General features: G+C 46.0%; 1 protein-coding gene across 1 annotated transcript; it reads right to left on the reverse strand.

The window, feature by feature from the left end:
• Window positions 1–6,453: 6,453 nt before the first annotated feature.
• Window positions 6,454–54,601, reverse strand: LOC144116124 (uncharacterized). The gene is made up of 4 exons (XM_077650814.1): window positions 54,528–54,601; window positions 53,830–54,083; window positions 53,474–53,733; window positions 6,454–6,535 (listed from the first exon to the last, which is right to left on the reverse strand). Exons 2-4 carry the CDS (start codon window positions 53,869–53,871, stop codon window positions 6,454–6,456), a joined length of 384 nt encoding a protein of 127 aa, XP_077506940.1. The 5' UTR covers window positions 53,872–54,083; window positions 54,528–54,601.
• Between the last annotated feature and the right edge of the window lie 6,347 nt (window positions 54,602–60,948).

Consider the following 60,948-nt stretch of genomic DNA (forward strand, 5'->3'; position numbering starts at 1 on the left):
AGCACTCATTCTCACTGCGCATGGCTTGTATGCAAAGCTCTCTCTCTCTCTCTCTCTCTCTCTCTCTCTCTCTCTCTCTCTCTCTCTCTCTCTCTCTCTCTCTCTCTCTCGCTCCGCAAAACCAGATGAAATTGTGAAACAAGCGCTTATAACATTACACTACCAATTCGAGCCTACCGCTCAGGAACATAGAACGCACTGTGCTGCCGGGGAAAAATACGTGCGTGGGTAATTTCTATTCGTCGCTTGACTGTTTGGCAGTCGAAAGGCAGTGCAGACCACAAACTCGAAGGATAGGCCGGAAAGAATGACAGTTTTTTTCCTCAGATAAAACAGTTTTTAAGTGTGCTGGATTTTCGAATTAAAAATAAGCACGAAATCAAATGCACTAAATCACTAATTCAAATCTAAATCAAAATTAATGCACTAATTTTATCGCTCTGGCCAACTCGCGGCCATATTAGTGGCTAAACGTGGGCCAAAAAGAAACTCTTTTTTCTCCAAATTCATCGCCCTTATTGCGTGTCTCTTTGCACTATTGAACAGTCAACAGAATCTTAATGCATAGTACATTTTATAGGCGGCTGCTAGGAATATTACTTAAGCCAGCTAGAAAAGCACACCAAAGATTTCACACATTTTCCAGTGCTTAGCAGGTTTTGCAACATTTAGGTACGCATAAAGCGAAACAAATTCGTTTGGCTTCACGACATTTCTTGACGGCATGGAAATCGCAGCATTGTACAATAAAGCAAGCTTCCGCAACAAAGCAAAGCTTTCAGAAAATTTAGCTATAAGCAAGGCCGTTGACATTGCACCCAAAAGAGGCGCTGGGTCTTATTGCATCACAAGACGAGACTTCGGCGGTAATAAAAGAAGGATTGCTCCTTTTTATCGCGTCAAAAGAGGCGATCCCATTTGAAAGTTTATGCTAGAGAGAGAAAAATTGCTGTTTAAACCTACATTACCCGCAGTACTTCAATGAAGCGGGGAGTCCTTCCTTCTTTCGGACTCACCTACTTTATGTTTAAACCTACAGCATTCTGCTCTCGGCTGGTGAAACGCAAATATGCCAGACATAAGTCATGAGAAAGTGCTTCGAGGTAATTCTGCACTTCTGGCGGTAATTAGCTTGACGTGCGGCTTATGCAACGAGGCTCTACGTGGCTCCGAGTAGGCAGCCGTATCGCATAGTGTTGTTTCGTAAACGTGCTTCCTTTGATATGTAAAGTAAGAAGGCAGCCATTTCTTTACGCCTCAGCCTAATGCTTTTAAGTGAAGGAAGGATTGATGAAGCGGGTGAAATTAAAGCAAATACAGCCAATGTGAGTGGCCATTCAGAAGGATGGCAATGGTGATCTCATCAGAAATCCGCTCTTCCAACACCGCTAATCCTATCCGTCACATTTTGAGGCTCGCTGACATTTTATTCCGTTGCTCTCTCACGGTGAGATTTTACTTTTTGTTAAGGATTTCGGCCGTCCTAGAATTCTTCTGGTTTAGATCCACCCACGAGAGCCTTACGCTTCCATAGTCTTTAACCACTTCTATTTCTACTATGCCGTCAAGTAAGCTCACAGAAAATTACTCCATTTTGTTACTCTTGCTATCCGATTCTTAAACTGGAAACCGCTATTTAAGCTTATGTCTAGTGTAGCAGTGACAGCTACGCAGATTAGATTCACTGAAATTACTCAAATTGTCTGCTTCAGACACTTCTCTGTGAAAGAGGCAATGCGGGAACTTCGATTTTTATTTACAAATACTGTTGTCTCTTGTTAGAGACATAGCAGGGGTGGGTTACACAGCACTTGAATACAACAATGCCAAGTAACATGGTTAGGCAGCTCTCTCTTAAACTGGTTGGTTAGTCGACAATGGACGCAGAGAACCATCTAAGTTATCCCATAACAAAGCAGTGTGTGAAAAAAAGATAACCTAAAGAAGTTTAAGAACGGGATGGAACTATGTTGGTGCCCTTTTCTCAGGCAACTGTTTCGAACACTGGCTCCACATATTTCTCCAAGAAAACCTTGGGGATGTTTGAAATTCGTGCTGACGACAGTAACGACTGGTTGGATAGGTTAGCCCAATCTATTTATTACGACTAACTAGCATTAGCCGATCGAGTTTGTAAGTTGATTCGGTTAAATCAGGGGTATTACGACGAAAGCCAAGTTTTATTGCCACATAATCTCGTAATTATTGTTATTGTAAGCTATGAAGGTAACCGCCATGTTCGCCTTCGTAATTTTTCGAAAGCAGAGTATACTGATGGGCGAGTTATGGGTTGTTTCTCTTTTAACCTTTCGTCTTATTACAATAAAATCTGGTGAAGCTTTCTTCAGCATAGAAGCATGGTTTGATATGAAGCTCTGGCGGTGTAGCCCTTAAGCTCGACCCTGACAATTTCTTCGTGATTTCCTCCAGCACGCAACGCTTCCAGAATAGCTGGCGTTGACGTGACAATCAATAATGGCACTAAAGTCACAGGTGAATCAGTTTCGAGTCTACAGCATTGAATCTAATCAGCAGAATAGATTACTGGTGGCCTGTCATGCTGGCAGTAAGAATACGGAGGCAAGCAAACTCGACAGCGGTAGAGCATCAGTTGCAGTGATCACCTTTTTTGGCTACCACACATCAGAACAAATGCCTGAGTTTCGCCTCCACAAGCGTGGTCTCGAGTGCACGTGCCATAGGGGAGCTACCGAGCTCTGTTGCCGATAGTACCTTTTCCATTAGACTATCTCCTTTCCAGGGGGTAAAATTTAGTCTTTGGGCAGCTATCAGATCTTAAGAATTCAATACTTCTAGCTTTCATTCTCGGCAAATTAAGCCGAACATTTTGTTAACGCGGAGAGAATCATCAACTTGAACCTATCCGGAGTATTTGAAACCTTTCTGTTATACCAGTAGGTAAAAGAAAGCATTCACTATATTAGCAGTCCCAAGTGGGATTCGAACCAGCAAAGGCGCAAAGAGAGCAGCTTCTTTTTTCGAAGTCTTTCGAGCTACCTGTTGCAAATCTTCGTCATCCATCATCCATTCGCTCTGCGCTCGAAATCCTTATTCCTAGCCTGCCGCCGTGGCCTGGCAATATAGCAGTGTTCGAGAGAAGAAACATACACAGTCACCTACGTCACCAAAAGCGCCTTTATATAGCCCACAAAAGGTGAGAAGCCGACCATCGCGTCGCTTAGGGCGAAGAGCATTGAGGGACCGCTATATGGCACTTAAAACACCGAAAGCAGAGACGGACGCTGAGTGCCCTGCCTATCGCGGGAAACATAGAGGGTTAAACCGTAATGAGGGAGGCTGTAAAGCACAAAAGCGTCCACGGAAGGCTAGCGCGCTGCCTAGCTCCGAATAGCGCGGAGGCTGCTCAAGCCGCGAAAGCAGCCTGGGAGATCGTGTTCGCTGACCAGCTGGAAGAATAAAAGCTGACGATAACGGGAACGCGTTCAGCAGCCATGGGACTTGGCCGATACCAGAGTGCGGCTACCTTCACCTGTGAGGCGTCTAAGAATCTGCTATGCATCGATCCTGCAGTTTATTTCATGCTTACACATACTCTCAGCATTTAGACTGCGATTTTTTTTAATACCTATTTACAGAAAGCAAAATTCCCTTCACCAAAGTCCCGCATGAGGTCAAAAACGACAACACCTGTTTCCATCTTCGGTTAGCATCCATATTCGAGAAGCGTCAAGGGGGACATGTGACCACGTCTTAACAGTAAGGAATTTGTCGAAATGGCATAGCCGCAGCTCACGTAAGGCCGAGACAGAAGTTCCCAGTCTTTCTGACCTGCGAAAGACTTTACACTGGTTATGAAGGAGAATAGGGGAATATCAGGATGACATGAGCCGATTGACGCGCCTGTGTTGCCGATAGAGAAAAGGAAGCGGCAGGCGAGCCAGTCGCTTCACTCGCAAGCGCTACCACGTGTCACCAAAGGTTTTAAGATGGATTGTTAAATTTGTGTTGTCATTGTAGTGGCGGTGGCAGCTTCGGTCTCCTTCCTTTTTCATGGGGGAAATTCATGTCTGTGTATGCGAAAGCTCTGTACTTCTTTGAAAAGAGCTGGCAGTTTGAGGCCTATTGAGTCAGTGATGGGCTAGCATCACTGACCTTTCACCGAGAAGCCCAATGGGCGAATTAGCTTCTCTGCCAGTGGAACCAATATCATTTCGAATAAAACAGAACTTGAAGCGATATGCATCGTCTCGAGAGACTGTGTTCCTAGACAGGAACAACAAATCTAAACAAAAGTTGCATTCGTTCACGGGGCGCTTTACATAGACTCCTTCTTTTTTGTTGTGCTTGCTGTTTCTTTTGTATGTTATCTGAAGTATTCAAAAGCTCCACGAAAAATTCCAAGGATTTGCGATACAAAACACCTCGTCCATAAGAATTATGCTTTCATCATGTGTTGGTAAATGGGACAGTGGTTTTTATGCTTGAATGCCTCTAACCCATTGTTCCCTACGAGTCGCGTGCTGGATAAGAACTCCGAGAGACAGGAACATTCATTTGAAGTTTTGTTTTTGCGCAAAGAACGTGTAATAACATGCTCTGCAGTATCGAAAATACCGTTGCTTGTGTAAAGCAATATGTGCATTGTGAGGACACAAAAGCGCAGGAATAAGATATGCGAAGCTGGACGCACCTTAATTAATTATTGGATGAAATATAGTGAGGCGGAGAGGATATAGTATAAAGGGAGTTTTAACACGTGAGAACCTGCACAGTCTGGCTAAAATAGGTGGCAAATACTTAAGAATCTAGGTTGCACTTCCATGTACGTCCTGAATATGCATCTAAAGTAAAAGGCAGACAGTCACTGTCACAGTTCTGCTCAACGAACAACTGACGCGGTGCTTCGAGGTTGGGACAGTCATGCCTACCGAAATCATCATGTCATCTACTTTCTTTCAACATCACAAAATGAGCTTACTCTTTAACCCCATTGCATTTAAAACACTGCAGCTCTACTAAGCTCGCTTAGACTTCAAAAATGTTGCATTCCTTGGTTTATGCCCCGTCAAACCGACCGGCTTGTACGAAATACCACATCACCAGTTTTTAACGCTCAAATCTTGGCGAGTTGGTATGCGTGCGTAGCCTTAGAAACTGCGCTGAAGGGAACCAGACGCGAGCAAAGTAGACGAGACGGGCTATATCGGTCAGACAGGCAGTTATGGGAGAGTGCGGCTAAAGGCGCACGCCAATTTCATGAAAGTCGATTCGCCGGGGTACTTACGGTCGATTTTGAGGGTGTGTGTCTTTATTTTCAAACACTAATTCTTTTTTTCGTCACACGGAACAAGCGGGCAGAGAGATTGTAGAAGCTCTTCAATAGCATTTGCTGTCCCTCATTGGCCGCACAAGTGCCTGTCCTAACTCATCTTTTCGTCAGCCCCTCAATAAAGTGCTGACACCTGCCGCCTCGTTTTCATTTCTGACGTTCATTTCACTTGCTTCCCAGTTTTTGCCCAAACTTCTGGCCCACCTTCTGACTTCCCTATAGGACCTGAGTCGCGATCCTATTTTCGGGGGGAGGTGACCTGCTGTCCGGCTGTACCAAGCATCTTCCCAACGTTTTGATTTCGTACGGTGACATTTTCAATTTCGCTTTATCGAGAGCGAAAGCTGCTGCATTAGACAGCTGACTGTGGCCTTGTCCAATAAAGAGGTTTCTCTTTTTTTTACACCAGATTGAAAAGTGCCCTTCTTAAGGATGACTTTTTATCTTTTGTATGGGTGCGCAAAGAGCACTTTTTTCAGAACCGAAATGAATACGAACAGCGTAGCGTTGCTATCGAATACAATTTGAATAATATTGCTAACAACTGGCATACGGGCCAAAACAGCGTAGCGCTGGTGACGGCACTTCAGCCGAGTGCAATAACTATAGCTGCCGAAATATGCTGTACCAATCTCCACTCGCCGGATGCAACAGAGTCAGTAAATAAACACTTAACGTGTATCAACGTCTCTATGAACAAAATAAGAAAAATAAGCTTTGTTTCTGCTATCGACAGCGAATGAACTAGCACGCCTCAGTAGATGGCATCAGAGATCGGGCATTGCTGCCTGGTTAGCTAAACCTGTCTGAATCCTGTTGGGCCACCATATCTTGCGTGGCCGGTCCGGAGAAGGGACGAGGAAGATCGTATACGTGGTTACGAAGAAGACATTGAAAACTTTATACAACTATTTTCATTATTTACACGTAAAGGCCAACTGATAGTGTCTCTCAGGAAAAGAGAACGTTTTAGCAGAAGGGAGTCTCGTGAGAGGCAGCCTTTCGGCCGCACTCGTGCCGAGTTTTAAGGGTCTTCCTTCCTTAAATTCCCTGTATGGAGGTCGGACCTGCAGAACAAGGCGTGTCCTGAAAAGTTCACTGTGGCACTGATCACTCACCCTCTCATTAGGGGATACGCCCTGTCACGTGTTCAGCTTGAGGGTGAGGATGATGCCATCTTTGTCGCGCAGACACCGGAGGGTTCTCGAGTGGCGTTCCCACGGTCTGCAGGTGGTCGCACGTGTGGCCCGCAGCGTAAGGCCACAAGTCCAAGGATAAGGCCACGCGCAAGGCCGCTCGGGGTAGGGAAACGGCTCGCCGGAAACTGGTGCTTTGACTACGAATGGCACGGCCAGACACGTTGTCTCGACTCAGCTGCCACGCGGACCCTTGCCGGAAGGTTCATTACGGCTGGCCTTGGGGCTTGCTGTCGCCGCTTCCGTCGATACGTCTGACTAGAGTCCGCATTTTTTAATACATTTATGCTGGACGGCATCCCGGGCATAGCACCAAACTTTCGTATGTTCGAGCTGTGCGAGCCCAACTAAACACAACCAGTGAAAACAAGTGAGTTTAAATTCTCGCGATATTAGGACCTCATAAACCTAACTGTTCAAGTGGGTCCATGAACACAAGTTCTTAAGATGAGCTCCATGACAACTGTGAAGTGATGGATGAGTTGATTAAGGTGACTGGCTGCCAAAATGCCAAAAAAAACGTGCATGTCCATGCCAGTATTCGATGCGGGAAGCGTACAGCCTGGAAATACTTAAAGCTTTAAACTTGCGGAAAATGGTTCAAAGTTGAGTTTATAGGTAGGACACTTGTTCTTGCTGACGTAACTACCTACAAAGACCACCTTCTTAACGTTGTCGTGGTGCAGGGGTTCACTCAAACCCGGGCTCCTTCGGGTCCGAGCCTTCTGGCTGAGGAAAGATGGAACTCGAAGGTTGGGAAACAAAAAACAAGAGGGTTTACTGGCACTTTGATAACTTATTTACATAATTTAGAAATAGCAAACAGTCACAAATTAAAAGTTCATAGTGTCGAGCGACTGGATGAGGCTTGTCGTCAGGCCCAGAGCGATCGTTCTCACACCGCCCTCTCACCACAGAGGCACAGATTGGAAGAGTGACACCGCACATAGCACGTGGAGCACTGTGGGAATGGGCGAGGAGGATTCGGAGGTTCGCTGCTACTTCACCCGAAGCTGCACGTCCATTCAAACACAGCTGCGGCGCAGTGGCTACAACCTCGGCGGGCTTTCTCTCCGGTCGCGATGGTACTTATCAGTCACGGTTAATTTATTCATTTATTTTATTTCAAGATAGCCCTAAAGGCCCTCTTCACGAGGGTATTACATAGGGGGGGGGGGGATAAAAATTCAAACATGAAGATACAAGAAGGAACATCTAACATGAGGAACAGAACAAAAAAAAACAAGAAAAGCTCAATAACTGATAGTCAGCAAGTATCAAAATGTGACGGAACAACAAAACGCAAAATGAACATAAAAAATAAAACAACGTAATAAACAGAACGAAAAAACAGACCTCAAACAGATTACGGTGAGCAGAACCGAACTACAAGAAAACTACACATCTCTTTGATTTCTTAAAAGTTTGTGAAATGATGTATTCATTTCAGTTCTGATTGTGGAAGGCAGTGGGTTCCAATCAATAATGGTTTTAGGTATGAATGATTTGGCAAAACTTGAAGTGTGACATGTGATGCGTTTTATCTTGAAAGGATGGTCACGGCGTGGAAAGACTACTGAGGGTAAGTGAAAGAAATCGTCGCGAAGCAACAGATAATGGCAAATTTTGTGAAAAAAAGTTAAGCGAGCCAGTTTGCGACGATGGGAAAGGTTGTCAAGTCCACCACGAACTTTTAACGCCGTGACGCTAGTAAAACGTGAGTAGTCAGAATAAATGAAACGAGCTGCACGATCTTTCAGGGATTCTATGCTATCTTCAATGTAGGCTTGATCTGGGTCGCATATGGCTGAAGCGTACTCAATTTTAAGTCGAATTGATGTGATATAAGTAAGTTTACGCACGTGCGCCGGAGCATGTCGAAGGTTACGTTTTAAAAGTCCAAGAGAACGGTAAGCATCTGCTGGAATCAAGTTAATATGATAGTTCCAGGTTAACTCTGACTGAAGGTAAACTCCTATAGATACTTGTAAGTGTTAGCTGTCTGTGCTGGTATGTCATTAAGGAAGTATGTGGTTGGGATGCGATAAGAATTTCTAGTAAAGGAGACGAGCTTTGTCTTAAAGAGATTTTGGGTCATAAGCCACAACTGGCACCAAGTGTTAATAGAATTGAGGTCAGTTTGTAAAGATTGTCGGTCAGAGTCATTTGTAATGGTTCGGTACACAACACAGTTTTCAGCAAACGATCTAATTTGTAAATAAATGCAATTTGGCAAGTCAATAATAAATATTAGAAAGAGCAAGGGACCTAGCACACTCCCCTGGGGTACACCAGATGTGACATGGGTCATTGTAGAGTTTGGATTATTAACAGAATTGAAATGAACGCAAGATGAAACGAAGTCTTTAATCCATGCTAGTACCTGAGGGTGAACGTTAAGATGCGATAGCTTGAGAAGTAGTCTATTGTAATGAGTCTGATCAAATGCCTTCTAAAAATTCAAAAACAAAGCATCGACTTGAATTCTGGCATCCAAAGAAGTAAATAACTCGTTAGTAAATCCAGTGAGCGGAGTGTCACAAGAAAATCCCTTGCGAAAACCGTGCTCATATTTAAATACGATATTATGATCTTCAATTTAATGAATGATCTGAGTAGTGTATGGCGTGTTCAAGGAGCTTGGAGAAAGAGCAAGTCAGTGAAATGGGTTTATAGTTTAGAGGTCAAACGACGTGTCCCCATCAGGGTTGTAACAACGTAACGAACCTCTTGCAGCCCCACTCATCCGCCTTTATGTTCTAGACACTCGCACTATTTGTAATGCTATTCGTAGCTTCCTTTGTTCAATTATAGTTCTTTGTTCTCGGCTCAACAGATGAGCGTTGATCCGCTGCCAGACCTCTCCGTAGTATCTTTGCTTAAATCACAAACTTTCTGCACTAAGGTAAGCCGATTGGTTACTTCAGGTCCTGCCAAGTCCTTCAAGTTTTCGCGTCTCCACATATCAGCCACAATGTGTTGATTTCACTGCGCCTTTGTGTCGGTGTTAAATTTCAGGAGACTATAAAGATTAAAAAAGTGCGTTATTGGCTGAGTCAGTCAATCATTATCACCAGAGGGTACTGCGCACACAAACAAGAATGAGAAGAGTACACAACAAGCGCAGACTCGCGACTTATTTTTGTACCAAAGAAGACCCGTCTTTTATAACTTCAAACCCTCATATCAAATGTGCAGTCCTAAAACCTGCCTTCTTTTTCATGCAAGTTGATTGACGGATCACTTACATTCATATTCTTACTTTCTTATGAAAAACGCCTCGGCACGCTCATGTGTTTACCTCATGACGACTTATCCTCAAATCTTTTGTTTTCGCCAGCAAAGGTAGGCACGGCATAATGCGTGTAGCATTCTGGCATGCGCCGCACTGTAGGGCTAAATTTGGCCCTGTTTTGGACTTCATGAAGTTATAAAAGATGCGCCTTATTTGGAATAAAAATCAGTCGTGAGTCTGCGCGCTTGTTGTGTAGCCTTCTCGTCCTTGTTTGTGTGTACGCAGTACCCTTCGTTGATAAAGGCTATAAAGGCAGTTTTAATGCAGAAATACATATCACGGCTACATTTCCACGATTTTTTTTGTCCGCAGATCTTTGTCTATCGCCCATCCACACCACGAGAAAGCGCGAAAAAATCGCTATCTCCAACTCAGCCACTACCACTGCCGCGAGCAGACTGGAGGGAGTTGAAAGAAATAGATGCGAAAGGAAAGACTGAAAGAATAGGCGCATCGCCGCAACCACGTACACCCAACCGACTTCTGCAGCAACAGATATGCAGGTCGTAGAAAGTTATGCAAAGGGAGATGCGAAAGGGAAGATTAAAAGAACAGACGTGTCGCAGCGACCACGTTCGTCGAAGCGATTCATTGCCAGGAATTCGGGACAAGACCCCCGGCAGTGCAGCAGAGCTAAGTGGGAAACCAAGCACTCTTCTGGAGCCACCCGGTCATTCTCTATTAATTACGTCACAGATGACGTCAACGCGCTATTCCTAAACCGTTAAAGCCATGTGTCACGTAATGGCAGCCAAGGGAACTAGGAGCGCTTGTCCCGAATTCCGGGTAATGGCTGCAGCAACAAATACACACAAATGCCCCTCCCCCTTTCAACTGGCATGCAGGTCGTAGAAGCTTATGCAAAGGGCACTTGCTCTTGCAATATTTAGCTTGCAATTAGCGCGATTTTAACAACAGCGTTGCTGAAAAGTTGCTCTAATTTATTACGCAGCGAAGCACTAGAAAGAGGGCAAGGCTGTATACCTATAAGAGTCACCGTGTAACAGAAATTTTGTCCGCTTATGAACGCACAATATCCTCACGAGATGACCACCGAGAGAGTCCTTGAAAACGTTGCAGCTTTTTATGCTTTTGAAATGCGCACAGTGACTTTCTTTGTGATGTGTTCTCTGTTGCTTTCGAGCACACATTCGTAGTATTCCTGTGCACCTGCTTTTGTCCGCATTCGCATGTGCTTGTAGTGCCCGCGTTTCTCATAACCGATGTGACGTTGGCTCGTCTGCATAAATCTTATGCAATTAAAAGCAAATTCTTTATGTCGAGACACCGATGATTCCAAACGGAAATGTTGTACGCGCTACGTCGCCACTGGGTGCTTACAGATGACGTAACAAAGAAGTGAATAATGGTTTCTTTATTGACAACCTACCTTGTGTTGTTCCTTCTGTATGTAGGCGATGAAAACATTGAATAGTACGCATGTAATCCTGAAATTGGGGTAATCTAGGCGTAGCACAGATTAGACCGATAATTTTTGCTAATTAATTGCTGGAATGTGGCATGACCACCGGTAAGGTTCTTGTCGGCGACTGCTGCTCGCCTTCTGCCCTCATGGAATTCCTAACAGCTCGCTTTGGACATACGCGAGTAAACTCTGTACTGCGGTGCATCTATACATAGAGCGCATAATTTAGCTTAGCTAATGAACACGTCGGGCTCATTTGCCTTTCAGGTGTTCGCACCTCCGTTTATCATCTCATTACATGCGTGCGGTAGCCTCGTTTAACTTGGCCAAGCACGGTTTCTGTGCCTCCTACTCCACACATAGCTGTGTGAGTCATCTGCTGCTGAACACCTGCAGTTGCGCAAAGATAGAACTCTCGCCTCACTATTAACGTGGTTAGCTGTACATGGCAGCCTAACTGCATGCTCGTCTCTCTTTGGCTTCCATAGCATGCGCTATGTTTTCGTTTTGTGTACAAGCAACAGTGCCCATACTAACGTACAGACCCTCCCGTTATAATATGGAGGGGCTTCGACGATGAAGGTTTTCTCACGCCTTACCTTTTGAAAATTAGGAAGTACTTTATACATATATCAGCACATGTCATTAGTACCCTCGCGTATGCATTGAAGAAACTATCACACGTTTTTTTACAGTATGCGTGAGAAAGTTTCAAACGCCGAAGTGTTATCCGTAATATTATGGCCGCACCTGTACAGTGGCGGGTAAAGAAAATCAGCACAAGTGACGGATTACCGGAGTGTAGGAATGGCAGCTCATGGCGCTCCAGTCCATGAACACGCAGGTAACAAGAGTGCCAGGCCTTTCCCACTCTTCAAGTCTAAGGGGAGTTCACCAAACAGTCATCACCTGCAAACAATTGTATCACCTTTTTATTTTTTTACGAAAGTCTGGCTTCCTAAGGCGACCGGTCTCTAGCTCAACACGATCTCCTCACGCTTCTCAAATTAGTTTCGGTTTCAAGTTACGACATATGCCTTCTAAATTAGGCTATGCCCGCTCGGGTTGGAATGTCATGCTCATCGATTTTTTTTCTTTCATTTTGTTTGATTTACAGGTGGAGCGGACACTTATACATGTTTCCTAATGACAGGTTTTGCGCACACTGATGAGGCAAGAAAGGCTTTCGCCTTAAAATCGCTTAAGCTGTGCGACGAAAGGACGATTATGAAGGAAGCGGGAATACTCATGTGAATCAGTGGTTTTGTTAGGATGCAGTCGAAGCCAATCGAGATAGCGAATAAAAGCTCCGATTGATACGATGTGTCTGCGTTGGGTGATAATTAGGTTATAAAGTAAATACCTGAAAATCTTTCCTGCAAATGAAGATCTCGCTGCTCACGGCAATCAAGCCATAAAGAACAGCCATGTGCGCAGTCTTGGACGGCCGGCTACGCCAGAATCAGCACGGCTGCCCTCCGACGCTTGGGAAGCGGCACGCTTGACAAAGGCGCTTACTGCCGCCTCTCCTCTGCTGCAAACATGCGAACCCATGGGAACGGTTCGGCACCGTCGCTATCTGCGTATTCGCGAACTGCAGCGTCGCGCGGTGTGATTCAGCGGCTCCAGTCTTCAGGCGCTTGTGAACTATGGGACAGAAGTGTCCGTGAACCACGAGCCCCCACAAAAACATACCGCTAGCAACGTTGTAATTTTGTATAGGCACGCATGTACATTCCTAGTTGAGTGAGTGGTCGTCTGAGTATGTCCCCGGAATGGTGTTCCGATCATTAGGCTTGATATGCGAAGCAACGATCCGGCAGCTCATATCTCCGAGCTGCAACCTGCTGCGAAAATCCGCAAAGGAGGGGTGGCTTCCGACTCTCTATCACAGTGGAGGAATGCGCCCGGAAACACTCCGACTTCTTGACTCCTCATGTGGGCTGCTTCTCCAAACTAAACACAAGGAAGGCAGCGCAGACACTTCCAGACGAGCACCCATTGGTGGGCGAATGGACGCGCCATTCTCGGACCACTAGATCGCGCTAGTGGCGCAGCGATGCATTTGAGCCAACGAGTTCGCGTCGTAGGCATTTCTGCACCCGATAGTACAGCCTTTGTTAAAATTTCACAGCCCACGGGAATTTGCTTGTATACCACGCAGTGTGGCCAGTTATGTGTTTCCAGTGACTGAAATCTCTATAAAGTGGTATAACCTGTAATTATTCGCTTTACTGGCTGACTAAAAAAAAGACATGCACATAGCAGCCGGTTCTAGCAAGAGATTGGCAGCACTGTTTTATACTTTCTTTAAAGTACACAGAAAAGGCGTCAATCACCTGCTGTCACGAGGAATGCGGAAGAACTTCGTCCCCGGCTTCCTTTGTCTACGCCTGTTGTTCCCACGCCATGAAACGGAGGAGCAGCTTCGTAATTTAATCCGCTTCGTGGCATATTAGTGTGGGCTTGTGCACACACTGTAAAGATTGTTGCAGTCATCAAACGGCAAAGAGAAATATATCTCAGCAAAAAAAGATAGAAAAGAGAAATAAACTCGCTGATTACAGTTATTTATAATATGTTTGCAGGCAAGCATATAAACATATTGTTCATGAAAAATTCTGTCTAACTTCAATCCCTGGTGGAAGCCAGCTGACGTAAACTGATTTTTTCTCTATAAAGCAGTCAAGTGATAAACTTTCATTTTACAGCGATCGCACACTGTCGTAATGATTGCGTAGATCGCAGTATCCGCGACGATTTTTTTAAACTCCTTCACGTTGGCACTTTAGATTGTGATCGCGCCCTCGACCGGGATTCAACCTTCAATCGCGATGGAAAATTATCGCTAATATAGCAGTCCAAGAATCGGGAATAAGAACAGCCCTAGCACAACAGATGTCACTAAGTAGGTCCGAAACACACAACAAAATTTGCCAAGTTAGCAGAAAAGGGTCTTTGTACATTACTTTTTCCATAAAAAAATGATTCAATTTGGTATTATGGCTAGAAAACCTACCTATCAATGCCGATCACCTGGAATTCTCTGAAACACATCATGTCGGCGGTATTCAGACATATGAGAAATTATGCCTGAATAAAACGTAGTAGCATTTGTTGTAGTGCAGTCTAAAACAACCTTTTTCGTTTATATTTTAGGCTTCTCTCTTTTGCCGTTCGTTTCCTAGCGCTCTATGACACCTAAAAAGCACATAGTAGGTTTCGAACGCAATCGGGCAGCTTGATTATGATGCTCCGATGACAGTCAACTATTCCTAAACGCGGCTCAAATGCGATCAGGGCATACTGAGGCCCGATTAGGATCTGACCGATCACGAACAAAACTGCCCGCTTCTCGTGTGACAAAGATATTTTCACGTGGTCGATTTCAAATGTGCAGTACACTGTTCGACCCACGCCATATAAAAGGTTTGTGTTACGATACGGGTGAGCCATCGATGAATTCTGTGTTTTAAACCGAACGTGTCGCGAGTGGCTTTTGGAAAATTACGCTTTCGAAGTAATGCATATGCTCTTCAGGAAAATACAGTACAAGAACGAACGGATGGCTCACGGCTCATATTATATGCTACACGTGCAACAGCATAACAAACGACTTGATACAATGTTCTTAGCTAAAGGAACATCAAAATTAATCCTGCAGGCAAAAAGGAAACAACTTACCGGAAAAACGAGGCGACGCGTTCAAAAGCGCGGTGAGGTGAGCCTAACCGGCGGCACATCACCGGCGCAGCACCAACTTACATATGGAAATGGAACGCTTGGATGCAACCGGGTGGACGTGTGATAAGCTATCGATCTTTGAAGTAGAGTGGAAGCTAGCATAGGACGCCTGGCGGGTGGTCAGACCCTTTTTTGTCGGCCGCGAAACGGCTTGAGCGTCCGCTCTTTACGTAAGTATGTGTCTTTATGCTTTCATTTCGAAAAGAGGCGAACCCATGTTTAAGTGGTGCATATTAGGCCACATGACAAAGGCAAAAGAACTACAGAGAACAAATAAAAAATAACGACAAAAACCCAGCTGTAAAAAAAAAACAACCTGTGACTGAAACGAAAGAAAAGTCATGGCCACAAGCCAACTAATATCTTAACAGGGTGAAGCTCTGAAAAGAGATAAAACTGCAGCCCAGCTGACAGCTCGAGATCTACCATCACTCACACACAATGCAACCAACTTGGAAAACTTTTTCTTCAAAGAACAACCAAGAATGCATCAGTGTCAAGAAAACGGACACCCGAAGCGGAGCAAAGGATCATATTCGAAGGTTCAACAATGACACAATAAAAAATTTTTAAGGCGTGACACATAAAACAAAGCACATGCCTAAAACTTTTACACTTCTAGCAATCGCAGTGAAATGACTTGTAGAACTATAAACACTAAAAATGGTAAAAGCCCCAAAAAGAACATGGCAAAAATTAAAAACACCTACCGTAATGCTGTGCAGTCATGTTTTCACCCGATCATAATAATTATTATTTATTATTATGACCGGGTGAAAACATGACTGGACAGCATTACGGTAGCATGATAATGGGCATGATGGTAGCGTACAAAGATTGAACATCAGTGTATGACCATTCCTTCAATTTCAATGTTTGAAAAAGAAGTAGCCTCTCTCTGAAGAAATTCTAGATTTTATAACATCATTCTTTAGCACGATAGCTTTTACTCACTTCTAACTTTTTTTTTATGCTTTTCTTTCCATCATCACAGGTTTACCCGTTTTATTGCCGTGTTCTTTGTTGGGCTTTTATCCTTTTGCCGTCATGCCTACCAGTCATCTCATATTTTTATCCGAACATCTCTGTTTTCAGTTTCTGCCATGTTCTCTGTTGAACTTCTGCCATTTTTAGTGTTCATATTGTTACCCGTCATATCATGTGGTGTTAGCATTGTTTTTTTTGCCGAGTTCTTTGTTTTACCTGTCTCTCCATAAAAAAATTTTAATTATATCATTGTTGAACCTTCAAATACGATTTTTGCTTCGCTTTCGATGTCTTATGTTGGCACTAATGCATTCTTGGTTGTTCTTTGAAGAAAAGGTTTTTCAAGTTGGATGCGTTGTGTGGGAGCGGTGGCAAGTCTGGAGCTATCTTCTGAGCTGCAGCTTTATACTTTTTCAGAGCTTCACCCTGTTAAGATTTTAGTTGCATTGTGGTCATGACTTTTCTTTCGCTTCCGTCACGGGTTTGTTTACTGCTGGGATTTTGTCTTCATTTTTTTTTCCCAACAATCCTTTTGTCTTGCTTATGTGGCCTGATATGCACATTTTAAATGCGGGTTCGCCTCTTTTCGAAATAAAAGATGTTAGTTCAGCGCTCCGTCGTCCCCCTTGTTTCTTGTGTTCTGTTCATTCTTGCACTGTGTCCTGCAAGCATGCATACAGTGTTCTTTCTTACTAGTTCCAAATATCGGTTCGAAGGAACAGAGAGAAAGCGCAAAACAAATTGCTAATTTGGACTCGGGCAAATTTTTCATACAGACCTTTAAAAGCAACTGCGGCCTTTCATTGCCGCAGTCGACCAAGTTGCCCAGCAGAGGGGAAGCAAGATGCACTACATGGGAATTCCATTGCACTTGTGATGTTTGGCCTGCAGTGGTTGTAAGTCTAAATAGAGATATTGACGCCACCGTCTATCGTTCATGTGTCTGTAGATGAGCCAGCGGGAACTTCTTTAAATGTTTGTATACTGTTTTTTTTTCGTGCTGAATAAACTGAGTAACGAAAGCTCACGCAGAAGCACACAACGTCACAGAGGAGCTCGCCACGTTCGTAGGCACACACAACGTCACAGAGGAGCTCGCCACGTTCGTAGGTTAGTGCAAAGCTTGTCATAAAGGTTACTGCATTTCGTGCACACACAGCGAGTGGGTGAGCACTGTATCTTGAAAAGAAACCAAAAGCTGTTTTTAATTCTAAATAGACGCGTACTTCGTGCTTACGATAATGCATTGCTTTAATTTTAACAGCCGTATTGGAAGTAGAAATAAATTTATGCATAGTGCATTCGCTTCCGGAAAAGTAGCGCAGGAAAAAAAAAGGCGTACTGGAAGCAAGTTTGCTTCAAGCAAAGTGCATAGCATATGTTAAACGACACTTAAAAAATTAAAAGTTCGTTCGGACGGACACCGCGGTAAATGAAGTGTCAGTAAGCTAGAAGGACGGGGCTCAACGACTATACGCATAGAAAGAAGCGTTAGGGTAATTGTACTACTCAAAGTGACGAATGAAACGTAGATTTCATTTAGTGCAGGATGGGCTGAACGAGAAGAGAAAAAAAACACTCCACTGCTTGCAAGTGTCCCTGTATGATGCTGTCTACGATGTCATGTATGACGCTCTACTGTTCACCTGCATTAGTTGCTGTAATTAGCACCACTCTCGCAGCTATATACGGGAATGACTTTGCACCATGGCTCAGGGACCGTTAACCGACGTCGCTTCTGTCAAAGGTGGCGATTTTAATGCCCTCAATGGGACCGTAGGATGGTGTGTTGACCTCGGGTATCACGAACCTAAGCGTACCGCCTAGGATGAAACGAATTTTAAAGTGTCAACACCGGGTATACCAAATGTTTGGTTGCTAATCCCTTCAAACGGTCCACCGAGGATCACCTAAGGGTTTTATTCTTTATGTAATACACCTTTTCTGTAAGAATACTTTTTAAAATTGACATGCGTCTTCGTACGTTTATTCGTTCATGAAATTGGGCATACAGGGTGTCTACATAACTTGAGTCAAGATTTAAAAATGTATCGATGTGCTACAGTTGTACATTACTATTGCACACTTCTCTGGTTATGTTTCATGTGACCTATTGCGTCCTTGTTTGGGGCACTACCACATTGAACAAGTTAAAACTGTGCCGGCTCCAAAATAAGGCAATTCGGCATTATAACCCAGTCTGCCTGTGATCATCCGGTAGCACCCTTTCTGGATAGCCTGTGAACTTCGAATGTCAGTGATACAGACAGTTATTAGCAATGTAAAGGCTTGATTTGTGAAAAACAGCTGCAGAATAATTTTCTTGTTAACTTTAGCAAACTAGAAATCAAAGAGCCTTGGGGTTTTAAAACGTGGAAGCCCATTGTACTGGAAAGTGCACACTTATCGCCGTAATTATGCAACACAATGTTTTAAATATCGTATACCCGTTCTCCTCAACAGTTTTCTATGTCAGAATGTCGATATCTTTAATCCTGATATTAGCCATCTAAAACAAGTTCTCATTCCTTCGTGATTGATATCACTCCTTCTTGTAATGCCCTCCTTTACTTTTATGTCTCAGTTGACGTACAGTTGATGAGCCATATGTTTGCCTGTCATTTTTTTTTGTTCGCCTTCTCAAGGAATAAGGTTGCGAACAACATTGTGCTTTTTATAAGATAACGTGCTTGTCATCTTATGTACACCTTCGCTCCCCGTCACGTAATACTATGTAGTTCATGCTCCTTATTCTACTCCTGACATCTTCCCCGCGCACAAGGTCGACGCCAATGTGCTTGCTTCATTTTATCTTTCCTTTTTGTCTAAAATGACGTCTTGCATTTTATTTAATTTGCTTTTTCCACACATGATTGAATGATGTTTTTTGAACTAATCGTTTTTTTCTTACTGCTTTCGATGTAGCTTTCACCTGGCAAGCGTGTTCTGTTACTGCTGTTTGCCTTTGGGTAATTAAAGCCTTAGTCAAGCTGTTTGAACCGCGTTTTGCCTTACTTCCTCCGTTCTTTTATAAAAAGGACCAATTAATAAAAAGTATGGAGCTTGAGGTTTCTGGGGAGCAAGTCTGGTTACATTTGGTACTAGGTCTAATCAAGTAATTATGTAAGTATGATTGACCAACTTTAATTCCATTCAGGCTTTAAGTCTTTAGAGCATTCTACAACTCTACAAAGCACAAGGGTTGGTTTAAAAATGGATAAGAAGCCTACAGTAACGTCCACAAATCGGCAAAAAGTAAACAATACTACGGCCAATGGGACACTGAAGATGGTGAGGAAGCACGTCTAACTATACAAGGCCAAGAAGTGGGTGGAAAATGCGGGCCATGAGAAAGAAATTCGCCTAATAATAAGAATTCCCTGGGGTAGTGCATTTAGCATGTACTCTCAATGAATGAATGAATGAACACTAGATGAATGCTGTAACTCAAACAAAAATATATCACTCATACATTTTGCTGGTACTCACCTACATGATCTACATTTGGAGACTACCGAAAAATGTTCAAACAAGATTGAGGGCAGCTTAGGTTGGTACGGAAAGATAAATAAATGGGGTAAGTTTAAGAGATGGGCACGTCAGCTGGCCTTCGGTAAACACCGTCTCAAATCCGTTCATGTTTTTAATACAGATTTGCTTCCTCGGCTTGGCGGCGAAGGTCAGCGCAGATCAAGACACGGCATGCTTCACCATCGACACACCGACATTTCAAGCCGATCACACACCTGAGGCAATCTTTTGTGAAGATAAGTGGGCGGCATCACGTGCAAGCTGGTCGACGTCATCAGACAGCTGGAGCTTAAATAGCCTGTCACCACCACGGTTCCTCAGTGGACACGTCAGCTGGCCTTCGGTCAACACCGTCTCAAATCCGTTCATGTTTTTCATACAGGTCAGTAAATCTTCCTGTACCTTTAAGTCTAGCAATCCTTACTTGTTCCAGCTGACGTGCCCCGAGTGTATATGCACAATGTGTGCCGTTGCCTCCGACTTCGTTTTTTCAGTGCTTATGCTTTGTGGTGATGTCGAGCCGAACCCGGGCCCGTCAACTGAGCAACTACTGGGCGAACTTTTAGAGGGACAGAAACAAATAAAAAACAGACTAGACGACATTGAATCGCGCCTTAAAACGTATGAAGACTCGGTTTCAGCTATTTCCGAAGTATGTTCAATAGCTCGGAGCTTAGAGAAGAAGGTTCAGGGCTTAGAACTCAAGCTTACCGATTTGGAGGACCGCAGTAGGCGTAATAATCTTCTGGTGTTCGGTGTAAAGGAAAAGGAAAATGAGACGCATGAAGATCTCGAGGAATCCGTCCTCAAGGATGTCTTCACAGAAATTCTAGGTGCACACGTCAGTTCGGTCGAACGAATACATAGAATTGGTCGGAAACAACCCGACCAAGTACGACCGGTAATCATAAAGTTCTACGACCACCGTGAGAAAATGAATATCCTAAAGAATTGCTTTAAGCTAAAGAACGGAAGTGTGTCTGTCTCGGAGGATTTTTCCGCAGCCACAAGAATGAAAAGAAAGCAACTGTGGGACAGTGCCGCTTCTAACAAAAAGAATGGTCAAAAAGTCAAGCTCATATACGACAAGCTTAAGATAGACAACGACTTGTTCGAATGGGACGAGGAACGAAAGATCCGAGTTCCAGTTAGCCGGAAAGGTAAACAGAGTACATGAACCGTAGCCCCCGAGGATAGGTCGTTTGTGTGTATTCAGCTAAATGCGCGAAGCATCGTTAATAAAACAGTTGACCTAGAAAGTATCGTGCTCACACACAGGCCACATATCGTATGCCTAACAGAAACCTGGCTGCACACGGATATCGAGAGCGCTGAAATAGTACCCGTAGGCTACCGAATGCTTCGCAAAGATAGGAACTCTCGGGGCGGTGGCGTAGCAATTATTTTCCGAGAGTCATTGCATGTAACCAGTCTTCCCGACATACCCGATATCGAATGCATACTGCTAAAGGTTTCTTTAACCGAATTTACCTTGATTGTAGGTACATTCTACTGGCCGCCAGATAGCAACAGCACATTTTTTGAAGCACTGAATGAATTCCTATGCTCTAGAAACATTGCTACTTGCAACACAGTACTTGCTGGAGATTTTAATATGCCTTCCATCAAGTGGGACAGTGAATTTCCTGAGCCACTATCTGTCATTTCTGAGCCATTTGTAGATTTAATCTTTTTTCACAACTTTACTCAACTAGTTAAAGAACCCAGCCGCATACAAAAAGACGCTAAATCAATTTTAGATCTTTTCCTCGTGAGCAGCAGCCTGCTTTGCCGAAATCCGGTTACGCATGTCTACGATGGCATATCTGACCATAAGATGGTATCGCTGAATATCGCATGCGCTCCTGCTGCTAAGAAAAACAAAGACATACGCGTAGTCCCGCAATTCGCACGTGCCAACGACGTTGCTATCTTAGATTTGTTGGACAGTTCGTTCTCAGATTTTGTTGCTTTAAGTGAATCTACCGATTGCTCTGTTGATGCTCTGTGGTGTTTTTTCAAGAGTCTTGTTATGAAGTGCGTGAATGATTTTGTGCCGGCTTTGACGAAACGAGTACGAAATACTAGTCCTTGGATGACTAAAGAAGTTATTCGGCTAGAACGAAAAACAAAAAAGTTAAGAAAGCAAACCCGGCTTTCTCCTTCAGCGGCCAACGAAAATAACCTCTGTGTGCTACGTACGCAGGTAAAGGAATGCATAAAAAGGAACAAGGACTACTATTCAACGTCACCATGAAGAGCTTTCTGCTCACCGCGCCAGAAAAGTTCTATCGGCATTTGTCTCCTAAAAAAAAAATAACATACAAATTGTGTACAAATGGCGAAACAATAACGTCACAACCGCAAGTGGCATCTGCTTTTAATCAATTTTTCTGTTCAGTATTCACAAACGATGATGGTAAGAAACCCCATCCTGACTTAGTGTTACATTGTCTGCCAATTAATAATGTTATTGTTTCTGAACAGGGCCTTCTGTCGTTACTGCTGAATATCGACAACAAAAAGTCACCAGGTGCTGATGGTATACCCAATGCTTTCCTTGTTAGGTATGCCGAGTGGTGCAGTAAATATTTATGTATTATGTTCAATCTTTCTTTGACTAAAGCAGAAATTCCCTTTGATTGGAAATGCAGTAAAATCGTGCCGATACCAAAGCAGATAATTCATCATTACTTTCGTCTTATAGGCCAATATCTTTATTGTGTACATGTTCCAAGGTTCTTGAGCACATTATTTTTAATCATATCTCGACATTTGTTGAACATAATAATCTAATCGACAGCAGGCAACATGGGTTCCGAAAAGGACTCTCCACAGTAACAGCACTCCTGGAGCTAACTCACGATTTCGCAACAGCCATTGACATTCAAAGCCAAATCGACATTATATTTCTTGATTTTGAAAAGGCTTTTGATCGCGTCTCTCACCCTAAACTTCTTTCAAAACTAGAACCGCTGCTGAAAAACAATTCTCTTCTTGCATGGATCGAAGCTTACCTATGTGGCCGATCCCAATGCGTCAGAATAGATCACGTGTGCTCTGCTCCTGCGCCTGTCAAGTCCGGTATACCACAGGGATCTGTTCTCGGGCCCTTATTCTTTTTAATATTTATTAACGACATAGTTCATAACCTACCCGTTAAAATCAAGCTATACGCCGATGACGGCATAATCTATCACGAAATTCACAACTCCAGTGATCAGGCTCTACTTAATAGTGCCTTAGTAAGGATTGCAACCTGGTGCTCAGACTGGCAGATGTCAATAAACAAAAAAATCTGTTGCGATGACCGTAACACGCAAAAGGCAGCCATTAAATTTCTCATATTCCATAGGCAGCAGCACTCTCGCAGTGGTAAACAACTATAAATACCTAGGCATAATCATAACATCGGATCTAAGGTGGAATGAACATATATCGGATATTGTGAAGAGGGCCATGCGGAAATTAGGTTATTTAAGAAGAACTCTGCGACAATGTACAAACGAAGTTAAACTAATAGCATATAAAACCTTAGTTCGACCAGTTCTAGAATATGGATCAATTGTTTGGGACCCGCACACTCGTGGCAACATAGACAAGCTCGAATCTGTACAAAAGAAAGCAGCTAGGTTTATATACCGATCATATAGCTGGCGTACTTCCGCGAGTACTCTAGTAAAAAAGGCAGGTTTAGACGATTTACAAAAACGGCGTCAGTATGATCGATTAAAATACATGCACTTGCTGTTTCATGATAAACTAGGTATGAGAAAACACGATTACATAGAGCCTGTACACCGACGAACCACCCGATCGCATCATAGCAAAAAACTTAGATTATTCCTGCCACACTCAAACCTTCGCTAACTCTTTTTTTCCGAAAACTGTCCGTGAGTGGAACCGGCTTCCGGCCAGCATTGTAGAATGCCCTACTACTGAAGCATTTATGAATGCTGTCAGAATGCGGTCAGATAGTAATTGATGATTACGGAGTGTTCTTGAGATTTTTTTTTTTTTTTGGGGGGGGGGGGGTTTCTGCACGCAACTTTCCTTCATCTATTTTTGCTTGTGAGTGCATCTCATTTGTTGAAGGCAGCGTGTTGTGCCTTGATTCGTTTTGCGCATGTCACTTATGTTTTTTTTTCTTCTCCCGCTCCTGCTTACAGCCTCACCTAGAGGCTAGCAGTACTGTGTAAATAAATGCATGAAGCGAGATACATACGATAGATAACAAACGCGAATTGAAGATATCCTTGCTAGCTGCCGCTTTACGTACGTGCCTTTTGTTGAACACATAAGTCGGAGACCAGAAGCCTGATTTTTGCGAGTAAGACATGATGCACAGTTTGCATCTCTGCTTTTTGTCACAGTGTGCGGGAAAATGTGCTTTCTTGTCCGAACATAAATCTTCAGTTGTTTGAAGACAAGTCTTGGCTCTTCTAGGAGACGGCTTGTAAGAAGCAGGCCGACTACGCTTTCTTGCTTGCAATTCTCCTGCTATGAGGAGGGCTTTGGCAGTTTTCAGTTTTAGCTCACATCATTAAGCTTTCTGCACGGAGGGAAAAAAATCTAAAACCCCGTTCTAAAAGACTGAGTCGCCGCAGAGCTGTTGGGGCTATTCGCACGGTGAAGGTTCTTCTTGTGATGAAGGTTCGTGTCCTTTGAATTCTGCCCTTTTTAGTAGTTTTTCGGATGCTTCAACTCGCGGCGTCGTTTCGCTGTCTTGCAGTTTTAAATTTCAGATGTCCGATGTCGCATGCAGATTCATCGCTTTCGCGCACTGCTCTTTATTTATTTTTCGTTTGTCTGGTTCGTGCGATGACCACCTCATCTTATCAGTCGACATTCATATCGACACCTCTCCACGTGGAGCAGTCAACTCTTGACACTTCTTCTTTTACGCCCTAAAGTCATGTGCGCTGATTGTATTAGTATGTGCCATCTTTTGAAAGGCTAACAACAACGACAAATCTGCTTTAAAGAAAATAACGATTGTTCTTAAACTATAGGGCGCGGAAAAAGCGATATTTACGCGGCGCAATTCATCACAGAAACTCAAACACCGCCACGGCGCACGTTCTTCGCAACGGAATTCACGCATCCAAATGAGTCCATTTAGAATCGTTGATATTTGCGAGACGCGTTTTGCCAAAATATTTATTTCGAACGAGTTACACGAGGCCTGTTAGTCTATTTCTGCACGATTAGTGAAAAAGAAACGCTTTTTTGTTTGTTTTTGCATTGTGAAAGGGAGAGAGTTGCATCCACCGATGGCAGCAGCAGAGCGTTTGCGCCGTTTGCGAGTATACCCTGTTCCTACGCAGTAGCGCTTTTCTGTGAGGTGAAAGGTTACTAATAAATGCAGATGAATTAGTAAATTTGGGAGTTGCCTGAAAAACATTGAAGGTTTCTTCTCCAGATCAAGCCTGCTGCCCTTTAAAGTTGCCACTTTCAATTGCAATCACTGTGCCGTGAAAGGTTAAGAAGTGTTAATTTCGGGTTCTGGGTTACTTTTCGTCATCGTTGTACGTTCTCGTCAGCTACGTGCCCACGCTTGTGTTCTGTCATATACGAGCCACAATTATATAGTAGTAAGTTCTGGCGCTGCTCTCCTCGCAAATAAGTTATCGTGCTGCGGGGCGAAGGGCACAAAACACGCGAAAGAAATGGCACTTCGTTGGGAAGTGTTAAAGTGAGAACTGCTTTGCTGGCATCACATTGCGACGTCCCGTGGTACCTCGTCTGCCGTGGTGACTGTTTGCAATAACAAGCAGCAAGGTGTCTTAGAACGTCTATGTCAGAGGAGCGGATCTGAGTTCCGGGTGATCGCAGCATAGTTTGTACGAAAGAGCATGTTCTATAGTAAATGCTGTTCATTTCCTAGAACATGCAATAGGGGTGATTGATTGAGTTGTATTGACTGCGTCATCCTCTTCTATAGTGAATGCTGTTCATTTTCTGGAACATGCAATAGAAGTGATTGATTATGAGTTGTATTGACTGCGTCATCCTCTTCTATAGTGAATGCTGTTCATTTTCTGGAACATGCAATAGAAGTGATTGATTATGAGTTGTATTGACTGCGTCATCCTCTTCTATAGTGAATGCTGTTCATTTTCTGGAACATGCAATAGAAGTGATTGATTATGAGTTGTATTGACTGCGTCATCCTCTTCTGTTTTTCCTCTGTGCCGTCTCCTTTGTGTGCTCGTAACAAGGTTTTCATATCTTTAGTACCCTCATATAGCAAAGGTTCTTTTATTAGTAGTGCTGTTTCGCAGGCCTCTGAACTTGTTATTTTTTTGCCTTTGCTTGCTTATGTTTTCTATCTTCACGTGCGTCTTTCTGTTTGATGTCTTGTAGCATTCATTGCAAGCTTTTGCCCAGTTGATCTTGTCATGCTGTGTTCTTATCGGTTGTGTATGTAAACATGCACACCGCTGCACCCGCAGTTCCCATCGCCAATTTCTGCGCTGTAGTCTACATCAGAAGACGCAGCGTCTTGTGTGACGATGTGCGTTCATACGCAAAGAAATAGCGTTACATGGAGAAAGCAGCTGTGTGACAGATAATTAGAACTTGTACAGGCGCGAACAGAAGCAAACGGAGTCTTGTATGGCCTCCTAACTGAAACTGTATACTATAACAAAAATTGCGAGGCATGACATGTGCGTTGTGGTAGAAGTCATTGCTATGATTTCTCATGGGCACACAATGGTGCGCGGTTTCTGGTAGAACAGAAAAGATTGCAGTTAGGAAAGAATAGCGCGCTTCGTTTACTTAATTCAGCACTTGTATATTTGAATCAGTTCTTTGGAAAACTGACTGAAATAACTCGTTGCAGTAGACCCTGCTTATTTTGGGGCACTTTCATCGCGCATCGCCACTGCATGTTATGAACTCCAATGTGACCAAAATCCGGAGCCCTCCACTGTGGCCTCTGTTATAGCCGGGCTGCAGATTCAAGACATTAATCTGCGTATGTCAGGTTTTCGACAAATCTGTAAAATGAATGAATGGTTGCGATCTCAATGTGGATAAAATAATGCGAGGTAAAGGGTATGACAGTTTTTGTACACAACAAAAAATGTTGTGAAGAACTCATTGCACATGGCAGTGTTTTAGCAGCCTTGCGGTCTTTATTTAGTGGGGAGTTTCAGTGACGTGAAATGTGTCTCTTTTATACTGGTGCAAATAATGATCACTTTTTTTTGTGAATTAAGCAGTCTCTAACACTGTTTCTTGAAAACAAAAAGAAATTCATCCCTGCCCGCAACACTTTTTCTGCAACTGTTGGCACTGAATCGTGTTCAGCACAAGTTCCTTTTACAGATGACTTCCAGTACTGATTCTTTTCTTGCAGTTGTTTGTACTATCTTTGTTTCAATTCCACCCTAGGGCCTGAAGCTATCGAACCCCGATCGGTGGGAGGCAGCGTTGCTTAGTTCCGAGCGGGACGTCCAACTCCGGGTCATGAGCAGATCGATAATGATCGCCGAACACCAAGGCCTAAGACCACCTGACGAGGCAGCGCCCCACAGACTCCCACAATACTTACGTCGGCGAATAAACGTTTACTCTCTCACTCTCTGTCTCTCTCTTCCTTATTACTCTGGCTCGCAACACTGTTTGTGTGCCATGTTATGTTGTTTGTGTGAATGGGATATAAATCATCTCCAAGCACTTGGCATAGAGCGCCAGTCTTCAGACATCATTTGGTTTTAAGCTGAGTATATAAAGTATGCACGGAGCCATGTACGTTTGGTAGGCACATCGAGAGAATTTTAATCAACACGCGCCATAGCTTGCTGATCAGACCAGCTTCGGTGGCATCTCGCGTTGGCTGACATGTGGTGAAAGAAGTTGGCATGTGTTGAGAGGATTCTGCATGCTTTAAGAAAAATTAGGAGGACGCTTAAGCTTCGCCTTAAGAGTAGACGCGACAGCGCCTACTCTTTCTTTTCTTCTCTTTTATTCCTTTTCTTTCTCATTTCGCACCCATTATCAATACACAATCGATTTACCGGTCATGGACAGCGATTACAATCACAATTACCGATCTCATTACCTATTACCAATCACTAATTGTTATCTAGGGTATACTGCACGACATACTACGCCCCTACATACGCACACACATACACACGATTTGTTTCAGTACAACGAAACACCATAACACCGCATTTTCATTCCGCGCAACTTCTGATGCCTAGTTAGCATATTTATATTTGGTTATATTTTTAATTACTATAACATCAGTACACATCCCAAACACACATTACACCCGCCGCGGTGACTCAGTGTTATGGCGTTGGGCTGCTGACCCGAAAGACGCGGGTTCGATCCCGGCCGCGGCGGTGAAATTTCTATGGAGGCAAAATGCTAGAGGCCTGTGTACTGTGCGATGTCAGTGCACGTTAAAGAACCCCAGATGGTCGAAATTTCCGGAGCCCTTCACTACGGCGCATCTCATAGCCTGAGTCGCTTTGGAACGTTAAACCACAATAAACCAAACCAAACACACATTACCAAGTTATACACAGCACAACACGTTAACTATACTCTAGGACAGCTTTTTGTGGTTATGCAGTGGAAGATAAGAGGGCGAGGCGCAAGGCGTTCACAAGCGCATCCTTATCACTCTCTCACGAGGGAGAGAGATAGGCGTTTAAGCTGGCGGCGAGCGGCCTTAGCTTCCGCAGCATAGCCACAAAAAGATGTCCGCGAGTATAGGTGCCCCTCTAGCACGCTTGGACCCTTCGTGGCCTCTACGTTGCGTGCCCGCCTGGCACGCAGAGCGTCTGGGTTTAAACGCATTTCCTTTGATCATCTTTTTATCGAATTACTTATATTTCTGATTTTTCTATGAATTTGGATTTTTTCCGACTGAAGCAGGAAGACGGCCGACGCCGGGTTTCCGCAGAACGAGCTCCTTACGCTGCCGCGTAAAATATTTTTATTCCAAAGAGCTTACCGAGCAGGCTCAAGGTGTGAAAATAAATCGACGCAAAAATGCGGCAAGGACAAGGACGAAGACTAGGCAAAGGCTCTCACTTGTCTGGTTGCAGTTCTTTCCCTTTGTGTTATTCCTGTTTGCGTCTATTTAAGAGTTTCTTTTTTTGCACCATAAAAAAACACGTGTTCTAAGGTGCAATTTTTAAAATGACGTCACACTCGGCTTGTTTTTAATTCGGCCGAATGCGTCCACTCACTTCAGGGATGGCGCTGGCTTCACCCCATAAGCCGCTATGTTTTGAACGTATGGGCTTCTAGGCAAGCTACGCTAGCACTGTACATACACCTACCAAAGCCAGCGAAATATGAGAAAGTCATCAGAAAAGAATGGATTCTGTTTACCGCAGGGTCGTTTCATAAATTTGTGTGCCTGAGTTGGACAATCAACCTCGCGAGTACCGTTCGCTGCTGCACGGACGCTGCACCATCTCGTTGTTGTTTCCGTGCTTACCGACAGGTGACAGCGCAAATGACAGCACGCACTGCTCTTATGACGCCACACTTGCGGTTCCTCGAGATTAAACTTCAGCGCCTCACGGCACTCCTGGTCGCTTCTCTTGGAGGCCTCCGAGCCACGCGCGTGATGACGTCAAGCCTGTGACCCGATCTGGTGCATGCGAGTCGTCCTCGTGTCAGCGGGCTTAAGTCGCTCCGCTTCCTCGGTGACACATGTCTTTTACCGAGAGCGCGCCGCAGCGGAAGCCAATAGTGCAGGCCCTGACGCCGGCCACTGGAAACGAACGCGCTTCCCTTGATTAGCCTCGTGCCGTAATGGGTGCAGAAACGCATTCCCGTTAACAAGAGAGATCGAGGGCAGCACTCGTTTGGCAGCCTCCGTAATTGGCTCTGTTACGCAACTTCAGGCGGTGCGCACAGCCAGCATCCATCTCGCAAGCAGGCCTCATTAATTTGTCACCACCTCGAAACTTCGGATGCCAGAGTAGGAAAAGATTCACATTTTTCGCCCCGCACTTGTTAGGAGGAGCGCGTACGCGGGTACAAAAGGTGGGCTTCCTTCACCTCCGGTGAAGCCACGGGTTCGCGAGCCTCCTCCTCATCTGAGCCCTTTGCATGCTACAGTGCCTGCCCCCTTTCTGCACCACTCGCTCGAAACTCTGTGTTAAGTTGCTACATGACACTAACGGCAAAGCGTGTTCGCTTGAAATGCCTTTCTCTTCTAGCTATCTCTTTTTCCCATCGCAACCTTGCAAATCATAAAGGTTAACCAACTCGTATCTACCACTTACGTCAGCTACATGACATTCCTGTTCGGCACAGGAGCCTAAATTTGGTAATGCCAGTAGAGAATTATAGGCGATCGAAGCTGAACTGCGCCATCGGCTTCTAGCATCACGTGATGCGCTCTGCTATAAGCTCTGCTTTGCCACAAATGGCTAGACAGCTTGCAAAGGAGGAATGATTTGCAGAAAGTTGGCAAGGAACCGTTAAAGGGAAGCTGGACTTTTTTTTTAGAATTCGACGAGATTCAAGGATTCGAATGTGTAAGTAAAGCTTGTGGGTAAGTCGTACTATATTTTTTTGTTTGCAGTGGCATTTAAAATAGTGACGTAATCATCAGTTAATAACGAGACGATGTTGTGGCTTCTTCTCACAGCATTGGAGATGTACGGAGAATCTCAATGATGACGTCATCGACGGTGAGGTTTTCGATTTCCGCTGCTTTTGCCCATACCCTGCCGTGCGTTACCTGAGGCCGCCAAACAACGCTCAGCGGGCTCTACGGGTGTCGTCTTTTTCATTTGTTCAAGCAAGCGCTTCTGCGCAAGGGCCTTATTGTTCTGCCACAATATATAGATGACGTCATCATGCGGCCCCTATCTGGCGCTATGCGTTGCGGCGAATCCTGAACGCCATTCCGGCTCTAATGAGCAATGACGTCGCATTTGTAATCTTAGCATAAAACCATTTGCATGCCTTGCCTGAAAATTTTACATATTCGAACCGTTTAAGGTCGTCTAGCTCTAAAACCCCTTCAGTTGACCGTTAAGCTACCCGTGGACGCACGCCCTCGATCTTTATCGGTATATACTTGCCGCTGTTTATTTATCCCATTTTATACTACCTTCATCCATCCCCTTTCGGCGTGGTTCAGGAGTCAACCCCGAGGGGAACAGTTACCACGCCTTTCCTTTCTTCGTAACCTCCTACTTCGTCCCCTTGAGCACCTAGACCCCGAGTCTTGTGCGCCAGATATCAGCAGTCGAAGTTTTTCGTGATGTAAGTTCCATCTCTTCAGCGTAAGTTTCTAGCTGGTTTGTCGCAGAAACTAACAGAACTAGAGCAGAGATGAGGACCAACTTTCCCTTCTTGAAACTAGAGCTGCCTTGCTAAATACACTGGACCATAATTTTTAGTCTTGCAGTCTGGATGACACGCATGCCGTTCATTATTTTTGATTCAATTAAGCTGCTACAATGCACGCTTGTAGTTGGCCTCTGGTCTCGCCAGTTCAGATTTTATTGCATAGCAGTAAGTTTGCGAAGAGAACACAATAACTAGCGATGGTGAATTCCAGCAATAAATATTATTATGCTTAGTTTAGCAATGTATGCGGGAGTCTTCACTGTTTTAAGAACTGAAAGCTGTTATCCTTCACCCAAGCGCCTAGTAAATGGTCTGCTATTGGAAATAAGTGATTGCCTTATATCTATAACTGATAACAGCTTTATTATTTATTCAATAATTACCCCACATTGCTCGAAGGCGCTACAACAGAGGGTTTACAAATTTGCAAAAAAAAACATCTTCATTAACAGAGCACACTTGCACTTCCGATAACTGATTCCACTGTGCACAGTCTTGACAAAAATGGATTGGCAAGCAAGTTTGTTCCGGCACGGTACTCTCGAATTTTGCAAGAATGATCATGTCGTTTTGAAACCTGAAAGGGTTGTTTAAAATATATTTCCCAATTTATGCCGGTTCTATTGTGAAATATTGAGTAGAATAATTTTAGCCTTAACTTCCTTGTACGAGAAGCAAAGGATTCCCATTGCAAATTATTTTTCATTTCCGTACAGCTATTTCTTCGCCCGTACCTTCCCAAGACAAACCTTGCTGCCCTGTTGTGGATCCTCTCCAGCTTGTCAATCAAGGATTGCTGTGCAGGGTCCCATACAACACAAGCATATTCCATGATAGGTCGCACACACGACATGAAAGCCGTTTTCTTGAGGTTTCGTTGCGAACACTTTAAATTACGTTGAAGGAAATTCAGCGCCCTACCAGGTTTGCTAACCACATGATCCACATGTACACTCTATGAACAGTCATCCGACATTATAACGCCTAAGTATTTATATGTGCATTGCTGACTAACTATTGCATTATTTATCTGATACTGAGCCAAAATTTTGTTTCTTTTTCGTGAAAAGCAAAGGTGGGCACATTTTGCTGCATTCAAATACATTTTCCATTTCAAACATCAAGCCTGGATTAGCGTTAATTCAGTTTGGAGTTGAAGAGCACCACTTGCAGTGTTAATTTTTCTATACAAAACACAGTCATCTGCAAACAGACGTACACTTGATGAAATATTAAGTGAGACATCATTTATATACACCAGGAACAGGAGCGGCCCCAAGACCGATCCTTGAGGGACACCTGATGTCACTTCAACCCAATCTAAGACCTTGCCATTCAGAACTACACGTTGGCGGTGGTTAGACAAATAATTTTCAATCCACGTTATTACAGCTGTGTTTAAGTTTAACATTGTTAATTTATAGATAAGTAGTGGGTGTTACACAGTGTCAAACGCCTTCCGAAAATCCAAAAATATACAGTCTATCTGCCCCCCGTCGTCAAATTCAGATGCAAGTTCATGATAAAATTCTTCAAGTTGTGTAGTACAAGACAAACCTTTGCGGAACCCATGTTGTTCTTTTATTAATAAGTCGTTTTTTACCAAGTGATTCATTATAGCTGTGTATAAGATATGTTCGAAGATTTTGCATGAAATTGATGTTAGAAAAATAGGTCTGTAATTCGAGACGTCCTTTCTTGATCCGCCTTTATGAACTGGGACAACATGAGCTATCTTCCAGTCATCGGGTAAGAGACGCTAAATGATAACAGCTAATAAATTTAGTCGCTATCCAAAATAATGGCTTGCAAATAGTTAAATGAGCTGAGGGATAAATGAAGGAGACAATAATGTATTGTACAGAAACCATGTCATAAACACACAAATTCTTTCAACCTGAAGATGCAGCCTTAAAACCCGCCAAACAGCCAGAAATTCAACCTATGTTCAACAGGGCTGCAGAGTTACATCGTGAGTACTTAGCGTCGTTCCTAAAATGTCCACTTGGTTTTCAGAAGCATATTTATGAAGGATATATTTGCGGATATTTATGGGTATTGGAGGAAGCGGTCTGATTGGCATCATTATTTCTTGTTTTTTTTTCGCCGAAATATTCGATTCAGTGTGGTTTTCCCACTGTAAATTGTTTGCTTGTCCACACCCCTTCTCGATCCTCCTGTAAAAAAACCCCTGGTGGCTATTAACTACTCGCACCGCTGCTAACTATCGTTGTGGTGGTTGTTTTACCACTTCTATTAATACTAGATCTACGAGAGCACTAAATACAAACAAAGTTGCCCCATCGAAAACTACTACAGCAAATAGGCGTTGCGGCTAAAATCCATTTTCATCTTAAATAAATGCGACTCGGTCATACCTTAAGCGAGCAATTTAAAAAATGTACCTTGATTTTTGTCCCATTATTTGTTCAACAAAATTGCCTACTTTTCCGACTGCCACCTCGCCTGACTGTTGCGGCATGTACAAATATTTCCATTTCAGCTGGTACGTTTTCTTTAAACAGGTTATATCGCAAGTTCCAATTGTCCTGAAACACTGCCTCTTGCCATTTAGGTTTGTGTGACTGCTGAGTCCCTTAATTTATTTACGTAGTCGTCGGACTTTTTACTATTACCGTCATTGGCCGAAAATCTTCAGGTCTTGTGCCGGCATTGACCGTGGCAGAGAAAGAAAAATAGAAGCACCACTCTGAACCAAGCAAGGTGTTTGACAAAAGCATTGAAGCACTCCATGCTGCAATTTAAAAGAAGGAAAAAAACGACAGCCTCACTTCGTGAACAAATTAAGGAATTTTTTATTGAATTCCGTAAATATATCGTGGAAGTGCTTTTCTCGTGCACAGAAAGGGTTACGGCAAATTGTGCCTTATCCATGAAAGGTTTGTCTTTTCTTTTTTTTTCTCAGTTCCTTTTCAGTAAGGCTGTTTTGTGCGGCGATATTTGTAGAGCTGCCACTTCTTCCTGAACAAGTCATCAAAAAGTTCGACTTTTCGGAGTTGTTATATCGTTTTCGCTCCGTAAAAATAGCGTAGGCAATTAAAATTGCGTTTCTTTGTTAGGCTTTTTTTCAGCCGGCTTGCCGAGTTTGAAAATATCTGAAATTTGCCTTGGCGGATCGAAATGCGGCTCAAAATGGCAGCACCGGTGAGGCGCGCAAAAGCAGAAATTGCGTTTACCGCCTCTGCTATTAGAGGGGCGGCTGCTATACAAGCATCACTAAAGGGTTTTATTTTTTTTTCGCTAGCATATCATGACTTTCTCAATACCGGTGCCGTGCGGAGGTTCCGATCACAATGCTGTCTGCATCTATACTTGGAGGGAAGCCATTTAATCCTGACAAGAACTACGAGACTTTTCAGTCCCGCAGTGCGTTGACTCGTCGTGCACGGTGACGCGCGGTCCCCGATTCGGAAACAGCCGCGACGAAGGCAACGACCGCGAATCGCGGGATAGGTTAACGCAAGCCTCTGCGTGCGAGGGTATACTAGAACGATCGAACGTCTCATGCTACACTTTTAGATAAGTGAAGTGGATTACGCGCATCCCCCGTGCTTGGCTGTTTTTAGTGAGAAGCAGCTACCCTTCAGAGAGGCGACGGCCTTGTGGCTACTGCTTCCGGGGTGCTCCTAATCGCCGTACCGTCTACGAGTTTCATTCTCTACCGCGAATAGAGCAGCTCTTGCCACTCGAATGTGTTCTACACAGTACATGCTTTTAACCACAGCGGGAAAAAAACGTAGACGACACAGAAAACACACCTAAGCACTGTCCTTTTCGAATTCTGGTTTAAAAAAAAATCAATTCATTACAACTCGCCCTTCGTAGCTGCTCCTAACAGTGCACGTGTCGAAATGTCTAAGGCTGCAACTGGGATATTATTATTATTATTATTATTATTATTATTATTATTATTATTATTATTATTATTATTATTATTATTATTATTATTATTATTATTATTATTATTATTATTATTATTATTATTATTATTATTATTATTATTATTATTATTATTATTATTATTATTATTATTATTATTATTACTTAACGCCAATGAAGACTTGACAGAAATTTTCCGGCCTTGGGAATTGACGTGTTGACGTGTGCACGTCATACCAGCGTGTCATGATTCCTCCTCTCGGTGTTCGCTTTCGGCTTCTAATTTTGAATCAGAGCTTGCGTCGCAGCGCTGAGTCACAACTCTGCGGCGAAGCTTCAGTCGATACCTGCATAGAGTCTTGTACTCTGAATTTTTCTTTCCACGTCTGTTCGTTTGCTCAGACAACTGCCTCCAAAACAGCAAATATACTTCGTGCTTTGCGTGTGAAACCATCGCCGCAATCAGTTAATCCGCGCTAAGCTTTCCGTAAGTTGGTAACAGTGCACACCTATTATGCGTGCCCGGCGTGCGAAATGACGGCCTCATACCAGTTTCTAGAAGATCCTCGTTACTGGTTAACAGGTTCTTTACATGCCCAAACAAATGAATACCGTAGGCTATATGACATGGCGTAGTGGAGACTCCCGTTTTTATGGCGACCACCCGTGTACATTTAATGCGCACCTATATTTAAGTACGTGGTTGTTTTTACATTTCTACTGGATACAAATGAGGCCACCGCGGCCTAGATTCATCACGCGAGCTCGTGCCCAAAAGCTTAGCTCCTTTACCTCTGACCTGGCTTGACGTCTAGCTTCAAGCAGCACACCAATGTTTACGAAGTTTGCCACTCCAAACTTCCAGATAACATTGTGCGTACATTTTAACATGCAAGCTCACACCGGTATTCCACTGAATACTACTTGAGGTAGAACACTCCGCTGGTTAGGGCTTGGTGTGATGGCGTCTATAATTGACAGGCTTGCAGGGAAACTGGGGACAAATATAAGTTGGTCTGAATCGACAGCGTACCGCGTTCTAATCATAAAAGACCACTCTCACAAAAAAACTGCGTCTTTATAAGTTGGAAAAGACCTAACCAGTTTTTACTGAAAACAATTAATAGACGCAGTTGTCTTCACTGCCCCGTTAACACCGAGGACGACTCCATTCACTTCTACAGTCAAATTTGATTCTGTGCCTCTTTATGGATGTTCACGTTTATGCCGAAAGAAAAATACTCACTTTTAAGTGCGAAAGTTGCATCTGAAAATTTCCCCGCCATTCTATTATAACTTGCGACGTCTACGCTAGAAATGGACTCCGTGATCACCGTTTTGAAGTGAATGGTGGTGTAGCCAAGCCTCCGGAATTCCCATGTTGAAAAACTGCGACGACGTACGCAGTTTTCTGTCGAAATCTACCAGTGATGGCGACATCTGTACTTTGTTTTTTTCGGCCATTTCTAGCTTGTAAGGCTCCATTATTAGTGAAAGTAACGCATTTGTTGTTAAAATCCGGTAATCTATAGATACAAGCGATCTTCAACTTTCAATTTCAGTTTGGGCACGAAAATAAATATTTAGAAGTTCTTGTTTGCAAACATGCGATATTGGCTGGTAACATTCGCTGTTGGGCTAGTTAGACTTTCGTGAATTTTTAAAGTTTAGTTTAGTTTATGGGAGTTTAACGTCCCAAAGCGACTCAGGCTATGAGAGACGCCGTAGTGAAGGGCTCCGGGAATTTAGACTACCTGGGGTTCTTTAACGTGCACTGACATCGCACAGTACACGGGCCTCTAGAATTTCGCCTCCATCGAAATTCGACCGCCACGGCCGGGATCGAACCCGCGTCTTTCGGGCCAGCAGCCGAGCGCCATAACCACTCAGCCACCGCGGCGGGCGTGAACTTTGAAAAACCATCGCAAAAAGACAACGGACAAGTAGAAGAAGCACGACGCCGACAACGACAATGACTACTACTACTATTTTGCCACAGCTTTGCAGATTTTGCTGGCTCGTACCTCTACTTTTTATCGGCGCAAAAAAAAAACATTCTACTTGTCACGATGTTTTTTTCTTTTTTTGTTATTCCCTGATACGTTTTTGTATCAAAATGGTTCTTGCCTAGCTTTTTAGGTCACGCGTCCGGACTGCAAACTGTATAAATATGTTGTCCTCGTTTCTTCTGGAATTAAACTCCTTAGTACAGCGCTTCCGTTCCCGTCTTCTTTCTTCTACTTGTCCGTTGTCTTTTTCTGCTGGTTCATCAAAGATGTCGGATGGTGCTTTGGCTTCCCAAACATTGCTCATTTCTGGCGTGCATTATACGGAGATACGTTTGTCTGTACTCATAGCCATGATGAGGCTATGAATGCGCATACGGAGCTAGAGCGAGATTTAAAATGGGGACAGACACCCCACGCAAGGAATTTTCTGTGAGAAACCATCAAAACCTCATTTTTTCGGTGCAGAAAGTCCCAGTTAGAAGGTGCCATTTCTGATATCGCCTTGGTTCCTGCTCGGTTACAACGGGAAATAAAAGGCACAATACGATAATGTAGTAAGCCAGCACACCACCCCGCTGTCGTTTAAGCCTCTGTTGTGAACTCACAAGTAGGCATAATGCCATGGCTAAACACCGAATTTGCAACTGAACCATAATACACTAAATGAAGCGCACTTTTTCCTCATTTTTATTTACCTTGGCGTCCATCGCATTTTCAAAATTCACCGGAACATTTGTTGATTGTGTTTCTAGTGGCCATTAGATCATGAACGTTTTATTTTGATCATCCATGTCAGGGGAGTCTTGGAGGTACTACTGAGGACAAAAGTTTCCGAAACGCGAGTTCTAGGAAAAACGTTTATTGCTGCTCCAGCTTCTAACCCAGTCGCCTGATATTGTGAAGAAAGTAGGGAGCATTTAAGCCTTTAATCGCTAAAAGGCGACTGGGTAGCGAGGTGGAGCTAGAATAAACGTTTTTTTTCCTATAACTCGCGTCCCGGAAAGCCAGTAGTACATACTCGCAGGTGACAGTAGGGGACCTGCTAAGAATATATAGCCACGTGTTTTTTTTTATTCGCTGAAGCCAATACGCGCTGCTGCAAAAGAGAGCATGCGGGGACGATTTCGGCGTGTGCACATGTTTCCAGGTGGCGCCCCAGGTGGGTTCCCAGGCACGACGAACGAGCCCGCTGGACCCGACGCTTCACTGCATACTAGCATTGTCTTGCGGAGAAAGGGTACGCCAGACCGAAGGCTAACGAAAAACCGTTTGATCGCTGCGGTGGCTCAGTGGTTGTGGTGCTCGGCTACTGATCCGAAAGACGACGGTTCGATCCCGGCCGCGGCGGTCGCATTTTGATGGGGGTGAAATTATAGAGGCCCGTGTACTGTGCGATGTCAGTGCACGTTAAACGAACCCCAGGTGGTCGAAATTTCCCGATCCCTTCTCTGCGGAATCCCTCATAGCTTGAGCCGCTTTTCGATGCTAAACCCCCCTAAACCAAACCAAACCAAATCGAAAAGCCTTTTGGAAATGGCTCTGAAACCCTTCGCAAACAATAGGTCGCAGTTTCGTATTAGAGCTGCGCTGCTCGGATTTACGCGGGCACAGTTAACGAAGACAGACAATGCAAGTTAAGCGCAACGCGCTTAACCGTTCTTGTTTGTCTTCGTTAACAATGTCCCCGTAAACCCAAGCAGCGCAACTTTTCTCCAGTGCAGTTCCTACGAGCCCAATCTCAAGCATTTCTTGATAAAAGCTTCATTCTAGATTTTTTTTTCATACCGCGAGCGAGGACATTAATGACTGTCTACAATTCTCGGCAACAAAGAAGCAATGCGTTCAGAGCTACGTCGAAGTCGCTCTCTATCTGACACTAATCCGGGCCCGATCTGTACTACTCTCATTTGACCGCCATTCGGTCTCCGGTAATTGTCTCGTGCTCTCGTTTTCCACCCCGAGCATTAATCTTGGCCTTGTGAAACCAGGGAAACGTCGCTACAGCCAAGCGTGCGAAACTCACTGCCAAACAGACAAACCACGGGACCACGCCGTTTTGAAATGAAACTATACATGCACATGGCACCGCACCTGAGAAGGCCAGCACTCTCACAGCGGGCAGTGTGCAGCCAGGATGTTAGAACGGCGTTGCTCCGATTAGCTCGACAACTCTCGAGGCGCAGCATAGCGTAGTGGGCTGTGGGTGAGTTTTCGCAAAGGTGGGTGCGCTCAACGTCCAAATTTTGTCGCGATGAAGCAGGCCCTGCCAATCGCCCTGATAAACGCAACATATATGGGCCCCGCAAGGGCGGTAAACATTTCCTCATGTTTTATGCGCTGTTCGACGCGGGTTCTGTGCAGTATTTTCAGCTTTCCGCATAGACTGTGTACGCCAGTGTTGAGCTGCGTTGCAGATCGATATACACAGGCCGAAACGGCCAGTGGGGTTTGCTTAGAATTCGTTTTATCCTTTTTGTGATAAAATTTCACTTAGTAAAAGCGAGGTATCAAATTCATAGGATTCTATGTGAGCTTGTAAGAAGAAGAGCCATTTCTTCGTATTATATTCATTATTTCCTCATAAGCCGTTTCATAAAGGAAGAGCGTTTTCAGGTGCGAATGTTGCCTTCTTTGTTGCGTTGTCCTCAAAGTTGAGACCGGAAAGATTGCTGGCAGAGCATGAGTTCATTTGTGAGAGTTGAGAGAGAAATGAGCATTATCTGCTGGCTGCGTCACCTGAGATACTGCTGCAGAAGTGTCTCGAAGGGACAACGGTGGCGCATGACAGTGAGGTTGCACTAGTGCAACGCTTTTCAAGGAAATGGCGACCGCGCGTCCTCCAGCCAGGCGCGATGAGCGCGCATACTTCAAACCAAGAAGTGATGTACTATCTATATGAGTGTGGCAGAGGCATACAATGTATTCGGCGGCGCTATTCTGCTTGATAGAATCTAGCAACTGCTGCTGTGAATTCTAATATTTGGAACCATGTTACACTTTTGCGACCACTGTCGCGCTTCAGTTGTGTACCGTCTTTGGCAAAAGTAACCGAGCAGCCGCGACGACAGCGGGAGCGGGCTCTCAGCCGAGCGGCGGCGCTGCGGTCGCCGGCTCTCGCCGCTGCTCCCTGGCGGCGAGTGTAAACTGGGTGACGTAAGCCCGCGCTCTGGCCCTCCTTCCTTGGGTGATAAGAGCTAATAAGCAGGTGTATATGTAAGCAGGGGCAATTTCGCCCCTTTGGAGTGCTGTCAATTCAGAGGAGGGCATTTGACCTCAAGAATCTGGACCTCACCTCAACCTCAAAAAGAATTTGTCGACCTCACTCAACCTCAACCTCATCAGTCGAGGTTGAGGTCTTCTTAGACGTCCTCACCTCACTTTTCCTGAGGCCACTGCTGACCTCACTCAACCTCACCTCAACCTCAAGTTATGAGGTTGAGATCGGCTGCTCGACCTCAGAAAACAGACGAAAAACTAAACGAAAAGCGATTAAGAAGTTTTTCAGTTAAAATCAATTGAGAATCCTGCGAGACAGGAAAGCCAATATGATGATGGTATTATTTATTAAGGTGTGCACAGACACTACTGATGTGCACGCATTAGGAGAAGCTTATTATCTGGGATGAACCCTCATAGAGTGTATGGCCAGCGCGTAGGGGTGTCCCATACGCGGTTACCACCAGTACGTCGGTGAGTACTTTATATGTGTCAGTATTTGGCAACCTAGTTCGTGCATACTTGTTCGTATTGGAAGCTTCTCGCTCATTCACGCACGAACCGGCAGTTGACAAACACAGCCCTTCTACACCATCTACCAGTTTTGGGAGGGGGGAGGTATTCACGATACTCTTTTCAGGCTTGAGAATAGTTGCCGTATATAAAGAAACTGGCCGTCGATGTACTTTCCAATGCGACGGTTATGCAGACGCATGTCAGTATATTTCGATTTTCAAGCTCTATCCGGCATAGCGAGAATGCTTTTCACTCCTCTCTATGTTGCGTTCGAAAACACCACTTAACAAGCTGCGACTGTAGTAAACCAACAGAGGCACGTTGTATTTATGTCTGTGTAGAAGCTAGTGGCTTCTTTTATTAATTCGAAAGCATTAGATGGCTCGCTTTCAAGGTCATATCCGGAAAAAAGAGTCCGCAAGAAACGGCGCCTTGCGACGTCACGAGCCGACGAGTCACGTGACGATGATGATGACCTCGCGCAGTTAATGTTTAATAATATAATGAGGTAACGCTAAGACTAATTAGTATAATTAGTGATGACATCACGTGAGTGTGCCGTCATACCAGGTCATGTGACAGCGATGTAATGTGCCATCAAACCTAGTCACGTGGCGGCACTGTAATATGACATCACACCTATTGACGTGACAACGATGTAACTTCTCGCCATACCAGGCCCCCATCCACCCCCCTTCCATCCCCATTTCAAGATCCATATGGATCCCACATTGCTACACATGCGCGCATGACGCATTACAAACAGTGCCCACAACCCGATCCACATTAATGATATTCGGATTGTCCAGCAGGTAAACGCGCCTGTTCTCATGTGTGACATCCTGCAAAGATCTTACGACACATGCCTTTGACTCTCGAGATGATGGCGATGATGATGATGCTAAGAGTGTATCCTTATGAGCCCGGGGAAGCCTGATATACTGCTAACAAATTAAAGGTTGCCAGAATATTGATTAAATATTGCACATTACCCACCAACCGACGATAATTATTGTGTGGAAAAATAGGAATACCATGCGGCTATTAATTAAGGATGATGATGTTGAAGTTCAATGGAGTTCAAGACCCGCCCCTGTTTCCGCCACTTCCCTCCAGGTGGCGATAGTGATGGATTCGAAATCCTAGGAATTCTGCGGGTGAACACGCGGCATTTTGAATTAAAGGGGTAGATTACGTCTTCGAACACTGTGCCAACCAGTAAAATCACACGGGTCAGAACAACTGGCCTAGAGTGGGCAGTGTGAACCGGTCTCTATTAAGAGCACCATGGCTCTCCGCTCAAATTTCCCCGCAGCGAAGTCTTTTCCCTCCCCCCTCCCCCTCCCCCCGAAAAAAAAAAACGCCTAAGTACTCATACGCCTCAACAGAATTTTGAGTACAATTTCGTCAACCAGTCTGAGACAAGCTGCTTGAAGTCAATGACTTGTTTTCCTTCAAAACTGAACTCATCAATGGTACGCTAGCTTCCTCGACGTTTACCCACGAGCACCACGCGGGCATTCTGCGAAACCGTTTAAGGTGAACGATGGGTCTCTGGAAAACAGTTAAAGCAAATATAACGTGCAGTGCCTGGTCGTCTGCAAGGCTGGCCGCCAACCTGACTGGTCCCATACGAGAAAAGAAAGAAAAGATAATGGTTAGAAACACAGAAACGAAAATCGCACACTAAAAACAGAAGCGAACAACAGTATGCACAATTAAACGTCATATTGAAAGGTTTGAAACAGCGCCTCAGCAGCACAGTGCCAGCATGTAATCAGTTCCATTCACACATCTTCATTTAAAAAAAAAGAAAAGGAATCAGCTACCACATCACCATGCATTCATTATAGTTTCGCATTTTTTTGCCGCGGCAACACGGCTATGCTGGTGCATTCGCCTCGTGTTGCAATGTTTCAGCATAAGCAAATTTCCGAGAATGAACAAGGAATCGCACACCAAAAGAGAGATTATTTGGAAGGAATAAAAAATTATATTTGTAACTGCTTGCATTACGGAACGGGAATATACAGAATTAGTGTGAGGTTCGAAAGGGGAAGTCACCGATCAAAAACGTAGACGGTGTTATACAGGTTTTTCTGACTTCGTACGTTTTTAATCATATCAGCAGGTGTCCTTGTTAGGAACGACCTGAATCACATTCTCTCGCCAGTGCCGACTACTACAGTTTCTGTTAAGTCGGCTTGTAATGTACAGAAGGGTCCCTTTTATTCTACTGCAAGGCAAGAACCATGACGTTAGCTCCGGCAACGAGCATGAGCACTAAGCAGTCTTGCTTGGGGCTATCCGCGCTGCGACGAATTTATTGCGTGCTTGTTGGACTGAACTTATTTGTTTGCGGCATCAAACAGAGCTACGGCGGGTCAACGTAGGTTACGTGCTTTGCGCGCTCCCGGGAGTTTGAGCCGACCGGCAGGCAGCCGGTTTCCACGCCACCGGGGCAAGGGGGAGGGAGATTGGCGTGCTGTGACAGTAACACTGCTTCCAGGAAGACCCGAGGGGTGCGTCTTCCTGTAGGCTCAGACTGAACGGACATTACGGCGCTGCAGCGGAAGCTAAGAGGGAACTGTGGCATCCGGTTGTCTAGACAGGGGAAATCGAACACCAAGCGTCATTGCATGAACACTGCGGTGATGCGCTGCAACTCCGCTTCAGAAGTGACACTCGTCGGAGTAAGACGTGGCAACTGCAAAAAGTCTCGACCTCAAAATTTCGACCTCACTGAATGCCGACCTCACTCAACCTCAAACTCACGCGTGATTTTGAGGTCCAATTTGCTGACCTCACTCCAAAATTTTCGAGTTGTCGCCGACCTCACCTCACGACTTGAGGTTGCCCACCTCTCTCTTGTCATACCCGCAGACTTGCGTCAGCCAGTTCGCATTCGCAGCCGAGGAGCAGCGGCCAGGACCGAAGGCAGGAGCGCCATCGCTCGGCTGCGAGCGTGCTCCGGCCGCCGGCGCGGTAGGCTGCTCTCTTACTTTTGGCAAATACGGTACATACCTGTAGGAACCGCACAGTGGATGTTTCGCACTGGAGAATTTAACGGGCTTTCTTTTGACCTACACAGAATACTTGTGAAGAAAAAAAAACAAGTCACGTTCTTCTGAAAACCCGGCGACGTTGTCCGTCGTGCTGCGTCATTTGTCGAAGTGAGTCAGCCAGCCAGTTATTTATTTGCAGGAGAATCCCAGAAGTTTCAAATGTAGCAACGAATTGGGGGAGGGTTCAAATGAAGCCAAAATCATCTAGGAGGTTTCTCTAATAGGGGTATTTAAGAATACAGGAGCAATTCATTAAAAGTAATTAGCCGGCATTGGGGTTGAAAACCAGGCCCTCTGCTTGCCAGGCGGGCACGCAACGCATAGGCCACGAAGGGTCGTTTGATAAGGCTTGTTAGAAGGGCACCTAGCGAACGCGTGCATGGCTTAGAAACGTACGTCTGGGATGTATACTGATGTTATGGTAATTAAAACATGAATGTGTTAGGCGTCAGAACTGCACTGAATGAAAAGCTCGTGTTATGGTGCTTCATTGTATACTGAAACAAATAGCACGTATGTGTATAAGTAAAAATGAGAAACAAAAAGAAATATAAAAGAGAAAAAGGAGGAGAAAGCGCTCTCACGTCTACTCTTAACGCGAATCCTAAGGGTCCTACTAATTTTTCTCGCCTCGTAACCAGTGCTGAAAATTTGCCATGCATTTTTTCTTTTGGCTAGACTCTTTGCAGGACGCTCTCGGATTCTGCTAATACAACATAACGCTAAAATAAAGATTATAAAAGTTAATTAACGTGTTTAAATAATTAGCGAACTAATCAAAGAATTGTGCCGCTTACCTGGTGCCCGCCGTAGCCCCCATTGTAGCCACAGGGCTAAAATAAATTAAAAGCAAGTACCCTTTTTATAACCATTTTGGGCCTTCTAAAAAAAACGCGGTATACCAGGTGTTTCAGGGAACACGAAGTAATTTTCAAAAATAGGTTTCTTGAGCTAAAATATGGCTTTTTCAGCACAGTATTACCAGCGTTGGTGGACACCAGAAAATCCGTGAATCGTCTTAGTAGTAAGCTGTTTAACTAATTTTTAGTAACTAATATTAGTTACGCGCCTGGTTGCAATTATAGATTTGTAGCCGGTCATTAGTTATAGCCATATCAGTTTTTAGAATTTTGAAAACGCGACTACCTTTGGCGCTGTGGCTCGACAAAATTGACTTTTTTTTTACTAGTTACGCGCTTTGCCACAGTGGTAGCTCAGTGGTTATGGCGCTCGGCTGCTGACCCGCAAGACGCGGGTGTGATCCCAGCTCCGGAGGCCGAATTTCGACGAAGGCGTAACTCTAAAGGCCCATGTACTGTGCGACGCCAGTCAAGAACTCCACGTGATCGAAATTTCGGATCATTTCACTACGGCGTCCCTCATAGCCTGAGTCCCTCATAGCGAGAGGGCTAGCATGCTCCACCGAAAAATCAGAACTGCTCGGAGTCTGGAGAGGAAAACAAACCGCACAGTCCCGAAGAGCGACGAGGTTAGGCTAAACGTCTACCTAGAGGGAAAATACAGAGAAAACACTCATAAGAATCTTGGGCATGTGGATACAATCAAACCAACGGTGTACACATGCACTTGCTCTACTCAATCAAACCAACGGTGTACACATGCCCTTGCTCTACTCAAAGCTTCCACCCTACAAGTTGCCCGCATGATCACGCGCGTCTCCCATAAACGCTCGGGCATGCGAGAAGAAGACACGCTAAAGCTGGTCAGGAACCTGGTGATCAGCTGAGTCACCTACAGTCTCCCATACTACAACCCCATCAAAAGCGAAATCCAACATATTGATGCGATTATACGCAAAGCATACAAAACAGCCCTCCACTTACCACAATGCACATCCACAGAGAAGCTTTCAGCCCTAGGACTTCATAACAACTTTGAAGAACTCAGAGAGGCAGAACACGCCGCCCAGTTGCAGAGACTACAACAGACTCCGTCTGGCAGGGAGCTTCTGCAGAAGCTGGGATGCAACGAACAAATACAAGAAATCCAGCAAACCGCGACTATTCCGTACGGCATACGGGGCACAATTAGAGTGACCCCCATAACCAAGAACATGGACCCCAACCTACACGAAGAACGCAGAAAGGCAAGAGCAGAGTACATCCAAAAATCACTAGCCCCCATGCAACAACGGTGCATGTGGACGCAGCCACATACTCCAGAAGGACAGGACAAAGCGACCCCAACGCGGTAGCGGCTGTGATAAACTAGGCCATGCGGGAAATCATCAGCGCGTCGCTACGGGGCTACACGGTAGTCGAGGCTGAAGAAGTGGCCGTCGCTCTAGCGGCAGCGGAGGGCTACCGGACTAAGCGATCCTTAACAATACTAACCGACTCTCAAACGGCATGCCGAAACTTCATGTTAGGCAGAATAGGTCACAGAGCGCTCCGCATACTCCGCTTTGGGGACCGACCCAAACAAAGCACAGAAGAATAAAAACCAATAACACATACGATAGTATGGACGCCGGGACACGCGGGAGTGGAAGGCAACCAGGCGGTCGACAGAGTAGCTCGAGGGTACACTTTTTACCGAGCTCCCCCCACAAGCGACCTCGAGGAAGCCGAACCTGTCCCTAGAGATTACTCGGCAATCTTAAACCACTACAAGGGCTGCAGGAAACGGTACCCCCACCACATAAATCTCTCTCCAGGGAAGACGCCGTCGCCTGGAGCCTGCTACAAACGGACTCATATCCGAATCTAAATACACTCAACAAAATACAACCCACACGATACACAGACAAATGCCCATGGTGCCATGAAACACCCACGCTCTATCACGTAACGTGGGCCTGCCAGAAAATAGAGGTGGCACCAAAAATACCAAACCCGAGTGCGGAGCAATGGGAAGGAATGCTCTCCAGAGACCATCAGGACGTCCAACTTGGGCTGATCTGGTGCGCACAGCTGGCAGCGGCATCCAGCGGAGCCCTGGACTAGGGGCAGACGACCATTGCTAAGAAGATTGAAGACACCATCTGACTCCGCCAAATTCCTCACCTACTCTCTAGAGCTCAATAAACGTTTTCCTTCCTTCCTTCATAGCCTGAGTCCCTTTGGGTCGTTAAACACCCAGAAACCATAAACCTTACGTGCACTGGAAAAGTTGCTTTGCCTGCATGCTCTTTGAAAGCGCATGTATTTTGCACGATGTAGCTAAATTTTGTCGAGCCATAGCGCCGAAGATAATCGTGTTTTCGAAATTCTAAAACTGATATGACTATTACGTAATACCGGTTACCACCTTGCTAGTCAAAACGATTCGCCGGCTTTGTGGTGTCCGCCAGCAATGGTAATACTATGGCGCAAAACCATATTTTTAACCTCAAATCCTAGTTATGAAAATTACGTGCAGTCTTTCCTGAAACACCTGGTTATATAAATATCCCTTCTTCATATTTGCCTCAGCGCTTGTACACTGCCGAATTCTGTGTGCAGTAAAAAAAGACAGCTATCGGTGCGGCATGCAGCCAATTTCAAAGGGCAAGCGCCAACTGAGCGGCCGGAAGCTAAGCTCAGGATTTTTGAAAGAGCAAGGGGAGTGCCCCCACAATTCTTTTGTTAATATAACCAGCGCTCACACCGAATTGGCTGCTTAAATGGCTGCATTCACGGCCATCTGGTCTTTACCAACGGTCGTCCGCTCAAGCGCCGCGCAAAACCGCAAGGCGCCACTAATACTACGCGTTTCTTCGTGCTGCAAAAAGCGACAAGAAAAGAAGAAATAAATAGCAGTCTATGTCGTCATCGAGAGTCGGCGCATGCATACAATGCACTGCAGGCAAGGTTTATCACATTCTACGACGCCCCATAGTTGGCAGCCGCACTGGGGTATCGCCCCAATCAGTCTCATTACAGGCTAAAATCAGAAAAGCAACAGCAAAAATAAAGTGGAACGAGAAAAAGGCTGCACATGCGTGGGAATAACAGGCTTAAAACCAAAGGTAAATAAACAGGGCAAAAATTACAAAAAAATCAATTCAAAAGAAAAAGCCAATTGGAAAAATAAAGCTGGGCACGGTAACAGTGTGTTCTAAGGGCTCAACGAGCACAGAGGGGTGAAGTTATCGCAGAGCTTAGTTATTGAATGATCAAGATATTTTTTCAATAGCAATGGGGGTGCCAAAAGGAGGGGGAGAGAAAAGAGAAAAGAAAGGGGAATGTATACAGTAATAAAAGAAAAAGAAACAGGTAGAAATTATGAGGATGAGAGAAATGGGAAAATAGTAGAGAGAGAATAAATGTGATGGTTAAATGGCCTTGAAGACTTGAAGTAGAAGACTTGAGGCCCTGATGACATGGTTAACGTTGGTGAAGGGTGCCGGAAACTAGAAGAGAACAGAGAGGAGAAAATAAGGAAAGAGAAGAAAAAAGGAAGAAAAGACCTCTATCCTTTCTAGAGAGGGTAATAAACGAATTAGGACTGCTTGTGCAAATGTAGAAGGGTTAAATTTGTCAGCATGGTGCTCGGTAAATGTAACTATAGGTTGGGATTGTGAAACTGCAAGCAGTCAAAAAGGAAAGGAGTGATAGTGAGGTTGAAAATACGAATTGGTACAATTTTACGCTGGACAGAATAATGCATTTTTGTGGTTGATGAATATAGGAAATTGGATGTGTTCGAATGCAGGAAAATGGTGGATACATTTTGGAATACACGCAAGTGGTAAATATGTATGAAATGTAGTGTGTGATTGGCAGTACTCAACCTGGGGTGGAGCGGACGCTGTGCGTGTCCACCTCTTTGGGCCAGAATGGCCCCACCCTGTGGTCAAATACGCGCGGATTAATCGAAGTGTAGGAAATTGTCAACAAGAGTAATTCGGCAAAGCCGAAATTATGATGGATGTAATTTGTAAAAGGAAAGAGCAGTTGCTTAGGGAATCTAACCAAGAGCGTCAGTGGGCAGTGGGAGCCTGGTTGGGTTGTGGCTGTGGGAGGCGTGCGACAATATGTTGTGTAAGCGGACAGTCTGTAAGGTAGTGAGGAACGTCTCCCTCCGGATGACCACATGGACATTGTGGCGATGATGTGAAACCAAAGCGGTGAAAATAAGCCGAAAAACTGCCGTGTCCGGTGAAAAGTGAGACGAGTGGTTTCGGTGGAGGGAAGTTTGATGGTAAATTGAGGACATAGGGCACCCAAGAAAAGATGTCCATGCCCTCATTATTTTCTCTCCACCAGAGTGCCCACTGCTCACGGGCCACCTACGGAGGACGTAACGGATAGTGGCCCTCGAACGAGCAGAGAAGCACAGCCTATGTGATGTGCCGACCCGTGTCGCAACCATGTCGGCCAGTTCATTGCCTAGTACTCCGCTATGGGCTGGGACATGGTACAACATGGCCGTGTGAGTGTGATAGATATGAGTAGTTGCTTGATGGAATGTGTTGTTTTATCCGCATTTTTTAGGGGTTCATGGGGGTTTAATGTCCCAAAGCGACTCAGACTATGAGGGACGCCGCTGTGAAGGTCTCCGGAAGTTTCGACCACCTGGGGTTCTTTAACGTGCACTGACATCGCACAGTACACGGACCTCTAGAATTTCGCCTCCATCGAAATTCGACCGCCGCGGCCGAGATCGAACCCGCGTCTTTCGGGCCAGCAGCCGAGCGCCATAAGCACTCAGCCACCGTGGCGGCTCCTTATCCGCAGTTGTGTATGTGAGTATAGTGCTGATAGTAATGAATGAGAATTGTTGTGGATGTTGACAGGTGTTGTAGCGCGATGTGTAATTAAGTATTTGAGGGCCTCCTCAACTGCAATTAATTCCGCGGAATACGCGGTGGAAGCGCCCTCAATGCGGAAACTGCCGACCGAATCGAATCTACCGGCCGCGATAAAGGCCACGTACGCCGCGCCGGCAGCCGTCCAGGTATATGAGCCGTCAGTGTAAACATGAAGTACCGGAGCCGACGCCACCAGCTCCGTCGCCAACATGTCTAGGCGGACGTGCCCAAACGAAATGACCTCCGACCGATGCTGGAGCGCGTCATCAAATGGGACCGCCATTTCGGGGGCAGAAAATGAATGAAGGCCAAATTTGGTGTCTAATCTCAACGCGAACAGGTGAAACTCCGCGTTCAACCGAACAAGGTCCAACTGGAGCGGCGCCGCGTGCAGTAAAATTTGAAGCGCCCTCGTGCTGGTGGTGGACTAGGCACCCGCCAACGCAATTAGCGGGGCCCGCTGCGCCGACACCAACCGTGCACGAAGACCCGAGTGGGGACACTCAGTCCACCATACAGGGGACGCATATGCGAGGGCAGGCAGAACGACCTGTTGATAAATCGCTCTGAGCTGCGCAGGTGCCGGTGTGCCACAGAGGCGAATAAAAGTGCCGAGGCGCGCGGCAAGCAGCTCGGCACGCTCTTTGCGATGGTTGCCGTGAGCTATGAACGAGAGGGTGGGGTCAAAAAAGACTCCGAGCACCCTGACGGCAGGCCAGAATTTCAGAGCCACACCGCCAAGGCGAACGGTGGTCGGCGTTCGCCCATGCCCCCTCTGGGAGGGGTGACGAGTAAGCACACCGTCTTTTCCGCGCTTATGGTAACCCTCGCCGCCTTCGCCCATGTCGCCATTCTGCCGAGCGCATTCTCCGCCAGTTCTTGCAACGCTTTCCTGCCTGATCCAGGCACAAGAACGACAACGTCGCCAGAATAGGCCTGGAGCGACACACACTCTGGCATAGGCTGCTCGAGCAAACCACGCACCACTATTTTCCAGAGAAGCAGTGACAGCAGAGAACCCTGTGGACTTCGCAAGGTGGGACGCACAACCGCGTCTCCCGCCCTCGAGTGGTAAACCACCTCGCGGTCGGATAGAAAAGACCGCAGGAGCACACAGAGATTTCTCGGGCACCCCCATCGTCCGAGGGAAGTGAGGACTAGGGGATACCACACACTATCGAAGGCTCCCCTGAAGTAGATTGAAATCAGTAATGCGTGAAGACCATCTGCTCTCATCCCTCTAATTTTGACAATTTAAAGAGTAGAGAGCGTGAACAGCTCCGCGCTGTCGAGTAAAGCCAAATTTATCCTGATGAAGTAAATTTCGGGTTGCCATGAAATGGTAGAGACGACCATAGTTCATTACTATAGGACGGTACGAATGCGGTTCGTCAGATGGCCGGCCCAGTTTCGGAATGAATAAGATACGGCCCTTCCGCCAGAGCGTCGGAAAATGTCCCAGCTTCAGCGCCGCGCAGAAAACGAGTTGGAGGGAGTGTGGTTGAGTCTCCCAAAGAGCGCGAACAACGCGCGGCGTGAGGCCGTCGTGCCTGAACGCCACACCGCTCTTCATTCGGGAAACAGCAACGTGCATCTCGCCGCGCGTGAAGGGGACATCGTCGGGGCCCCCCGGGAAGCGGGCCTGCAGCATCAGTTCTCATTTGTGTGTGTAGCATGTTGTTTACAGTGATGTCGTCTGATGTGATGTGGGTGTCGAGAAGAAGCTTGACTGTTTCCAGTGTGGTGGCTGTTAAAGCGCCGTCCTAGCGTCGCAGGGGCGGCAAAACCACTGGCGCCCGAAACTTTGCAAAAGCCACCTGGAAAGGCGTGCCGTATATGCTGGATTTAATTGACTCGCGTGCAATGCTTCTTGTGTCTGCGTCGCGGGCGGTTGTAATGTGTGTGTGATATGTCTTAAGTGCTGTGCAATACTGAGTGTCGAAATGTTGTCGGAGGTGATAGTCTCTGATGCGCTGATATCGTCGAAGCATGGCGCGAACCCTGGATCGCTCGAGGGCCGATTCCACCGTCACCACGAGTTTGAATCGTGATGTCGTGAAGTTTGGAAAATGGGTCGTGAGGACGAGTGTATGTGTTTTAAGCGGTCGTACATACTAGCGTGTATTCCAATGATTGTGGTGACTCTAGATCAGCTCCGACCACTGTGGTGAAAAATGGAGATGGGGCCAATGATGCTAGCACGCGTGTGGTTCCGCAATGCGTGAAGCGACGCTCGCGGCCACTCGCCTGGCTGCCAAATGGAACTGTTGTATACTTGTGTTCAGAGAATGTAGTTGTATCGGAAACTTGCCAGTGGTGTCTGCGGGACGGGACGTAGGGTCATTCAAAATGATTAGGCCATACGCCATGGCGAAACTTAACAGCTCTCCACCTCGGACATCAGAAATATGGGGTTCCCGTGCCGAATGGTGATCATTAAAGACTCCCGCAACGACTGCTGGTGTCCCCTCCATGAGCAAAAGTACGTGTAGCATGTCGTCGAATGTTGGCGTAATTTGAAAGTGTAGCGAAGCATATGCGGAGATGAGCGTGAATTATGCAGTGGTCGAAGTACAGACAACAGCCACCCTTGGCGAGGTCAGGATGGGGAAAACGCCGTATGTGGTGTTGCGTGCAAGTATTGCACAGCGTGGTCGTGTAGTTGCGGTGAAAACAGACCATTCTCGTGGTATGCCCTGTATGGTGTACTGTCGAGTGTATGGACCTGAGATGAGTGCAAACATGTGATTGTCGTTTCTCATAGTTTCCACCAGCACGGGGGTCGCGTTTCCACAGTGGTCTAAGTTAGCCTGGATAAACGAAAATGTTGGAGTGGTAATCATGATGAGTTAAAGGAGTCGAATAACATGGCGGTATGATTTGAGATGAAACAACCCCCGTGGTTTTGGTGCGATAACATGTTGCGCAAATGTAGAGGTGCGAAGCACATACCTTTGTGTAAATAAATAGTGTGCAAACCTCAGAAAAGAAAGGAGGTTTGAAGGAAAAGATTTTGTTGAGGAGAGTTTGGAATTGTATGACAAGTGTTGTCGAGTTGCTACCGCGCTGTGCGTGAACCTAGAAGGTGAATGTAATTGTGGAAAGAGAGAAAGGGAGAGAGCCGGACCGGTATAGTGAGATATAGGAAATGAGCATAATATGTGGAAAGAGGTATAAAGTCGATTAGAGAGAAAAGGTGTACAAATAAAACATTTATAACTTAAAAGTGAGAGAAATGAAAACAGTAAAAGGAAAAGAATGTTTGAAGAAGAAGCTAAAAGATAGTGAAATAAAAAGAAAAAGATGTAGGGAGCCCTGCGACATCGTCCGTAGACAAGGCGCCGAACCCTCGTGCACAGAAACAGAAGTGAAAACAGTCAGGCTCTCTCCGCACCCTCTCCAGGAGTCGTGCAACTATGTGCTCCCATAGACAGTACGAGAGCGTAAACGCGCAAGGCAGGCGGCCAACTCGGGGCAGTCGGGCGAACACGCCCTGTGCGGCGGGCCCTCTTGGCCCGCGTGACGGCAGACGGCGCACGCGACAGAAGCGCCGCCGTCCGACAGGGCACAATCCGAGACGAGGTGCGCCCCGGCGCCACCTCGTGCACACAGCCCTAGCGGCGTCCGCACTCGCACGGCAGTTCCACCTCGAGTGGCCGTATGTGGCACAATAAGTGCACATTGGTACGTGCAAGTCCTCTGCCACGAAAGCAGAAGACCACCCGATCATCAAGCGCCCCCTTGTGATGGCACGCGCGAAGGCGTCGGGCGCCATGGACAGAACGTAGGTCTTTGTCCCGTCGCGCGCCCGAAAATTGTACCGGCGTACAGTTGTCTGGGGTCCAAGTTAATGCCTGGGTTTTTGCTGTTCATGTTGGAGACGACGTCGTCGTCCGGTCAACGCCCCAGACCCGAACGTGAGGACGACGACGTTCCGCAACACTGATTTGACATGTTGTACGCGCGACCGCGTTCGTTGTTACTGCAGCGCGCAGGTTATCGACAGTGGTGCGGTACTGCACGGAGACCGTAACGCCGTTCTGTGTTGGTTGGAACGTTACAGGACCTATTCCAGCGCCTTCCGGAACAATATTCGCCTTAAGCGTTTGAATTAATTGCGCTGGTGTCGTGGAGTCCAGCGAGGTCGCAGTAATGAAAGCGATGTGATTTGTAACTTGCCGATGTTGGGGCGCCACGGTAGGTCTCTGGTTTATAGTAGAAGGTTCCGCCGACGCAGAACCGGAAACCGCAGGACGAGACCCAGGGCCACGGAGCACTTCCCCAAATGTGGGCTGCGGGACGGGTGTGGCGGCAACTTGAAGTCCCGCCTCCGCAGTAGAGGCGCGGGCCCTGGCGTCGGAGGACTCCCGCCGCTCAGCGGACCACATGACCCGCAGCACCTCGGCACGACCCCTCAGATCCGAGGCCAGCGCCTGGTACTGCGCGCAACGGGAGACGACCTCTCCGAAGATGTTGAGGATAGCCACGCGGTAGTTAATCGCAATTTTGTTCTCCGAGCTGTTTATATAATTTACCAGCTGCTCCTGGAGCGCAGTCACCTCGGAGAAATCTGGCATCGCCGAAAAACCTAGGTTAAGCAGCGACTCGGGGGGAGCCGCCGCCGCAGAAGCCGTCTCAGAAGCCGCCGAACCGGGACCTGTCACGTCCAGAACCGCAGCAGGAGGCGGCAAGGTTGGGCCCGGTTCCGTGTTTCGGGCTAGGAGGTCGTCCCCGGCGTCCGAGAACGGGGACCTCGAAGAGGCGGTTCGGGCTCCCGAAGTGCCCGAGTCTGATGACATATCGAGAAAAATTCGATAAAGCGCCACGATTGGTAAATTCGCCCCAGTGGGCGACGCAGGAAGGGGCGTGCGCGAGGCACTCACTGTGGCGGCCGCGAGCGATAGCCAGCCCGACTACCAGCGCAACAAAGCGGGGCCATCCCTAGGCCTCGCTAGGGCTGAGCCTCAGCGCGAGGCCCAGGGTACCAGCGCCGCGAAAAAGAGGCCAAAAAAAAACGCCAGTGCCCCACAAAAGGGAGCCGGCGAAGACCGCGAGCGCGCGCGGGACAGCGTTGTAAAGGCCCACCTGTGCACTCAAGAACCGCAGGGCGGACGATCCGACTGGCTTCCCGCCAAATAGCAGGCGCCGCAGCCGATCGCAGGAAGGCAGCCGGCAGAGAAGTTCCGGCCGCGAAAAACGGCCAATAAACCGCGGAACGGGCACGCGAACTCACCGCGGTGGCCGCAGGTACAACCGGGACCGTGGGCCGCAGCTGGAAAGGGCACCCCGGAGGCTCCAGAGACCGCAGCTCAGGCGGCCGGAGGAAACTTCGTCCTCCTCTTCTTCTCCGGCCAAACCAAGCGGCCCGCGGCTAAGTCCAAAGCCGCGAAAAGCCGCCGAAAACCGCGAAAAGCAGTGTGAAAACTGCTAGTGGTCGTCGAGGACCGCCAGGAATGGGTCGTCGTTGGTCGGGGACTGCCGATTGGCGCCCCGAGTTCGCAGAAGGGGGCCTCCTCCCCGAGCAAGGGGAGGCAGCAAGTCCCAGTCGGCAGTCCTAACCGCGATGGCTTGCGGGAGCTCTGAACCGCAAGACCATTCGCTTCGAGCGCTCGGCATCTCGTTGATTTTGACGTGAAAGCGTGAAATGTCCCGTTCGGCGAAAAAACGCGCCGTTAGCGTGAATAGAAAATTCTAACTGGTCGACAGGATGGTGACGGGGACAAACATTTCCGCTGAAAAGAAAAAAAAATAGCAGACGGTTTAGCATGGCTAAGCGCGGAATATCGCGCAGTAGCACTAGTTACGGTGGCACTTAAGGTCCTTACTTGCTAAAGGATTTTGACATAAAGGCCCTTACCTTGAAGGCCTTCACCCTTTACCCAGGCATCCACTTATGTGAAAGACGGCCAGTTGTGTGCAGCTGGCAGGTTACCCACAACCCGGTGTGCAGGTGGGCCGCTGCAACAAAGCAGGCTTCAGTGACGTAAGTACGCAAGTATGCTCGAAATCGGAAAATGCGCCTAGCTGTGCTGCTGCACTAAGAGATGGTCAAGCGGAATCGAACCACCACCTTGTGGGTCGAGATCCAGGCACGCTATACCTCTACACCACTGAGGAACATTGTTCAGTGGGATACACGGAGGCTTTTTACTGGCACCTCACTCCGCACAGTAGACGAATTACATTATAGGAACACTTAGTTAACTACTGTTACTAATCTGTGTTCCTAATTATAACATGCTCGATGATGGACAATAAAGCAGTACGTGAGGGCAACGAGAGTGTCGATTTCTGTGGAACGGTGCGCCAGGGGACCCCCAAGCGGCCACGGTCCTTTCGTTATTGCGTCATACTCTTAAGGTGAACTTATGTGTCCCCCTATTATTACAGCGAAAGCTTTAATAGATTTGTGCAAGCCATTTAATTGAAGCATTTAAGGGGTACAATGGCAGCCGTGTAACGCGTTACAACGCGATATGTGGACACCACCTCCACGTGCCTCAAAGAGCGATTGAGCGACCCAGGCAGTTAGCTATGCGCCTTTTCTTTCCTCAAAACCAACGGATGGTTTCGACTGCAAATAAGACAACACTGGTAACAAGACTATTTGCTTTGTGGAAACGAGCCCTTTAGTCCGTGAAGTCTGCCAGGAACGCGATCGAAACGAAGACCACAAGCGGTAGAAGACTGAGTATGCATGTGAGCGTATAGGCGCCAAAACAAGCCTGTGAGACGCCCAACCGGGTAGTCGCCTATGAAACGTCAAAATGGGCCTGCCACTCCAGACCTCTTGGTCACTAATGCCAATCTGCTTCCGCTGGTTTTTGCGTTAACCGGTAACCTTAGGTCTAATAATTTTGGTGCTTTACGTGCAGTCGGGTTCAGCTGCCTGTCTTTATCATGCTGGGCGGCGCGGTCAGTGTTCCTTGGTGCTGTGTCTACTTGACACGTCTCACCGATCGCCAGCTATTCGGTCTTATCGACGTGTATGGCCACCTTGTCTGCCTTTTCATCTTAGTGTGGGCCTACATAAAGCTGCCGTTGGTCTCTGTTAGACATATCGTGGCGTGGGGTGGAGCTCAGGCTGGAGAAAAGAGCACGCACGGTACCGGTTGCACTCTGCTCCGGCCAGTTTTCGAACCCACGTCTACAATTCCTGGACACTAACCTGCAGCTCCGACCCCCGGCCTACCACGACGCGAAGCAACTTAGCTATGTTGCCCTAGCTTGGTGTCGCATTCAAGAACCACTTCTGTACTTTGTTATCGGCATGGCTGATAGATAGCCCCGCATGCGCCATCTGCAGGTGCGACAAGACCATAGCACACATTCTCCGTGCATGCCCTGCATAGAGCACCGCTAGGTAGCCTCTGTGCCGTGCGATGGAGCGTCTTGAGCCGCGCCTGCTGATGGAGATGAGGATTCTCAGACAGTAGCCGCGGTGATCGTCGGCGATGAAGGCCTTCCAGGCACTCCTCCGTTTCTTGAGAGCGTCGGACCTCCACAATAAGCTGAGGCTTTACCGCACGCCTTTCGCTTACTGGCTTAATTTCCCTGTGAGCTCCCTTTTCTCATTTGCTTTTATATCCCTTCATCCCTTCCCCGAGCGCAGGGTAGAACAAGCAGTTTAGTGACCCCGTTAACCTTCACGCCTTTCGCTCCTCCTCTATCTCATCCTTCCTCCCGTCTCCTCTGTGACTGGGCCTGTACTGATGAATTGCGCTCAGGATCTTTTTTAGGCTCTTCGAAGCCGTACTACTCGGGTTATGAGTAATGCTTGTGCGCAAAAAATTAAAAATGAAAATTGGTTTTTGAGGAAAGGGCATACCCAACAATTCTGGAGATAATCATTTTTGAGCGGGAAACCGTTTATGAACGCAATTTTTAAGAGCGTTAGCTCTTACTCATCACGTTTCGAGATTTCGTAAGGTCTGCTACCACTCTGAGATCACAGCACCATCTGCGGCAAAAACTAGAAAACAGCACATCTCCCACTGAGACTTGTAGCGCTATCTAGAATAGCATTGTAGAAACAACGACCTGCCACGTGTCACTGATGACCTCACGGTCCAAATGGTGGATATCGGCGGAACTAGGTGAGTATGACGTCAGGGGCGAAATGGCAGCATAGTTTCGGTTTCTCAAATTCAAGGTGGCGGTCATTAAACTTGGTTCTGCCCTCCCATCGCTTTCCGCCCTCCAGAAAATATCCTATAGCGGGTAGGAAAACTGTCCCGTTACTGGGACCGCTATGCATGTATACATTCATGCAACAACAAGGGGCACCCACCGGGGACAGTTATGTACTTAATTTGGTCGACAAATAAAACCCTATGGGTTGTGGTACACAAACAAAACCACAATTAAAAATTAGGTAAACATTGTATACATGCAATTACTAATTGAAGCGTTACCTTATCGCACCGTAAGCAGAATTCTAGGCCCACCTTGGCCCCCCAAACGAAGCAAATTACGTTTGGGCCGTATCTTGAGGGGGTGTAGCTTGACGACGGGTAGACGTGCATCGCAATTTCTCTGATAAATGGCGCTAGGTGTCAATCGCTCCTAGGGTGCCTCGATGCGCGTGGAGGCGCGCGCATCGAGTTACCCTAATTGCTCCGCTAGGCGGCGTGCCTTCATGCGTAGCCGAGCATGGTAACAATCCACCCGTTTCAAAGGGCACGCTCTTATTTTCCATCCATCCGTAATGAACCGTCTTCCTCTGGAGCTCCTCTCAGATGCGCTCGTTTCGCCGATACGTTCACTACCACAGTGTGCTTGAAGGACTCGGATGATCCCGAACCATCGACATCTTACGCCGTGGCTGAACAAGATCTGGGAAATAAGTTCAAGAGATCACACATACTCGAATACTTCCGAGAACGCCGGGTGGCCGAAACCTCCCTTTAATCTTATTCATATCAATTCTAGTAAACCAAACAGCTAACGCTCGTTACTTCAACGTCTTCCAGACGGTAGCGGTCTGTTTTTTTTTTTTCATGTAATGCAAGATTTCATTATAACAATTATTATATCCGCCGATCACACGACGGCAGTCTTGCATTTTTTTCTATTAACGTTTTACTATTGTCAAAAGTGTTCCCAATTGCTTTTCTATAGTTTTCTATGCTTTTCTATGCTTGTTATCGATGTGGCTGATAAAAGCACTCTAAAAAAAGATTTCTCTACATATCAGAAGAATGGACTGTTACCTCATATATTTTCATAACAGTACCTTACAATTCTTCAATTTTCAAAATTTTTGTCCGGGAATGCTGGGCATGTGGCCCAGCACACACCTCGGTAAACACCTCAGCTCAATTTCTGCGCTGTTGCAAAACCCACTGAATGCCCTTGTCATTCGTGCAGGGTTTTCAGCGCTTAGCGCCATTTTGGCACATGCTACAGGCACTGCACACGCGTTTGGCTTTCCGGCAACAAATTCAGCGATGGCAATGACGATATGCCGAAAGCGATGGACTTTATACCAGACGAATAACTGGGTGGGCTTGCGCTGCCGCGTGGCTCGAAGTTTAATAATAGGGCATGGTCGACTGCTTCAATTCGGGTCGAAGTGAATGTCGGATAGAGAACCAATTGATGGTCATGTCATATAATTGAAATATTCGCCAATCTTTTTTCTTAAATTGTCACCTATGGTCGGCCAAATACACACGTGAAATTATTATTTTTTTTTGATGCCAGAAAAATCACCCAGGTTTCCTTAGAAACAGCGCACATTCAAACAAGGCTGTGTCACTCTGTTTTGTGTTCCCGAAAGGAATGGCAACAGGGAAACAATGGTCGGGAACAATCGAGTGGCATGAACTGCGCGCCCGACTTACGCGTTTCCGAAACGCTTGCTTGTAGATTTCCTCACACTCGTAAAAACACTGTCTTTTATGTGAATTCAAGACTCATGCAAACTGCTACTTTCTTTCCTTTGTGTTTTCTTTATACCTTGTTTCATCTCCTTCCTCTTTGCCTTGCCTGCATCTTTGTTGCTTCCTTCTTTCGGACTTAGCGCCTCGAATCTCTGTTTTGTCTGTCTTTTCATGCGTGCGTACCCCTTTCCTCTGTCGTCTACTGCCGTCTGTATGTGCGTGGGAATCTCTAAGCAAGTAAAACTCTCCAAGTACAGAGGGTATCAGTATTCGCTTCGTGACTGTAGATTAGCATCTGCACCTCGTCTCTGGGCTCAAAACGAAAGTGAAACGAAATGCAAGGCGGAGAAGGCCATATGTGTGACTGGTGCGCGTAGAATGTGATCAAAATGGTGCACGCAGGTAGTAAATAAAAATGACCTTGGTTATTCAGGCTTTCATGGTCTCTTTGGAATTCACAGATGCGCGGGTGGCTCCGTCCTCGCTTAAATTCAGATGGCCACGCACAAGAGTCCCATCTGCAAAACTTACCGAGATCCAACAGCTCCGCCGAGAGAAGCAATTGGTGTGTTTCGAGCGAGTTCACAGTGGCGAACAGCCATAAAAAAAGGAAGGGAAGCGCCATGAAAAACAAATTAGATCTTAAAGCGAGTCCCTTTTATTTCCACTATAAAAAGACAACGCGTTCTTGTTCGAACCCGCAACTTTTACAGTCAAATCACGGCAGGGCCTTCACGTCCAGTGACTGCGTCTTCAAAGCTTTCTGTCAAAACATTCTCTTTCTTCCTGGGCCTTACTACACCGGCGTATTTGCAAGTCTGCGGAGAGAATGCGGAATGCAGTTGTCTGGCAGGCTGCAAAGGACAGCTTTTCTCGCCGCTCTTTGTCGTTGCTTTTCTGGTGATGAACTCTGAGCGTGTTCATGCCTGCGTGTGTGTATGTAGTGTCCGCAAGGGCACGCGTATGTGTTTGTGCGTATGTGTGCGCTGTTTACTGGGTCTCACATCCGTCTGTCTTACTTGCATGCAAAGCTTACGTTCCAAGATGTACACAACCGTGAGCCCGTATCTAACCCGTCGGGTCACGACCGTCCGTCAAGTGAACGCTCGTGGCATGAAGCTCCGAATTCACCGCCGGACAGACGCTAGTCCGCCATTTCCTAAAGAAGGAAGTTTCTTCTTGTCGTCCATGTACAATGTGCGATGCTCTGAGGAAGCATGTCTTTTCGCTGGCACATTTCTAAAGATGATAACGTGAGAGAGAGAGAGAAACTTTTTATCGAAAAGCAGAGATTTTAGCCGGCTTGAAAAAATTGCTGGCATGTGCTACTCGAGTGAGGAAAGAAATTGGGCATACAAATGCGGAAGGAGAGAGGTGCACACAACTATAAAGTAAAGAAGTAAAAGAAGAAAAAGAACAAAAAATAAATTGGCATTGAATTTGGGCTGCGTCATTGAGTAGTGCTACTAGATATTAAGTGGTGAAGTGCAGTGTCCTACAAAGGCGATGGCAAAGTTTACTACATGAACAATGAAGAACGCATACTGGTGAGATCTACATATAAATTAGTTTGTCGAGTGGGGCAACGTCATCTAAGTAGGCAAATAAAAAGTTGGTTGCATGTCTCTGCTGCCTAATGTAGGCTAAGAGACCTAACACACAGTCCACTGTTAGAGGCACTTGGGTGAGTTGCTAAATACAATGTTTATAGGACGTACGCTCGTCGGTATACGCTGGGCAAACAGAGAATATATTGTATATTGTTTCTAT

Source organism: Amblyomma americanum, chromosome 1 (assembly GCF_052857255.1).
Source record: "Amblyomma americanum isolate KBUSLIRL-KWMA chromosome 1, ASM5285725v1, whole genome shotgun sequence".
In the NCBI taxonomy this organism is placed as follows: Eukaryota; Metazoa; Arthropoda; class Arachnida; order Ixodida; family Ixodidae; genus Amblyomma; species Amblyomma americanum.

Bases quoted from the DNA above. Each gene is read 5' to 3' on its own strand.
- LOC144116124 (XM_077650814.1), bottom strand. From the start codon at position 53,871: ATGCCAGATTTCTCCGAGGTGACTGCGCTCCAGGAGCAGCTG. The intron at 53,734-53,829 runs GTAAATTATATA...CGTTGCGCGCAG, and splicing joins CTGCGCTCCAGGAGCAGCTG to TACCAGGCGCTGGCCTCGGA. The intron at 6,536-53,473 runs GCAAGTTACAAA...GACCACCTGCAG, and splicing joins ACCGTGGCGCCCCAACATCG to ACCGTGGGAACGCCACTCGA.